Raw genomic sequence first — 52,625 nt, 5'->3', positions numbered from 1 at the left:
ATGTTATGCATGAAAAGTAAGGAAGATGATACACATACACATTGTGTACAAAATTTTTGTACACAAACTAATTGCTACTTGACACGTGGCAAACCATAGTTAGTTAGGTTAGATTAATTTAGGGTTAGTTTAGTCATTTTACAAATGTAGTTAACTAATTTATGGTTAGTTTTTTTTTTTTTTTATAGATAGTTTTTTTTATGGTTAATTTTTTTTAATGGTTAATTTTTTTTATGGTTAGTTTTTTTATATTTCATTTATTTTTCTAAATTCCCAATTTAGATTCAACGATTTTAGGGGTTGATTAAAGGAATTTAGGAATTACTTTGTTTTTTCTAATTTAGTAATTTTTTTATAATTGATTTATTTTTCGAAAAAAACGTAATTATTTGAACCCTATTTTATTCGAATAATAAATTCTTAATTGAATTCTGTTAATAAAACTGACGAGTCCTTATACAAATAAGCAAAATTGTTCAACAGAGAGTAAGCCAAAATTGATGAATCCTTATACAAATATAATAAAATTGATGAATCCTTATACAAATAATCAATTCCTAATTGAATTCTATTAATAAAATTGATGAACCCTAATTCAATTAATCAGCAAATTGTTCAATCAATTGATGATGAACCCTAATTCAATTCCTGAAATTGGTTTGATCTGGTGTTTAATTTGATTTTTTTAATCATTAATTAATGATGAACCCTAATTCGTCAATAGAGGTCTAGTTCAATTAATCAGCAAAATCGATCAATCAATTGATGATGAACCCTAATTCAATTTGTGAAATTGGATGAACCCTAGTGTTTAATTTGATTTTTTTAATTATTAATTAATGATGAACCCTAATTCGTCAATAGTGACATAAATTTGCGTGTAATTAAGGGGAAAAAAGGAATAAAACAAAAAGTGTTGTTAGTAAGGGTCGAACACGCGTTGCATTAGAAGGGAGTTAGTTTTTGCAAATATACTGGTAACCAATTAAGCTAGGGGGATCAACCGAAATCTAATCAATTTCATTTCATTATATAACTTATTAATTAATCTTAATTTATAAAAAAGCTAAACTTTTCTAATATATTGCCCTAATTTTTGCCCAACATTGTTTCCTTTATGTTTTTTTTCATATTTGTTATTTATGTAAATAAATTATTTTAGGAATTTGTTTTGATACAATTTATTTAAATTTATTTTTAAATTATAGAAAATCCCATTTAATTAATCTCTATATATAATTTTTAAATTACATTTTTTTTAAAACTAAATATATGTTTGGTATATTCTCTAGATTTGAAGCTATGATCGGTATAAGTTAGTATGTATTTGAATAAAATGTCGATTTAAGCTATGATCGGTAGAAGTTAGTACGTATTTGAATGAAATATCTATTTTAAACTATGGTCGGTACAAGTTAATACATAGTTTTTACACGAATCATAGCTAATAAGGTATGATCGGTTTTTACATGAAATTTAGCTAATAACATATGCTCGGTATATATAACTAAGTAGTTTTTACATGAAATGAAGTTAATAAGCTACGATCGGTATAACTAAGTAGGTTTTTAAATGAAATAAAGTTAATAAGCTATGATCGGTGTTAAGTTAGTATACGTTCACATAAAATATCAATTTTAAGCTATGATCAGGTTATGTTAGTACACTTTTACATGAAATATCAATTTTAAGCTATGACCGGGTTAAGTTAGTACACGTTTACATGAAATTTTAATTTTAAGCTATGATTGGCTTAAGTTAGTACACGTTTACATAAAATATCGATTTTAAGCTTTCTATACCATAGAAACCCTAACACCTAAATCTATACCCTAGAAACCCTAACCCCTAAATCCTAAAACCCTAAACCCTATATCCAAAACCAAACTCTAAACCCTAAAACCCTAAACTCTATATTCCAAACCAAATCCTAACATTCAACTTGGCGCCAATTGTGTTAAATTGAAAAAAAAAAAACATTTGCACCAATTGTGTTGAATGTTACCAAGTTTCAAATTTACAATATTTGAGTTTGGTAGAGTCTTGGCTATTATGCATAGGTATTGGGCATCCATTTTTGTTTTACCCAAGGGTGTATTGAGTAGGGTGGATGCAATCTGCAGGAATTTTCTTTGGGAAGGGCATGCTGATTACAATAGAGTTCCTAGGTTAGCCTGGCATAAGGTTTGTGTCCCAAAGAAAGAAGGTGGGCTGGGTTTGAAAGATAGTCAAGTATGGAATGTAGTAACTATTGGAAAGCTAGTGTGGTGGCTGACTGTTAAACCAGACAAGCTTTGGGCTAGATGGGCCCATCACATTTATATAAAAAATGGTGACTCGATGAACCATATTCTTTCCTCGGATGCAAGTTGGCATTGGAAGAAGATTTGTAAAGTCAGGGATATCATAAGAGATGGGTTTATATCTAATGCTTGGAGTATTGGTACTGGGGATTATACTGTTAAGAGTTGCTACAACTGGATTCGACAACCTAGACCAGAAGTGCCCTGGTTTAGATCTGTCTAGCACTCACTAGTCTTGCCTAAACATGCTTTTGTGGCCTGGCTGGTAAGCAGTAATGCTCTGCTGTTGAAGGATAAGTTATATCAGTTGGCAGTAGCAGAGGATGACCTTTGCTGTGTGTGTTATCTTCAGCGAGAAACCCATAATCACCTGTTCAGGAATGCAGCTTCACTCAGAGGCTAGTGCAGGATGTTATAGCTGGTTTGGGTTCTCCAATTGGACAACAAGACTGGATTCAGAGTATAGCTCGAAGAAGGTGGTCCAGGCTGAGGAAAGCTGTGTTAAATGCAGCCATTCTAGCCTGTTGGTATGTGATTTGGATGCAAAGGAATGAGGCCCGCATTTATGGAAGAGTAGCCAGACCTGAAAATTTGGCTACACAAATCCGGAGTCTTTTAAGAAATAGAATTAGTATGTGTAAACCAAACCTTGTCTCTCCCAGGGATGAGGCATGGTTGAATAGGGTGCAGCTAATTTGATATGTGCATCTATTGAATAGCCTTGTTTTGTACTAAAATGGACGTGTTGTAAATTGCTTTGGAATTAATGAAAGCTTACATTTTAGCAAAAAAAAAAATTACAATATTTCAAATTTTTGAACTTGACTATGTTAGTTAAAATAAATTTTACGCCAAACCAGTTATAATTTAAAAATCAAATACATATTCAAAAATATTCAATTCAATAAAAATAAAAATGTAGTTTCAAATTGACAATCGATTTGGGTTAATTAATTTACGAACCTAAAATTGAGTTCCAAATATTTCATTATAAGTTCATATAGGCTAAAATCATACTGGTAGAAACTCAGTAGAACTAATCTACATCTAATAGTTTTTACAATTATAGATCATTAGTCTTAAATAATTTGAATTTCAATTTTAAATTGCAAATTAACCTCCATTAAATGGAGATCATATATGCTATTAATATTCAAGTTATAAAAAATAAAATCATAAACCATTAAGGCAATATTTATGGCTGAAAAATAGGACTTCCAATTAGGAAACTTTGACTTTTTATAAATTGCTCTGTGTGAGTTATATAATGAAATGAAATTAGTTAGAGTTCGGTTGATCCCCCTAGCTTAATTGGTTACGAGTCTATTTAGAAACACTAACCTTCTTTTGATGCATCAAGGGTTCGAATCCTACTAACAACATTTTCTTTTCTTTTTAACCTAAGACTTTCCGTTTAGGGTTTACGATTTTATTCAATTTATATTCTATCTTCCTATACTATATTCATATTCAATTAGGAAACTATATTTTGCAAACACTAACTCTCTTCTTATACATTCCGAGTTCGAACCCTACTAACAAAAATATTTTTATTTTCACCAACGAATATTCGTTTAGAGTTTATGATTTTAAACTTAGGTTAAGACTTATAATTGACCATAATTCGTTTAATTGCTTTCATTATTGCCCTATTTTAATTAATTCAAACAAATGAAATACAATAATTAAAAACATATTGAGGAAATAAGTATTAAATTTATTTCAATAAAAAATTATAGAACAATTTAATAATACTAAACTAAGTTATAAACTATATATAATAAATTACTCAAAATAAAAATAAGAGATTTTAAAACAGAATAATCTTGAAATATTTAGAATGTAAATTCCTTAAATAATTTGATTCATATTTCCTTAAAATCAAATATAAACCATTAAGGAAAAAATAATGGACGAAAATTAAGGATTCAAAATAGGAAAGTTTGACTTTTTTTTATAAATTACAATTATTTAACATTATATAATGAAATTAAATTGGCTAGTATACGTGCTGATACCCCTTACTTAACTGGTTACGAGTATACTTGCAAACAGTAACACCCTTTTCTAATGCAAAGCGTGTTCGAACCTTACTAACACCGTTTTTTATTTAAATTTTTCTTCTTCCTTTTCCCCCTAATTTCACACTAACTCATGCAATTCGCACTAAAATTAGATTAGGGTTCATCATTAATAATAAAAAAAATCGAATAAAACTAGGGTTAATCCAATTACACGATTTCAATTAGGGTTCATCATCAATTGAATGATCGATTTTTCTGTTTAATTGATTTATGACTAAATTAGGGCTACATTTGAAAAACTTAAATTAGGAGGAAAATGTTGAGTGATTTAGATTAATTGTATATCATCAATTTTATTAATAGAATTAAATTAGGGGGAAATGTTTGACGAAATTCATTATTATGATCCATAATTCCATTTTTGGATTAACCCTAATTTAGTCCAACTTATTTGAAATTCGGGCTTCGTTAATTTGAAGCAAAACTTTGATTGATGCAAAAGTTAGTCAGATATAAGAATATGATAATTAGATTTTGACAAAATTGATTTAATTGAATAATAAATAATTCTATTTTTATGTAATTGACTAAATTTAAATGGAAACAAAATAAATCAAATAAGGAAATAAACTAACCATAAATTAATTAACTAAATATGCAAAATGACTGACCTAACCCTAAATTAATCTAACCTAGCTAACTATGGTTTGCCACGTGTCACGTAGCTATTGGTTTGTGTACAAAATGTGTATGTGTAGCCTTTTCGTGAAAAGAAACTTAAATTTTCAAGTTCTCAAGTAACTTTATCTTGTTTAAGTTACTTTCCAAAAATAAAGTATTCCGTAGTTACTTTTAAGGGTGTCATACACAGATTCTGTAGAATTGCTCAAATCGGAATTAAGAAAAAAAAACCGTTGAAATAGACATAATTACAAGTTAGGGTGGCATTTAGCGTAACAGAAGTTGAGGTCATGCCACCATCAATACATCATTCGAAAATAATGTTTCACCGATGATTACAAAACTTGCAACTATTAAACGTGTTGCCATTTTCTGACCTGTATCAAATTGCTTAAAATAATACCCTGACAGTTCATTTGACTGCTGTGTGTGTCTAACTATGCCTGAATTTAGAAACTGAGAGCTTATGTACAAATACTAGGTCATTCTACCTTCTCACTTTTGATCTTCGTATACTCGGGTCACAACACCGGCTGCTATGGTTCTTCCTGATTGCCGTAGGAAAACTCGGCCAAGAGCTTTATAGCTGGAAAATTCCTCAGCACAAACTTCTCCTTGCAAAGCTACCTGAAAAATATACGGAGTAACTGTTATTTATTGAAATTTGTAACAGGGTTTCGAATTTCCAAACTTTTTCCAACATGGACTCGATGAAACACTCACAACTGGATCAATGCTTAACCCACTAACCTCGATTACAGCACTTTGCTTTGCTAAAAGGTGGCGAGGTGCCTTCTTTGTCTCCTTTCCGGTTCTGGGATCGAGCAATGACACGATCTTTACAACTCGAGCAGCTTCTTTTGCATGGTGAATGTGGAATTCCACCTAACATTTCAATCCGCATGATTAGCAACTATATTTGTTTTTTATACAAGTCATTCTCACAGTAATGCTACGAATAATCATCCATCCATACATCTCAAAATATATAAAAATTGCTACAAAGTTACTCCCTCTGTCCCGGTCAAAATAGTGTACGTGTTCTAACAATTGACAGAAGAGAAAGAATCGTAATAGGAAATAGAAGAATACAAAAGGGATTCATATTAAAAAGAATAAGAATAAAGAGGCCTTTCAAAAAAGATATGGATGCATGTTACTGATGGAAAAGAATTTTAAATTTTAAAATCCATAAAATTACGGGTTTTTTTCTAGTTGGAAGATGGTAAAAAAGACGTAGGATGAGAGGATAAAAATTTGATTAGGGATGAAGAATTAAGATGGAGAGCGAAGGGACAGTGAAAGGGAAAGGGAAAAGGGCATAAAGGGTATTTTATTTATTGTTGGTCTTCGTGTATCAAGCAAATGTAAACTATCCGTTAAGACGTAGGGACTAGGGAGTACGAGTTACCGGATTCGCTCGGGTACCCTATATACGAATCACGAATCGTTAAGAGCGAATTCTATCATGGTCGCTTATTGAAAATACATATAAGTTATAACACACATTCTGAAAGAGAGATTCGCGAATAGGCAAGGTCGTATTCATAACGAATCTGGTAACCATGCTCTATAGAAAGTATATTCGGCTGCCGTGGAAAGCAACAACTGTTTTATACAGAAAATGAAGCGACACATTTGGAATCAAGTCATACTGGCAACTAGAGCTAACACTCACCTGGGAACCAATCAGGATCGGGATTTTCACATCGAGAACGAGAATCTTTAACTCTAAGTGAGAAGCAACCCTAACAGGAAAATCGGGATGACACAGCACCCCCCCTGCTTTGACGTGAGTAGCATCAATTCCTTGTAGAACAACAGCAACATTCTGCCCCGCCCTTGCGACGGTACAAGACTGGGAGTTGCACTCAATAGAGCGTACAACTGCTACATCTCCCAAGGGCATAACTAAAACCTGCATCCAATTTGAATGTGATCATAAAATAGTTATAGTTAATTCATGATATAACACAGCAGATTTAGGATGTATTAAGCAATAAGCATTACACCATGTTAAAAGCACGCACGTGGTTTATGAATGACCAAAACATTGCACAGAATAAATAGTGTCAGAAGTGGACATAGTTTCATGAGCCAATTTGCTTTGATCAATCATGTTCCAAAGATGAAGAATAGTGAGTCTTCGACACCACTAAAAACAGAAAATCACAAGATTTAAGGCGACTCGAGAATTTTATAAGACAACACATTTCCGAACCTCATAATTTATTGTGTACTGCACTCCTACTTCTAAGTCACTCAAGACTCCGGTACTAGTATGGTTTAAAACATCGCCACCGATTTCGAGTTATTAAGGTTTTATAGAGAAGGTGTGATAACTGATAAGGCTGCCACAAGCGATTTCAAGATAAAATCCCAAGCCGAGATCTAATACCATGGGTACTAACATGTATCTGGGTGTCTTAAAAAAAACTCGCCAGGAGTTTTCAATCCTTAACATGCCCAAATAACTCCTCGTTTTGGGACATGAGGGTCCAGTCAAAAAATAAGGACACAAATAAAGGGACATATCTTAAAATTTAAAACATTAATTTTAACCGAAAGATTGAATTCCAGTGGAGCCAGAGACTCATTATTCTTGGGTGATTATGATGGAATAAATCAAAATGGCTCACTAAAGTGGATGTGCTTCTTGCTCTTGTGAAGTAGTGGTCCTTCAATGCAGTTCTCGACGCAATTTTCATCTTGAGTCATTCGGAAGCAATCTCTTTGTGTTGCTAACACAGGGGTAAGGTTGCGTAAATTCGACCCCCCCCCAACCTTGCAATTTGCGCGAGCCATTGAGGCACTGGGCTAATGTTGTTGTTAATGAAATATTTAGAGTTTTCACAAGTGAAGTAGAGATATGTTTAAGACATGCTTAAAATAGATACAAATCCTACTAAATACTTCATGCACCATCACCCTATTTGTTCTGTCATCAGACCCCTTTGTTGCATTTGTGCTAGAAGTGTAAGTTAGTAAGGATAGTGTATGGATTCCAAACTTATATCCTTAGCGTCACGTCAGACAAATATGACAACAAAAGTGAAGACTTCAAGTAACAAAGCCTATTCCACTAACAGTTAATGTATTATACAACTGGTTGTATATACAACTTAATCAATGTTGTTGAGCTTTGTTACAAAATTGTCGAGTTTTATTAACAAAATTATCGAGTTTTATTAACAAAATTATCGAGTTATGGTACAAAGTTATTGAGCTTAACAGAATAATTATTAAACTCAATAACTTGTAAAATTGAGGAGGCGGTTGTACAATACTATTATACAACTGGTTGTAAGATAGTATTTGTGTTCCACTAATACATATCCAATATTCTAGGAGAGCGTGATTTAGATGATTACGCCCATATTCTTAATCACATGCAGAAACACATACCTTGCATCCATTTCGAAGAGCTCCAGCTTCCAATTTACCACATGAAGAAATCTGAGCCGTAGACCGTGTCTTGACAACATCACAAATAGGCATGAGCAGAGGCTTTTCGTAGTCTCTTTTAGGAGGATGCAGCTTATCTATTGCATCTAAAAGATTAGGTCCGTCGTACCTGCAAATCATCTCAATTAGTTAGCCCAGGAGTTTTATCATAATTTCACCGTAAGTCATTCCATAAGTGCCTGTTGTTTATATTTGATACGTAGTATTTATTGATGATAATCGCACCCAACTTTTCGAAAGTACGATATGCAAACACTCACATGTCACAATTCACCATTAATGGTCATACAACATTTATACTGCTATGTCCACAGCAAGCTAGCATATGGAAATTTACAAGAAGAAATTAACAGCCCACTTCACCACCACCACAACATCAGAGCCTTAATCTCAAAACGATTTGGGGTTAACTGACATAAATCATCTTTTGAACCGTCACTGACTAGTGGCACACTTAAAAATACAATGAGAGAATAAAACGGGAAAAAAAAGGAAGGGGAGCACGAAAAATAGTTGATCTAAACTGGTAGGTATAAAAGTCATAAAACAAGAAAAACTTTTTTTTTCTCTCTGTTTATACAAACTTAGATACAAAAAAAAAATCAATCAATTAGTAGTAAAAATATAAAAACTAATTATAATGGAGTGAAAATCAAATTATTTTCTTTGAATCAAGCTACTAACTTGGCTTGCCCGGCAAACAAATGCGGAGAATAATAATCAAATAGCCCTACAAGCGTCAAGGTGTTAATCGTCCAGTACAATGTTACATGGATTGGGTACAATATATCCTTGTTGATCTGACTGCCAGTTCCAGATGACGTTCTGGACTGAATTGAAGTTTTTGGTATAAACTTTAATCTTAGTGCGCACTCGGGTAGAATACAAGTAATATATAATCATAATGAAGAGTCCAAATAGCTAGAAAATGTCTTAGTCTTGGTGACCTGATACAACCTCAAACACTAAAGAGCAACTTTACTGCTAAAACTATTGCGTGGCTCAAGTGATACACCGAAGTGACGAGACCTTGAAAGTTGTTTTTCAGGTGTCAGTCGCGGGACCTTTTAGTCAATCGAGGAAGGTTTGGGAAAGGTTTGTGGTAGCAAATAGTAGCACCAAGGTGAAGCTTCTGGATCTGAAGCGCGGTTGCTAGTACGGAGCCTGCAGCGCAAAGGCATGGTGACCACAACAGCATGGGCTTGTTGAATGGCAAGACTGGTTACTAAGATACGGTTTTCTAGGGTGAATGATAGTTCTTTCAAGTTTCAATGGTCCCAGAAATATACCATGCTTTGGATTAAAAGAAAAATGACTTTGCTAAAGTTTTTGCACTTTGTACATTGTAAAGTAATAATTAGTCAACAAGAATGTTTGAGTACATAATACTGGGTTATCCAGGTCGGAGTGACAGACTCTTGCGTTCTAAGTTTCTAACAAGAATAAGGTTGAGTACATCTAAACATGCACACTTTTCCCATAGGCGGGAGCCTATAAGGCATTGATGTATTGTTATTATAAATGTTAGCGTTCTGAGCCAAATTGAATCGGAAGTTTATAAGGCACAATCCGCCATTTTTTTTTTGGGTGCGAACAATCCAAACTGGTGAATCGCTAGTTTTTACGAAAATTGGCAAATCACAAGTTTACAATTCTAGCTGAGTTCAGAGAACTTAGTTAATCGGAAGACTACTGTTTCACGTTCTTCATTAGAGGACTCATTGTCCTCTCTCAATTAGTCTCACTATAGACGGATATATCCGTCTAACGTGAAAGACGGGTCAAATATGCTTAAAGTGGTGACATTTTTGGGCCCACCATGCAACTTGTTGCTTGTCTAATGCTTAAAGTGGGTGGATATGTGGTCCGTCTATAAAACGGATATCTCCCGTCTATAATGAGAATTTGTGATTCTCTACTACTATACACCCTCCCTAATTTAATATTCCTCCTCTGACTTTTCAGTCTCCAAGATGATAGATAACACTGACACCATTGTTTTTGGCACTTACTCGTGTATATTATGAGTACTTTTTCCATGGTTATCATAATACGACCGATTCGAATTCTTAATACGAATACGCAATTCACTAGCAGCATAATTCGATAAAACTATAACCAAACACCATAACACGACGTAATTCATGCAAATTGATTAGCGATTCGTTAGGAAATTAAGTGAATCCAGTAACCATGCTTTTTTCGGGTGAACATATAATCTTGTGAAAGATATTTGCGTTAACAAATGTAAATGTTAGTATCATATTATGATTTTATAATTTATATACTTCAACATATTAGTTGTAAATTTTTGAAACTTTAACCTCAAATAGGCAAATGGGAAGAATGTTTGATTATGAAGGGAATACTTTCTAAATATTTACACAGAAAGTCTTTTACCTAAATAACCAAGAAATGAGTTAAAATAGTTGCCTTCAAACAAGGAGCCAAAGGCTATATGGCTTATTGAAGACACCACCTAGATTTTAGAACTGTGAACAAGTTGAGCCCCAAAGTTCTCAAATCGTCTGAAATTGCCAGTTCAAAACAACGGAGTGATCTGATAAACCCCACTAAGCGTGGTGTGCAGACTTTACGATAATTTCTGCTTGAGTAAGGATGTCTCGGCTCTTCTCAAATTTAGATACTAGGTGTGTGAAATGCAGAAATGCAACGGCATAAACAATAACTCTCCAGCTCTCCCTTTGAATGAAAATAGTGCTCATTTAAGCAAAAGCAGCATTATTTCAGATGTATTTGAGTGGTAAGTTGGTAAAAAAGAATAAATGACCCTCAAAAGTGCCACAGCCACAGTAGAGGAAAGTTTAAATTGAAATCAACAAAAAAAAGGATGGAGGCCTTAAAGACATAGAATTAAAGAAAAGTCACCGAGAGGAAAATTATCAATCCAGAGGTTGTTGAGGTAATTTATGTATCCAAACATACTGTTGGTCATGCTTTGAAGAGTACATCTTATACTCCAATAGAAAACATTCCAGCAGTCTTAATATAGCCCGAAATTATTTCTATGATCTTTACTTATTTGTAACTTAAGAATGGACTTCGAAGGTCATTGGATCACAACTTGAAATTAGTTAATGATTGTTCTTAAGCATGACCTGGAAACCTCAGGTTCCATTCTGAATAATTTGCAAATACAGTAGGTGGGAAACTCAACGCATTTTGTTATCCAATGCTAGGGCAATGAGCCAATGAGTCAATCTATAACAGAAAGTTGAAGAACTGTAAAGCAATAGTGTAAAAAACATAGCAGTTCACTCACCACGAATTTAGACGTACATCAGAAGCAGAAGCCACCAGATTTTGATTTTCCATTGCACTGACAGGAATCCAGAAGACGGAAGAATCTTTGAAACCACAATGACGAAGAAAAGATCCAACCTGCTGCTTAATTAGATCAAATCGTTCTTGTGAGTATGCCACAACATCCATTTTGTTGATAGCAACTATAATTTGATCAACACCATAACTACGAACAAGCTGTGCATGCTCCCGTGATTGTCCCCCAGCAATATCCATACCCGTTTCATATGCACCAATTGAGGCATCTAGAACAAGAATTGCTGAGTCTGCTTGGGTTGTTCCAGAGATCATATTTGGGACAAAGTCTTTATGGCCTGGAGAGTCCAGCAAAACCACGTGGTAATTTTTAGTGTCGAAATAAGCAACAGCAACTGTCATGGTTATTCCCCGTACCCTTTCTTCAGCACTCTCGTCCAAAGCCCAGGCATAAGCAAATGAGCCCTTTCCCTAGTAAAAAAAAGTATCCTATGAGCCCTTTCCCAATAAACAAACATGAATGAATAACTCATGGGTATGGGGTTCAAACTTCAAACCCTTGCAAAAGCAATTTGGCATGATAATATTCACTCCCGAATCAGAGCCTACCACCCTCTGACTGGTGTTTTTGTGTACGTGGTTTACAGGCTATTGATTATTCCCACAAATTTACTATAATGTGCACTAAAGGTAAAGGCTGCGGGTTCCATTGTTAAGAAAAAGAGCTTTATTGATGACTCACATGTTGCTTTGCTTCTTTCTCAAACTTGTGCATTTGCTTCTGAGATATCTGGCCTAAAAGGTGTAAGAGTCTGCCTGACAGAGTGGACTTCCCTGAATCAACATGGCCAACCTGTGAAAGGGGAAGCGAGATTATACTTGTATGCTCAAAAACAGAAAGCACAAGAGAAAAAATGTTTCACAGAAGATAACTCACAATGGCAAGATTTAGTTGAGTCATTAGACTGCTTTCTTTCTCAGGTAGCATCCACTTCTCAGGTTTGTACTGTGCAAGGGACTTTTTAGGAAGAATAGGTTTGGAGGATCCAGGCTTGCTGTTCAAAGACATATCCTCCAAGCCACTGGAAACACTCTCAGGGTTTTCTTCTCTTGCAAAAGAACTACTCTCTGCCATGTTATTATTGGATTTTGGTTTCCTTGTAGAGAAGGTATCAGATCTTTCAGAGCTTGGCAGACCATCAACGACGTCAATGTTCCTGAACACATCTGAAGTTGAGGAGAAACTGTTCTCTTCCAAAGGAACTGTTCTTCCTGTCGATGCAGTATTAACACCAGTCTGTCTCACACTAGACTCTGTCGGTGTGGAATCATTCTTTACAGCAAAGCCTGGTGGAGCCACTGAACCTCCTGAATAAAATTAAATACATTGAGAATTAGCTTGAATATGCATTATAATCAAGAGTTATGGAAAAGATTAAGAAGATTGAAAGGAAATCTACACCGGGGAGAAAAGGAAGAAATGATGGATTCGTGAGAGCTATACAAGTCAAGGAAGTAGGCAAAGCAGGAGGACAAGAGTTATTTTCTTTTTTACTTTAAGGAGTTGAAGTATTTTTAGACCACCAATCAACACAAAACACCAGGATTCTCAAGCTTTAAGCTTAGTTTGGACATAGGTTGACGGGAAAGAGGAAAGGAGATGGTAATTTTCTTACAATTCTTTCCTATACTGGAAACGTTTTAATTTAGCATGTAGGCTGGAAATGGATCCCTCAATTTCCCTCCACATCAATTTACTAAATAAACAGCGGAAATTATCTTATTACCCGCATCCTTATCCCTCACCTCACAATTCCTCCACCTCCTCCACCCAAACAGAACCTTAGACACTTTTGAACCTCTGAAAATCGTAAGTGTAATTCTACTATGCTGGTGAGTATATTCATCTAATGATACAAGTGGAAAGAATAAAAGGGGGACAAAAGCAAGTTAAAGAAGAAAAGAAAAAAATATGACAAACTGTGGATACATAAGTAACAGACTCGAAACGGATCACATCCAAGTTGTTCAAATAAGAAACAAGCCTATTTGACCAAAAATTTTAGTATGGTATCAACCTAAAATTCCATACCTTTTTTTGATGAATTCAAACGACTGGAGATGATATCATCTGGTGACGGGATATCAAACTTGAAGGGGGCTGACACAAAACCCATAAAAATTAGAAAATTATCCAGATAAACTCCTGGAAATCAATCTTAATATGATGTTAACTTTTCCAGCCTTCCAGGATGTCATACATTAATCCAATGCAGGTATCATTCATCTAAAAAGGTAGCAGACCTATAGTTGTATGGGGGCGGCTACTAGGATCAGTCCGACCACAAGAGAGCAAATGACAAAGCCGCTGAGTGCTCTCGTTACTATGGTATCCATTGCCACCACCAGTGACATTTACAAAAGTTTGAGGTTGAGAAGCTACAGCCCTTTTGGGTGCCTGACTAGGAACTGAGGCAAAGAGTGCCTTGGCTAACTTGGATACTCCATAATCTCTGTCCCCGCCACCAGAAACTGCAGCAAAGAGATCTATCTATGAAGACCACTTTGAACAAGAAAACCTATACTCAAAGGTTATTAGATTGCGAGACACGTGTTGTACACAAAATCACTTTTTAAGAGTTCGAAGCACAACGTAGTGCTCAGACATTGGTGATTCAAGCCGAGCTAACTAGTAGACAAAATCTTTTAGAGCCCATAGGTCAGTGTCTCCTTCCTTTCAGCAAGAAAATCACATAGAATAAAAACAGACTCCTCATCCACCTATGTTGGACCTAGAAATAGGTATCTATTGCCAGTTTACCACAATTAGTAACACTCGACTTACTGACTACTAACAATAACAGTGATTAGGCATGAGTTAACAACACTCACACAAGAAAGAAACATATACATGGAAAAAGCAGACACACAGGTCGACCGCACAAAAAGTGGCAAGGACTGTAACAAAGATGCCACTTCAAATCCCACACATATAGAACAAAATGAATACAGCGCTTGGAAAACCCTATCGACAGGAAAACATGAAATTCAATTTTACCTGCATCCTTATCAATATTGCTGCCAGTATTGGGTGGAGGAAAACGAAGAACGCCACATATCTCACAAGAGGTCATATTTTCATCATTATCATACGTACAGATGGAGCAGTGCCATACTCCGAGCTTAACTGTCTCCTGAGTCACTGCAGCTGCTTCACCTGCACATTAAAATGGTAGTCCGTAAATAAGTTGGGCATAAAAGTATGTACACTCCAACAGCAGCAAATGAACCCAAGTTTTCCAAGTTATAACATAATCAACAAACAAGCAAAGAATGAAGCGGTTACGACTTCCAATACTTCCAATACATCATAAAACAGGAGATTACAACAATAAATGCAAACCTTTCTGTAGAGAATTATCATCCTCATCCACATAATCCTGATACTCATCAAACTCATTGTCATCGTCGTAATCATATCCGTAGTTAGGTTTACGAGGCATTATCCTTGTTCCTGATCATAAAAATCGCAACTAATCCATTCAATTCCGAATGCAATAACATAAGTATAACAGTGAAGCTAAAACCCCAACACAGTAAACTACAATTTCTACCGACAAAAATAAACCCTAACAATCGACGTAACTGGAATAAAAATTGAAGTGCGATCGATCAATCAAGGTGTTGAAAACGAAGAATGGAGGAGTTAAGAGAGGAATAAACTTGCCGAAATTAGAAGGCAACGAGAGAATTAATGTTCCTGCATAAGCAAGTTTCAGGTGATTCAGTGATCGAGAAGAAGCCTAATTCAAGTTGAGCACTTGAGCTCCAACCAACGATTCCAAGAGGCTAACAGACCCATGTGTCTCCTCACTTCCCTCCAAATTCACTCATTTTTATTACAAAACGGGTCAAATAGAATACTACTTGTGTAATAATAAGACAAGTTTTTGCTAATATATAAATATTTTGTTTTGTACTAGTGGTCGTATCCTCTAGGGTTTTTCCTATAAGGGCATCCGTCTAGGCTCCATCTTCGATACCTTCTTGCTTTTTGTAGGTTTTTCTCGCGATTTTATGTGAGATTTCTTTCTTTTCTTATTAGTATTTTGTCCCAGCGCTTCTTATTGCATTACAAGAAGAAAACATACACGAGAGCATCTTTCTATGGAGGGGTCACATAATACTAAGCGCAAAGGCAAAGCTATTGTGGGTGCGGAGGACGACTTCGTGTGGGATGATGGAGACGACAACAAGCTAAGAAAAATAATCAAGCCGAGGTGATTCTTGTGGGGAAGATCTGGACAACGAAGGCTATATATGCTAAAGCCGCGATTGACCCTATGATCAGGCTTTGGAATTCAAAAGGTACAAGCTGACAATCTTATCAATCAATCAATCAATCAATCAATACTATATATTAATTCCAGAAACCAAGGGACTTTCATGTAATTAAATAAAGTTATACAAATTAATTATACTATATAGTTTAAATCACTAGCACCGTATGATGGACCCGATTAAGGGATCTCAATGCAAATATTATATAGTTTGGGTTAAAATTGAATTATATAGAAGCTTGGTAATTTTCCTAAACATTTGTAAGAGACTAAAACATGGTCAATTTCCTTAAAATAAAATAATTAATTAAGATGGTCAATTTCCTTAAAATAAAATAATTAGTTAAGATGGTCAATTTCAAGGAGACTAAAAGAAAGAAGATGCTTGGTAATTTTCCTAAATATTTATAGAAGACTAGAACATGGTCAATTTCCTTAAAATAAAATAATTAATTAGTATAAACATGTACACTTATGCTATTAATTATTATCATCATAAAATTATATATTAAATTTAAAATCTATGCAATTTTATTAAACTTTATAGTTTATTAGATGTATAGAGATGTTAATTATTTAACATACAAAAATATAATATAAGTAGGTTATAAATAATTCAAGTTAGATTCCATAATATATAATATTGCATAATTGTTTCGATTTGATTTAATGCATATATGTAATATATTTATATAAATATAGAATCCTCTTAAAATTGCATGCTTAAGTAGTAAAAGTAATTTCGTCAGTAAAGAAAAGAATTGTAATAACATTGGATATAGTTATATGATAGTAATCACTCATTTGAATAGTAAAAGTAACAATATTATCAGCGAGATCAGTGAAAGTGGTAGAAACAACAACGGGAGTAGTGAAATAATCAATATTAATGCGGCAATAGTGAAAATAACAATAATTACGGCGGGAGTAGTGAAGTTATCAATATTAAGGCATGCGGCAGTAGTGACAGTAACAATATTTACGGCGGGAGTAGTGAAAGTAACAGTAATTACGGGCAAGTAGTGAAATGTTATTACTATTGTTTCATTAATAAGAGTAAAATATTAATAGCCGGAGTAGTGAATTTGTCTCAAAATTTATTTCATCGTAATTTTAGGATATGTCATAAAAAATATATTAATGATAAATTTACGGGTTATGCAACTTTAAGTAATTTTATTTAATGAAAAAAAAATTTAATGGCAAGTAGAGGTAGCCCGGGCGAAGCCGGGCACCAATACTAGTACTATATATTAAATCCAGAAACCAAGGGACTTCAATGTAATTAAAGTAAGTTATACAAATTAATTATACTATATAATTTTAAATCACTAGCACCGTGTGATGGACCCGATTAAGGGATCTCAATGCAAATATTATATAGTTTGGGTTAAAATTAAATTATATAGAAGCTTGGTATTTTTCCTAAACATTTGTAGGAGACCTAAAACATGATCAGTTTCCTTAAAATAAAATAATTAATTAAGATGGTCAATTTCCTTAAAATAAAATAATTAATTAAGATGGTCAATTTCAAGGAGACTAAAAGAAAGAAGATGCTTCGTAATTTTCCTAAATATTTATAGAAGACTAGAAGATGGTCAATTTCCTTAAAATAAATTAATTAATTAGTATAAACATGCACACTTATGGTATTAATTATTATCATCATAAAATTATATATTAAATTTAAAATCTATACAATTTTATTAAACTTTATAGTTTATTAGATGTATAGAGATGTTAATTATCTAACATACAAAAATATAATATAAGTAGGTTATAAATAATTCAAGTTAGATTCCATAATATATAATACTAGTATTGGTGCCCGGCTTCGCCCGAGCTACCTCTATTTTCCATTAATTTTTTTTATTAAATAAAATTATTTAAAGTTGTATAACCCATAAATTTATCATTAATATATTTTTCTATGACATATTCTAAAATTACGATGAAATAAATTTTGAGACAAATTCACTATTTCCACTATTAATATTTTACTCTTATTAATGAAACAATAGTAATAATATTTCACTACTTGCCCGTAATCATTGTTACTTTCACCGTAATTATTGTTACTGTTACTACTGCTACATTAATATTGATAATTTCACTACTCCCGCCGTTATTATTGTTACTTTTACTATTGCCGCATTAATATTGATTATTTCACTACCCCGTTGTTGTTTCTACCACTTTCACTAATCTCGCTGATAATATTGTTACTTTTACTATTCAAATGAGTAATTAATATCATATAACTTACTACAATTTTTTTCTTTACTGACGAAATTATTTTTACTACTTAGACATGCAATTTTAAGAGGATTATATATTTATATAAATATATTACATATATGCGTTAAATCAAATCGAAAGAATTATGCAATATTATATATTGTGGAATCTAACTTGAATTATTTTTAACCTACTTATTATATTTTTGTATGTTAAATAATTAACATCTATATACATCTAATAAACTATAAAGTTTAATAAAATTGCATAGATTTTAAATTTAATATATAATTTTATGATGATAATAATTAATACCATAAGTGTGCATGTTTATACTAATTAATTATTTTATTTTATAGAAATTGACCATCTTCTAGTCTTCTATAAATATTTAGAAAAATTATCAAGCATCTTCTTTCTTTTAGTATCCTTGAAATTTACCATCTTAATTAATTATTTTATTTTAAGGAAAGTGACCATGTTTTAGTATCTTACAAATGTTTAGGAAAATTACCAAGCTTCTATATAATTTAATTTTAATCCAAACTATATAATATTTGCATTGAGATCCCTTAATCGGGTCCATCACACAGTGCTATTAATTTAAAACTATATAGTATAATTAATTTGTATAACTTTCTTTAATTACATTGAAGTCCTTTGGTTTATGGATTTAATATATAGTATTGATTGCATAATTCTTTCGATTTGATTTAATGCATATATGTAATATATTTATATAAATATATAATCCTCTTAAAATTGCATGCCTAAGTAGTAAAAGTAATTTCATCAGTAAAGAAAAGAATTGTAGTAACATTGGATATAGTTATATGATAGTAATCAAATTAATCACTCATTTGAATAGCAAAAGTAACAATATTATCAGCGAGATTAGTGAAAGTGGTAGAAACAACAACGAGAGTAGTGAAATAATCAATATTAATGCGGCAATAGTGAAAGTAACAATAATTACGGTGGGAGTAATGAAATTATCAATATTAATGCGGCAGTAGTGACAGTAACAATAACTACGGCGGGAGTAGTGAAAGTAACAATGATTATAGGCAAGTAGTGAAATGTTTTATTACTATTGTTTCATTAATAAGAGTAAAATATTAATAGCGGAGGTAGTGAATTTGTCTCAAAATTTATTTCATCGTAATTTTAGGACATGTCATAGGAAAAATATATTAATGATAAATTTATGGGTTATGCAACTTTAAGTAATTTTATATAATTAAAAAAAAATTAATGATAAATTTATGGGTTATGCAACTTTAAGTAATTTTATACTAGTTAATGTGAAAAGTAAAATCTTTGTCTTTTGATTCTCGAATGTGAAGGATAAAGATCGTGTTGTAGAAGGGCAACCCTGACACTTTGATAAACATGTTTGTGCTTTAGTGAGCCTAATTTAGATGGCAAGATGACTGATACATCGCTCTTTCATGGTCCAATGCGGGCGAGGGTTAATGATCTTCCACTGCAGGGACGGTCGAATATTGAAAATTTGTGGAGGATTGGGGGTCAGTTGGGGGAATTTGATGAGGTGGATGAAGCTCTGTGTCCGGGGATGGAGTGGGCAGTCATAATGCGGATTATACATGATGTGCATCTACCTCTAGTTAAGGGGGTAGAAATTAGAACAGGTTCATGGAAGGTTGTCTTATTTAAGGTGAAGTATGAAAGACTCCCCAATTATTGTTACGAGTGTGAGTTGTTTGGTCATGGGGAGAAGGATTGCGAGGATGGACCATATGAGAGGGACGAGTTAAAATTTGGGGATGAGTTGAAGGCTGATACGTGCTTTTTATATAGTCTTTTTAGCCTATTTCAGCACGTATTTCTATGCATTTTCATACTGTTTTTATAGTATTTTGCCCCGAATTGGCTACTTTGGTTCGTTTTGTCTATTTTGTAGAAATGAACGCGAAAGTAGTGGAATCGTACTCTTTTTCGTCCTTTTTGCATGCATTTAGAGGAGATGAGATTTTTCCAGAGTGAGATACTACGTTGGAAGTGTCATGGCACGCATTACGAGGCAGTCGTTGACGGACTTGAGCTGAAATGAAGACAAAGTACTCGATCGAGCAGTTTTACCCCTCGATCGAGTGGTTTTTACGTCCCAGGATGGTCGATCGAGTAGAATTCTACTCGATCCTTAGCTGCAGAAAGACGAGTTACTCGATCGAGTAACTTTCTACTCGATCGAGTAGATTTGCTGAGGTGTTTGCTCGATCGAGTGGTTTTAATCCACTCGATCGAGTGGTTTCGCTGTTATGGGCTTTAAAACAGCCCGTGTTATGTTTATTTCGCTAAACTTAATTACTTTGCTATTTAAGCACGCTTTAGTAGGTCATTAGGATCTATCTTTCATTATCTAAACTTTCTACTGTAAACTTTACTGCGTTGCTAATTCCTCTTCACTGTAACCTTGCTCTCGGATCTATTTTCACTCGGATTTTGTGTTCTTTACGCCGGATTCGCTTGATTGTAATTCCTTTCTCTTCCTTTAATAATAATTAGTCATTTGTTTGCTTTAATCATTCGTTTTACTGCATTTATTCTTCTGCCCTAATTTACTCTTTATGCAATTTTATTGTTATTTCATAATGGTTACTGCTGGAAAATTATCTGCTGTTAGTTTAATTAGCGACATGAGTAGCTAAACCCCTTTCATGTTGGGATTAGGGGATCTGCGGTAGGAATGTGACGATGTAGTGAATGAATTAGATGAATTGATTATAAGACTCCGTCACCATAGCAATTTAATTGTATTTATTCGACTTAGTTGAGTGCACACTTCTGAGTTAACCTTTAATCTGGCTAAAATTAATCCTAGATCGAGAGATTGGACTAAATAGGCCTGCTATGAACAGTAGACTACCCTGACGAGAATGAAAATTAAGTTAGTGGTATTTTATGATAGAAAGTGGACCGAAAGGACCTTTCAGCATCCGTCTTACATTAATTCGTCTGAGTCATTTACCGCTGAGTCACTGGACTACCGTAGTGAACCGAAATCTTGACATGTCCCTCTCTATCTGATAGTTTAATCTCATTTCTTGCCTTTACTGCTCTTGCCCTTTATTTCTCTTTCCTTTAAAACTCGTAGTTTAGATAACAATTCAAACAACCCCCCCCCCATTTGTGACCAAATAGACGGACTACTACAAATATCTTGCCTCCCTGTAGAGATCGACCTGACTTCCCTAGCTATATAGTTAGTTTAGTTAGTTTATTTTTGACAGGTACACGACAGACGTGTCAAATTTTGGCGCCGTTACCGGGGAGGCAATTGCCCTATTTGTTTCGTTCCGTTTATTTTATCCGTCTCAGGGAATTTTTATTCCTTGAGGCAGTTCTTATTCATTTTCTTTCAGTGTTGTTTATGCCCGGGTCGACAGGTTTGAATTAGTTTGGTGATTGAGCCGAGAGATTATTCAGGCATAGACTCCGTCTGCAGAGAAAATCACGAAAGGACGACTTGAGTACTTTCGAGCGAGCTACATCACTCTCTTTTCGAAGACAAGTCCGATTTCTACAAAGTAAAGATGCCAAAACGTTCTAGTCATTCGGTGCCTAAAGCATCCTCTATTCGAAGGGTTTCAATCTCAGATCGAGGATGGGAATACTTTCGACATCCGTCCTTCTTATATCAATCTGGTGGAGAGAAATATTTATAGAGGTGTGGCAGGTGAAGATCCGAGGAAGCATATGGAGACCTTTACCGATTACTGTTCTACTATCCCCGCCACTAAGGGGGTAACTCAAGACAAGATTAAGGAGGTTCTATTTCCTTTCTCTTTAGCCGATTGACCGGGGAGAGTGGTCGATCGACTTGGACCGCACTGGCTCTTTGGGGTTCTGATTGGGAGTCTCTTGCTCTTGCATTTTACAAGAGATACTTCCCTCCACAACGCACCAATCTGCTGAGGGCCAAGATTACTAGTTTCAGACAGGCTCCCGATGAAAGTTTCTATGAGGCATGGTCGCGATTCAAGAAGGTGGTGAGGTCTATCCCTCACCATGGTTTTGACCCATGGTTTCTAGCTAATCAGTTCTACAATGGGTTGTATGACGACCAAAGAGCCATACTTGATGCGGCATCTAGTGGAAGATTCCAGGAGAATACAGATGATGATAAGGGATGGTCCCTTATTGAAGAGATGGCAAATCACAGTGCTGAGTATGGAAACCCGAGGGATGAGATTAGAACAGTTTATGTAGTTGATAAGCAGGTGTTGGCTCAGCTGGAGACCATGAATGCTAGATTTGACAAGTTGGAGCTACAAGCTGCTGGGGAGCCTCAGACGGTCCATGTTCTTACTAGAGGAGAGACCGTTTCTTGTGAGAGATGTGGGAGTAATGATGGCCACACTGCTGTTGGCTGTCTTGTAGAGAAGGAACAAGTCCTTGCCTTTCAGCAATATAGGCAAGGATGAGGTTCCTATTACAATAATCAAGGGGCAGTCCATCCCAATTTGAGGTGGACTGGTCAAAATGTGCTTAATCCTACTCCTCCTCCGCACCAACAACAGCCTTATGTTCCTCCACATAAGAATCAACAAGGCTTTCAAAAGCCTCCTTCCTTTACTCCTCCTAACCATGGTGCATCCTTTTCCGGTGGGGTGAGTGAAATTGGTGAACTTAAGTCTATGTTGCAAGCTTTTACAAAGCAATTTCAGCTGAGTGATCAACAGAAAGATGAGTCCATAAAGGCACTTGAAACTCAAGTTGCCCAACTAGCCATGAACCAGTCCACAAGGAAGCAGGGTCAATTACCGACTCAAAATGAGAAGAATCCACACGAGACAGTAAACTTGATAAATCTGAGAAGCGATCGTTCTTATGAGGGACCGGAAATACAAAAATCAGACCCGAGGAGAGCTGTAACTGATGATGAACAGTGTTCTGTCGAAGAAAGTGAGCTCACGGCAAAGCAAGAGCTCGATCGACTGGTTTCTGGAGGTCGATCGAGCAGATTTAGTGAAGAAAGTGCTCGATCGAGTGGTTTTTCCACTCGATCGAGTAAACAGGAAGAGCAGACTGGTCGATCGAGTAGTTTTTCGACTCGATCGAGTGAAGAGCAAAATGGAGTTGCTCGATCGAGTGAAAATTTCACTCGATCGAGTGATATTATTGAGGATTCTACTCGAGCGAATGGGTATATTGGTCGATCGAGTAGTTTTGATGACGGGAAGCTTATTCGAGAGCCTGCTAGTGCTCGTTTAAGCGATAAATCACCGGAAAGACCTCGTTCGAGAGGTAAGAAGCGTCCAAAGGATACATAACTTGCTCCTGAAGATACATTGGAAGAGAGAAACAAGGGACTCGAGATACCTATCACGGTTCCCTTCCCGAGGCGGCTGCAGAATACTAAAGCTACTCAACAATTCGGCAAATTTGTCGAACTTCTGAAGAGCTTGGAAGTCACTGTGCCGTTCACTGAGTTGCTGACAAAGGTACCCTCTTATCTTAAGTTTATAAAGGAAATTTTATCGCGTAAGAGGAGTATTAGTGATAGTGAGACCGTAGCTTTGACTGAGGTGGGGTCAGCCCTATTTCAAAATAAGTTACCTCCTAAGCAGTCGGACCCGGGTAGTTTTTCAATTCCGTGTCATATCGGTAACCATTTGATTGATAACGCCCTATGCGATCTAGGCGCTAGCGTGAGTGTCTTACCATTGTCTATGGCTAAGAGGCTTGGTTTGACAAAGATGAGTTGCACCAACATGACAGTCCAGATGGCCGACCGTAGTATATCACGGCCACTAGGTATAGTAGAAGACGTACCTGTGAGGATCGGGAGGTTCTTTATTCCCATTGATTTCGTTGTCTTAGACATCCCCGAAGATGCACACACCCCTATTATTTTAGGGAGACCATTTTTGTCCACTGCCCGTGCAGTTATCGACGTCGGGGGGAAGACTTTGACGTTTCAGGTAGGGGATGAGGAGCTGATTTTTCATCAGTCTAAGTCCCGGAGGGCCCCCATGCAAGCTCAGCCTTGCAATGCTCTCCCTTCTATTGACCCTATTATTGACACTCCAGTTGAAAATTTGGAGTATTGTGCTGCAATTGTTACCCCTCCGCCTCAGACTGAGAGCAAAAAGGAGGAAAGTTCGTCTGTTTTCCTTGCTGCAGGTACAGATAAAAACAATGAAGGAGCTGTCAAGGGACATGGTGCGATCAATGTCAATCAAACTGGAAGTGAGGATGCTAAAGACGGTGATAGAGGAGCAAGGATGAGGAAAGTTCGTGCTTATGTGGATGTGAACTATTCCCCTCCTACCGTCTCTAATGATAATTCATGCTCATGGAAGTTGAAGAAGACAATCAACGTTGTTGAGATGACGTCCTCCAGTCAGGACCCCACCAAGGGGCTACTGAATTGCATTGGGAATTGAGCGGGGAAATGCCCCGTGTAACACTTTGTAATAGATATTTTTGAATTTTCCGTTGAATTTGTTTTAATGCTTTTTATTAGGACAATTAGTTTATAGACTGTTTTTAGCGTAGATTTAAGACTATAGACTGTTTATATGCATATTTGGTATGTTGGGATATTTTTGCACGTGTTTTTATGAAGGTTTGGGGAAGTTTTACGCATTCTAAGGGAAGAATTGACGAAATTCAAGAGCTTACGCGAGAAAAGAGCTCGATCGAGTACTTTTTGTACTCGATCGAGTGAAAAAATGGTCGATCGAGTGTTTCCTTTAGTCGATCGAGTAAAGCAATAAGTGGGACTTCTCGATCGAGTAGAATTCTACTCGATCGAGCAACTGGGTCATCAAAAGTCCTCGATCGAGTGGTTTACAGGACGCAGGGAGTTTTACTTTAAACTCTATTCTTTTGCTTTCTATTTCATTTTCTCCTAATTTTCGACTAACCCCTTCCCTATTTGCGATAAAAACTCCCCCAAATCCCCATTTTTTCTTGCTCAATCACCAAATCCGCCTCCTACAATCTATTGCTTTCTAATTAATCTTTCAAAACCCCTTAATTTCCCCCTTGATTGTGCTCGTTTTCACGGTTTTAAAGAAGGGCTAGGGTTTGCGATTTTTTCGAACAAAAATTGCCTATTTTGCTTGTTTCTTTGAAGATTATTTGCAATTTGTAGGTTGTATTCATCAAGTAAGTGATTCCTCTACCTTCATTGCATTTTGATTTCATTATTTTTGCAATTTTTTGAGGTAAATTGGAATTAGGGTTTCGAATTTGTTGGGACAGTCGAACTTTTTCGACTTTACTTGTCTTTATTGGCCCTTATTTGTCTTGCTTGATGATATATCCCCTTTCCTCGCTGAATGTTGCATGTTTATTTCGATTATTACACGATTTTCGCGATTAGGGCTGTTTAAGTCGAATTTTTCGACTGTCAGACGGGTTTATATGCTGCCATGATTTAATTAACCTCAGTTGTTGTTAATTGTTGCTGTTGTTAATTGTTGCTGTCATTACCTGCTATCCCATTCCCTACCGCTGTTTACACGCTGTAATTCGAAATTTTTGAGGAATTGTTGGGAATTGTGTGCTGTAAGTCGGAATTTTTGACTGGTAGGGGTTTTCGCATGTTGTTTCTGCTGGTTTTTCGTGCTATTTCAGCTACCTTTAGCCGCTGTTTTCTTATCATACCCCCTACCCTTTGTATACAGGATGGATTCTAGCTCTTTACCCTCTACTAGTTCATCCTCTAGCCCGTCTCTGTCTGAGACAGTGGCCCCTGCTGTTGCCACTGTCTCCACTTTAGTGACTACCGCAGCTCCAGTGTTCCTAGTTTCAGCTGTCGGTACAGTTTTTGCTCCAGCTAGCTCTGCTGCTAGCTCAGTTTAGGCTGTCACTTCTTCTACGGTCACTACCACTGCTAGCACTGCTGCTAGTTCCTCTTCAGTGGTGGCCATAGCAGCCACTACTCCTACACCAGCCACTGCTTTTACTCCTGTGGTGGACTCGCCAGCAGCTGCTTTCAGAGCAGCCCTGGTCCCTCACTCCGTCACTGCACGGGCTACTACTTCGGGTTCCAGAGGCCGGGGTCGTAGACAGTCTCGTTCTGCGCCAGCCCCAACCACCTCTACTTCTTACTTCTTCGCTCTTCATTTCACTGCCGCTTCTACTTCGGCACACGATCACACCGAGGGGACACTTCCCTCGACTCTCACCCAGATTATCCGCAGGTACATTTTGTTAACGCTTTACATCGTACGAAATTTTATAACCTGCTAGGCTGTGTGCATGTTCCTTCCCGATTTCTAGAGAAAACGGCACTTGTGAGACTAGGCATTTACGAGTCGGTTTGTGACTTACTACGGGGCACGGGGATGGCCGGGCTCATCACTATGAGCGGCCGCACTTTTCTGGAGCTGCGCCTCGAGTTTCTCAGCTCCTTTACCTTCTCCTCAGGGGCACACGATGCTGACCCCTCTAGTTCTTCAGCGTCCTTCCGGTTGTTTAACCGGACCTTTCCGATGACCATAGGGGAGTTTGGTAGGTTACTTGGCCTTACCTCTACGGGCGCGATTGCCGCCCCTAGGAGGGTCTCCCGTCAGCTTTGGAGGACCCTGGCCCACACCACTTTTCAGGAGCGAAAGCTCCAACAGGTCCACCTCCCCGCTGTTCGTTGTTTTCTCAGATTGATGGGGAGCACTATTTTCGGCCGAAAGGAACCGAACAACATCACAAACACCGAGCTCTCCATCCTGGGCGGTTACCTGAATATCGACTGTGAGGGTCCTTTTACCCTCAACATAGCTTACTTGACCGCCCAGTACCTTCAGAGCCAGGGGAAGAAGGAGACGGGAACCATTGCCTGCGGTGGCATAGCCACCATTCTTGCCCGTTCCCTCATCCCCGTTTGGCCTCGTGACTTGCAGTACCTCTAGGGAGAGAGGCTACTGAGTCTGGATGCCATGCTTTCTCAGCATTGGCTGACTGATACGTGCATTTTCTATACACTTTATCTGTGGTTTTGGCACGTGTTTCTATGCATAATTGTTAGCTTAAGGCTACTATTTCTCCCGAAACGGTTTACTTTGCATTTTCTATGATTTATTGTAGGAACGAGTAGAAGTAAGCTAAATCAAGCCTAATTCGTCCTCCGGAGGCAAGTTTAAGGAAGCCAAAGAGAAGGAGAGTCGTATTCACTCACCTTGGGATGCGTGCAAAGGAGTGAAGAGTTGATTGGAAGGAACAAGAGAGCCACTGCACAACATATTCAGTCGATCGACTAGGCTGTGAGGTCGATCGACCACTGAAGCTCATCAGATGCTACTGTTCCGCATATTCAGTCGATCGACCGTGCTGACCGGTCGATCGACCAGTTTTCGAGCTGACACGTTTCTCTTCGTGTTAGACTTTTAAAAGCCCAACTTGTAATTAACTTTCAGTATCTTTTTATCAGTAGAACGCAGCAACTTTTAGGTTATGCTTTTCATTCTGGAAAAACTCAGTTTTAGATCTAGCTTGGAGACGGAAACCTTGGATTTGAATGCTTTGTGCTCGAATTCAATTAGTAAGCTTTTTATGCAATTCTTTCTCTTCCTTATTTCCTTGTTATTTTGATTCTTATTTTCATCAATTAATTTCAGCAATTGAGTTCTTCTCTTTTGTTTTAGTTCGATTCCATTATGTCAAATTTGTTCTTTATTATTAATTTTGAAGTTAGAATAGTTATAATTATGCGTAGGTAATTTCTTTGATTGGGAACGAGGTGAGCCATGATATTGAATTAGGATTGTTTTGTAGTATGAGTTCTTCCGTATCGGCCTCGTTATCTTTTGATAAATTTCTTTACTAGATTGAAAGATTGGTAATTTGAATTATCGTTAGATTTGAAATTTCTCTTGAGCGAAAGCTTTGATAAATTCTAGGGAATTAATAGACCGTGAGGTTATTTGAGCTTTGATCGAAAGGCTAGCTTATATTCCCTGAGACCGTATTATAAGACCTCTGCTACCTTATTGACCTGACTTTTGCCATGGTGAACCGAAGTTCCCGATCCCCTTTTTATCTTGTTGAGAATATTCATTTTAGCAATTAGCCAGTTAATCAACCAAATTCAAAACCCCCCAATTAATTGTTACTTTTATAGACTGAAAAATAGCAAACAAAATCAACCTTGTCTCTCTGTGGTTCGACCCTTACTATCACTAGCTATAGTTTTAGTTTGGAATTATAAATTTAATTTTGGTACTAAACGACGGTATCAAACTTTGGCGCCGTTGCCGGGGAGACGGTGTAATTCTGTTTGCTTTATTTTAGTTTGTTTTTCTTGTCTCAAGGAACCTTTGTTCCTTGAGACCGTTGCTTACCTTTGCTTCTAGTTTTGCTTTTTGCACAGTTAGAAGACAAGTTTTTGAGAGGAAGACTTGAGTACTCTCATTTTGGCAATTATGGCTACAATATATGATAATCTACAGCCAAAGGAACACCATCTTCCGACGGGGTACCAATTACCTACCCCTACTATGGGTAGCTTCGTATTTCGTTCTTCTTATATCGATTTAGTAGAGCGAAATCAGTTTGCTGGTCTACCAGATGAGGACCCCTTGAAGCATATGGAGATTTTCACGGACTACTGCTGTTCCATACCTATACCAGCTGGGGTGACTCAGGATGAAGTAAAGGGGTTGATGTTCTTATACTCCTGGAAGGATTCAACGCGAGATTGGTACCGCTACCTTGATAGGGTGGCAACTGGAGTCACGGACTGGACATCTCTAGCATTAGCCTTCTACAAGAAGTACTTCCCACTTTCAAAGACTGACGCCTTGAGAAGTAAAATCACAAGTTTCCAGCAAGGAGCTGATGAGGATTTTTGTGAAGCATGGGGACGTTTCAAAAGTTTGGTCCGAGCTGTTCCTCACCATGGTTTTCAGCAATGGTATCTTTGCAACCTATTTTATAACGCTCTATATGATGATTACAAGGTCATCTTGGATGCAGCTGCTAATGGCAGGTTTCAAAACAATACCGGTCAAAGTAAAGGTTGGAACACTATTGAGGAGATGGCAGTCCATAGAGCTGAGTTTGGAAGCTCACGTGGAAAATCACGAAAGCAAAGTGAAGAAATGACTGCTGTTGTGACACTTATAACTTCCATTTCTACCCGTCTCGAGAAGCTCGAGATTTCTGAAGCTTCCAAGGAGAAAGTCGAAATTCCTGTTCAAAACTCAGATGAGATCGAGAAGTTGAGAGAGATGGTCCAACTCCTTTTGGTTCAAGTGGCGAATATGGAAGCAGCCGATATTGAGTCCTCAAGGAATTTTGTAAAACAATTGGAGAACATGGAGGCTAAGCAAGCTGCTAATTCTTCAAGCAAATGTGAAGGGCCGGTTGAGACGATCAATGCCATCAATCTCAGAAGTGGCCTTTCTTATGAAAGTCCCGACGAGCCAAAGGAAGACTCGGGAAATGATGAAGAAGCTCGTTTAAATTCTGGTGCAAAAACGAGCTTGAATGCCAGTACTTCTGGTCGATCGACCAACATTCTCAGTCGATCGACTGAAGCGTCAGATAAAATAGTTTCTGGTCAGAAACTATTCACACCCAGCACATCCAGTCGATCGACCAACATTCTCAGTCGATCGACTGAGACACCTGACAAAGTCAATTCTGGACAGGAACTGTTCACGCCCAGCTTACGTGGTCGATCGACCACTAATATCAGTCGATCGACTGATACTCCAGAGCAGGATGCAAATCCGTCAACTAGTTTGCATGATTCGTCACTCATTGATGATTTGACGGGCGTTTTAAACCTACAGAAGCCGAAGGTTACTGATCCTACGGCCAGTGTTGCAGTCCCGTATCCGGAGCGTTTGAAGGCTACTAAGCCGGAGCGTAAGTTTGGTAAGTTTTCGGAGATGGTCCGAATCTCGAGGTAACGGTTCCTTTCATCGATTTAATTACCAGGTACCCTCTTACGCTAAATTTATGAAAGATATTTTGAATCGTAAGAGAAATTTTCGTGATGATGGTAATGTTGCGTTTGTGGAGGAATGTAATGCTCTTTCACAAGTTAATGTGCCACCTAAATTAAAGGACCCGGGTAGTTTTTCAATTCCTTGCACTATAGGTAACCACGTAATTGGAAAGGCCCTTTGTGACTTAGGGGCCAGTGTTAGTGTCATGCCGTATTCTGTTTGCGAAAGGTTAAACATTGGTAGACTTAAGGTGACCGATATTACCGTTCAAATGGCAAATAGATCGACTCAGAGACCTATAGGTGTTCTAGAGGATGTACCCGTTCGAGTGGGTAAGTTTTTTATTCCTGTCGATTTCGTTGTTTTGGACATTGCAGAGGACAGTCAGATACCTATTATTTTAGGCAGACCGTTCTTACATACATTTGGGGTGTGATAGATGTCAAACGCGGAACCATCACCTTAGAGGTAGGGGATGACACCATTGAGTTGATCTTGCTCACAAGGCAACTGGACTCTTGATGAGGATACGTGTTATTCCATTGATATTGTTGATGTGGTTGTTACTTGTAATTGGAGGGAATCCTTAGCCAAGGATCCCTTAGCTGATCTAACCCGTTTAGATGAGTGTGCAGTAATGAGTGGAGAATCTTTGAGGAGCCAAATGCTTTGGTAGCCTCAATGGAGAGCTACGAGCTCAATGAGGAAGAAGATGAGATGCTTTTGAGCTTGGCCAACGATAACTTGGTCAACACCTGCTACACCATTGAAGCTGATTCCGTCTATGCTGTAGAGGTAAAAGTGCAAGAGCGTAAGCCACTTCCTCCTAATCTTAAGTATGTTTTTCTCGATGATACGGAGCAGTACCCAGCTATTGTTAGCTCTAAGCTTAATGATGACCAGCTGTCTACTTTGATGTGTGTGCTTAAGAAAAACATGAAAGCTTTGGGTTACTCTTTGGATGACATTAAGGGCATCAACCCTGATGTTTGTATGCACAGGATAGAGTTGGAAGAAGGCCACAAGCCTTACAGACAGGGTCAACGCAAGTTGAACCCGAAGATGCAGGAAGTTGTTATGGCCGAGGTGATGAAACTACTCGATGCAGGTATTATTTATACAGTTGGCAACTCCAAGTGGGTTAGTGATTCAGGTAGTCCCGAAGAAAGGAGGGACTACCGTGGTTAAAAATGATAAAAATGAATTAATACCAACTCGAGTAGTGACAGGGTGGCGGATGTGCATTGATTATAGACAGTTGAATGCCGCCACCAAGAAAGACCATTTCCCCCTCCCTTTTGTTGACCAAATGACTGAAAGACTTGCTTCTAACAAATTTTTCTGTTTTCTAGGCGGATATTCAGGGTTCTTTCAGATCCCTATTCATCCGAACGATCAGAGTAAGACTACTTTTACCTGTCCACAGGGTGTTTTTGCATATCGTAGAATGCCTTTCGGATTGTGTAACGCCCCTGCTACCTTTCAGAGGTGCATGATGGGGATTTTTTCTGATTATATAGAAAATATTATGGAAGTATTCATGGATGATTTCTCAGTTTATGGTAGTGACTTTGATCGTTGTTTAGCTAACCTTGATAAAGTCATGCAGCGTTGTATAGATGTTAATCTTGTTTTAAACTGGGAAAAGTGTCAGTTTATGGTCAATGAGGGAGTTGTGTTAGGGCATCTGATTTCTGATAAAGGTATACATGTTGATAAGGCAAAGGTGCAGGTGATTGAGCAATTACCTCCTCCAGTGAATGTTAAAGGAGTGAGGAGTTTCCTTGGTCACGCCGGTTTTTACCGGCGTTTCATTAAGGATTTTTCAAAAATTGCTAAACCACTTACACAATTGCTCCTTAAGGATGCTGTCTTTGAATTTACTGATGAGTGCCTTGTCGCTTTTAACAGGTTAAATGAGGCCCTAGTTTCTGCGCCAATCATTCAGCCGCCTGATTCGGACCTCCCATTTGAGATCATGTGTGATGCCAGCGACTATGCGATCGGTGCAGTTCTGGGACAGCGAAAGAATAAAGCTTTGAATGCCATATACTATGCGAGCCGAACTCTGGATGAGGCTCAAGTCAACTATTTTACCACTGAGAAAGAGTTTCTAGCTGTTGTTTTTGCCTTAGACAAATTTCGGTCTTATTTGTTAGGTTCTAAGGTTATTGTTTATACTGACCATGCAGCGTTGAAGACTCTCTTTATTAAGAAAGATGCGAAGCCAAGGCTTTTGAGGTGGATACTCCTTTTGCAGGAGTTTGATTTGGAGATCAAAGATAAGAAAGGAGCAGAGAATGTGGTAGCTGACCACTTATCTCGTCTGCAATGTGACGAAAGGGAGGATTCGTTACCTATTAATGATTCTTTTCCTGATGAGAGTCTGTTAGCTATTACTACTTCAGGGTCTTATCCACCTCCGTGGTTTGCTAATTTTGCTAACTTTGCTGTGACAGGTAGAATACCACCCGAGCTTTCATGGCAGCAGAAGAAGCGGTTTGCCTACGATGCTAGACAATATTTCTGGGATGATCCTTATGTTTTCAAGGAATGCGCAGACGGTCTCATCCGGAAATGCGTACCTCAGTGGGAGGTGAAGGATATCCTAGAGGCTTGCCACTCTTCTGCTTATGGTGGTCATCACGGTCCGTCCAGGACTGTAGCTAAGGTACTCCAATCTGGTTTCTATTGGCCAACTTTGCATGCAGATTGTCGCAATTTTGTTCTTTGAGTGCGACGCTTGTCAAAGATCGGGAATATTTCCAAGAGACATGAGATGCCACAGGTAGGCATTCTTGAGGTTGAGATTTTCGATGTCTGGGGCATTGATTATCAAGGACCTTTTCCGAGCAGTCAAGGTAATAAATATATCCTCGTAGCTGTAGATTATGTATCCAAATGGGTGGAAGCTATCGCTACCCCCCATTTCGATGCAAAGGCCGTGATTAAACTGTTTAAAAAGATCATTTTCCCTCGTTTTGGTGTCCCTCGGGTTGTCATTAGCGATGGGGGAATGCATTTTAAAGAGAAACAACTTAGTGCTTTATTGACTAAATTCGGTGTCCAACATCGTAGAGGTTTGGGGTATCATCCCCAAACTAGTGGTCGGGTTGAGGTTTCTATGAGAGAATTGAAAGAAGTCTTAGCTAAAGTTGTTTCTAAATCACGGAAAGATTGGAGTCTTAAGTTAGATGATGTCTTATGGGCTTATAGAACTGCGTTTAAAACGCCAATCGGGATGTCACCATACCGATTGATTTATGGTAAGACATGTCATTTACCTGTTGAGTTAGAGCGTAAGTCTTGGTGGACTATTTGTGATTTGAATTTGGATCCTAACCTCTCTCGTGAGAAACGCATGACACAGCTGAATGAGCTAGAGGAATTTAGGCTGCTGGCCTATGACAATGCAAGGATCTACAAGGAGAAAGCAAAGCGCTGGCACGACAAGAGAATCATCAAGCGCGAGTTCCATATTGGCGATAAGGTACTTCTTTTTAACGCTCGTATCCGTTTATTTCCTGGTAAGCTGAAATCCAGGTGGACCGGCCCCTATACGGTCACAGCGATTTACAAAGTTCGGATCGTTGAATTGGAGACCTCTGCTGGAGAAAGGTTCAAGGTTAATGGCCAATATGTGAAGCACTATCATGGATCAGATGCATATGTTGGGAAGGTCGAGGTTTTGTACTTCGACCCGCTATCAGATGAAGAAAAGTGAGGTAAAAAGGTCGTGCGGGACCTCTTAAACCAGTGCTAACTGGGAGGCAACCCAGGTTGTAATTTTTTGTAATTTAGGAATTTTATTTTGTTTTTTTTCATTCAATTTGCATCTTAAGTTTTCTTGTTTTTGTTTTCTTTAATTTCTTTTAATTTGCAATTTCTTGGTTTGGAAAACTTGCGCGCCTTTGATAATTTTTGCAGGAATTTATTTTATGCAAAGTGCGTAGATGGTCTACTGGATATTTGCGAGAGAAAGACAGGAAGTTATGATGGCAAAATGAATTTTTGACGAATTACTGACTAATTGCCAGCGATAGCAGTCGATCGACTATGTGAGTCAGTCGATCGACTGCAGGGGAGAAACAGATGCTACTGTGTATAGGGGAGTGGTCGATCGACTGGGTCATATAGTCGATCGACCACCAAGGGAAGTCCAGAAGCCGTGAAAATGGAAATCCAGTCGATCGACCAAGTCAACAGGTCGATCGACCAGTTCACGGGTTCAGAATGCAGCTAATAAGGGAAGTATTCATCCTTTCTTCTTTTATTCTTTCACTTCCCCAAAATCACAAACTCATAAGCAAACCCTATTCCTCTCTCTTTTTCGCGATTTCTCTGCAGTTTCCGTCTTAATCTCTTCCTTTCTTGCTTTAATCTTCAAGGAAATCTTCAAGGTACTAAAAATGACAAAAGGAAAGGAGCCAATGCAAGAGGGACAATCGAGCCAAGGGCCAGCTAAGCGACCACGCGGGCCGCCACTGATGATAGAAGCCACTACGGATAGTCTACCTGACTATCCGCAGGTTATCTTTGCTAATTCTACTCAGCGCGCTAAATTTTCTTTCTTTGTTTCGCGTATGAAGGTCACAGCTACCCGGTTTCTCCATAAAGACACTTTGGAGAAATTAGGCTGTTATGAGTCGGTTGTGTCCCTGCTAAACGGGACGGGTATGATGGGTCTTGTGGACATGGCTGAGTTCACATATTATGTTTTGACCCTTGAATTCTTTTCGTCTTATGCTTTCGACTCGAAAGCTTTCGAGGCTGATTCGACCAAACCTTGCATTTATTTTCGACTTTTCAATGTCAATTACTCTTTGACGCTGGCTGACTTTGCGGGTTTTTTGGGTCTTTACTTCGAGGGCCGAACATCGGTCACTTCTGACATTCACCGGGTCATGTGGTCTTGTATCAGTGACTTTCACGGGGCAAAAAGGACGGGCACTTCCGTCCATTTGCCCCCTCTTCGTTATTTTCTACGGCTGATGGGTAACACCATTTTTGGCCGTAAAGAGTCTAATAATGTGAATAATATTGAGCTTTCGATTTTGGTGGGCTATCTGAACGTTGACAGTCGGACAGCCCGTATCTATAACATTGCATACTTGACCGCCGCTCACTTTCAGACTGTAAGTGAGGGCACCTTGACCACCATTGCTTGTGGTGGGTTGGTGACACGCATCGCCAACCGCCTTGTTTTACTTTTCCCCCGACAGGAAGACCCCATCGACCCTGACCAACGTTTCATGGACCTTCCTTACGCGAGGTCTATCTATTGGGTTGATAGACAGATGCGGTGGAAGATAGACTCTTTCATCTGTGACCGCATTCCTGTCACTGGCTACCCTCCTGTCCTGCCCCTTACTACTGTTCAGGGGGCAGCTAGGCCGCCCTTGCCTAGTTACAGGCTTCATCCGCGGGCGGCCACTGCTACTGCTAGCACTTCGAGGAGAGCTCGTGCCTCCACTGGACAGGCACCCTCTTCCTCCACTCCTGCTCCCACTGGCTACCCGGCCACTTTTCGAGCACCCACTCCTTTGGTTGTCCCTCCGGTCATGGACCAGAGGGCGATGTCACGTGTCTTGGGTGAGTTGTGCAGGAGTTTCAACGAGCACAGGCTAGACACGGCTCTAGCCCTCTACCCGGTTTACGAGGAGTTAGCCAGGGGAGGGATGCTCCCACAGGGTGACTGGACTCACCCTTCCTTCTTTGTCCCTCCTGTGGGCGGCTACCCTCAGCCTGCTAGGAGACCCCCTCCCACTACTACTGCTGGTGCCTCCACTTCCAGGAGAGCCACTCCCGCTGCTGCTGCTGAGGAGGAGGAGGAGAAGAGTGACTCGGGGTCCGACGAGGACAGAGACTCTGACTACGAGGGTGGAGATTAGCTGCTGGTGACCTCCTCGTTTTTGGCTGGTTTGGGGAGGTCGTATTTTGTGAGTTATTTTCCTTTCTCTATTAGCTTCCTTTTCTTTTATTATGCTTTTATTCTCCCATTTTTCTGCTGGTGATTTGCTGCTGAGCACAATAAGGGCATTGTGCGTTTTGGTTTGGGGAGGGTATATGCATATGCCTTTTGTTTTGCATCTGCATTTGTTTCCTTTATTGCATTTCAGTCACATGTTTAGTGCATTTCTGTTTGCATTTGTGTTTTTGTTTTCATTCATTCAATTCCCAAAAAAAAAAAAAAAAAAAAATTTGAAAAATTCATAAAATTCAAAAACATCATGTTTACTTTTGCATATAGTTGAGTCAGATTGGAGTTATTAATGATGATTTTGCACTATTAGTCAAATATGCCATTCCTGGCCTTTTCACAACTGTTTATCGAGAATTATAAGTGATTTCTCAAATTTTGTTATGGAATTCATTTCGGGTAATTAGACTTGACTCATTACTTTTGGCAAACTACTTATACTTTCTGAGATATAGAGCCTATAACTGGTGACATTCATGACCGGTTACATTAGGATTGAGAGTAGTACTCCCTTCATTTCATGTTTTGCACGTGTATGAGTTTTGATTGCTTATTGCCTATACGCATTGGTTTGTGGTCGGTATTGCATGTTTTGAGAACTATTGCATCCTCCCCTTTCTCATTTTACCCCATTAACTCCACTATAAGCCATAACTGCCAGTTGCCCTCAACTACATCCCATACTTAGCCTACCATTGTGCCAAGCTAGGAAGTAGTAGAGGAATTTTTGTCGGATTAGAAGCGGTTTTGGTTCGTCTTGTATTGATGGAGTGAGTATTGATGACAAGTGAAGGGGATGTTGATGATTCAGCCTGGAAATAGAAAGAAAGAAAAGTAAAATTCAGAAAAAAAAAATGAAAAAAAAGAAAGGAAGGATTTACCTGGGCAGAGTGCTCTGGATGTGCAAAGTGGTCGATCGACTGACATCACTGGTCGATCGACCACCAGTTCAGAAGTTGAAAAAAAAAAAATGAAAATGAAAAAAAAAGAGAAACAGACAGAAAAAAAAAGAAGAAGTTTTGAAAATAATAAGGTCTTGGTTGAAATAAGAACGCACCTCATATGCTTATTTCACGAATTGGAGGCGTTTGTTTGGGATTTTGTGTTGTCTAGTCAATAAAGGCATGGTCTTTATGTTGAGTTGGAAGAACGGGATACGGTTTCTAATGGTTCGTTAGGTACTAGCTTGGCTCTTACCTTCACTTTTCCATAATTGTTTTGCCCCTTCTTTCCCACTTAGCCTCACATATCCAAATCTTGCAATAGTTCGGCGTGTGATAGTCCTTGACGGTGGTTATGCGTATGTACGGTAGCTAGAATCATTATTCATGCTAGTCAAGCATACATGTTTTGTCGGTCATGATCTAGGTGAGAGACTCGTATCTTTCTTCCCTCTCTTTTACATATAATCTTACCATTTGCTTTGCTGAGAGAAGAGTGGCCCGGGAGAGTCCGAATGTATGAGTCTTGCAAGGTCGAACGCCCGATTAAATTCCATGATATGCATAAATTTGTTCACTTGATTTAAGCTTTGCAGTAGTTGACTATGTGCATTAAACGGTTTGGCATTGACTTGTAGTTAGCTCTGAAATGTACTCCTTTCCATTTGGTTTTTATACGGGTCATAATGCTTGCTTGGGGACAAGCAAGGTTTGGTTTGGGGAGATTTGATACGTGCATTTTCTATACACTTTATCTGTGGTTTTGGCACGTGTTTCTATGCATAATTGTTAGCTTAAGGCTACTATTTCTCCCGAAACGGTTTACTTTGAATTTTCTATGATTTATTGTAGGAACGAGTAGAAGTAAGCTAAATCAAGCCTAATTCGTCCTCCGGAGGCAAGTTTAAGGAAGCCAAGGAGAAGGAGAGTCGTATTCACTCACATTGGGATGCGTGCAAAGGAGTGAAGAGTTGATTGGAAGGAACAAGAGAGCCACTGCACAACATATTCAGTCGATCGACTAGGCTGTGAGGTCGATCGACCACTGAAGCTCATCAGATGCTACTGTTCCGCATATTCAGTCGATCGACCGTGCTGACCGGTCGATCAACCAGTTTTCGAGCTGACACGTTTCTCTTCGTGTTAGACTTTTAAAAGCCCAACTTGTAATTAACTTTCAGTATCTTTTTATCAGTAGAACGCAGCAACTTTTAGGTTATACTTTTCATTCTGGAAAAACTCAGTTTTAGATCTAGCTTGGAGACGGAAACCTTGGATTTGAATGCTTTGTGCTCGAATTCAATTAGTAAGCTTTTTATGCAATTCTTTCTCTTCCTTATTTCCTTGTTATTTTGATTCTTATTTTCATCAATTAATTTCAGCAATTGAGTTCTTCTCTTTTGTTTTAGTTCGATTCCATTATGTCAAATTTGTTCTTTATTATTAATTTTGAAGTTAGAATAGTTATAATTATGCGTAGGTAATTTCTTTGATTGGGAACGAGGTGAGCCATGGTATTGAATTAGGATTGTTTTGTAGTATGAGTTCTTCCGTATCGGTCTCGTTATCTTTTGATAAATTTCTTTACTAGATTGAAAGATTGGTAATTTGAATTATCGTTAGATTTGAAATTTCTCTTGAGCGAAAGCTTTGATAAATTCTAGGGAATTAATAGACCGTGAGGTTATTTGAGCTTTGATCGAAAGGCTAGCTTATATTCCCTGAGACCGTATTATAAGACCTCTGCTACCTTATTGAGCTGACTTTTGCCATGGTGAACCGAAGTTCCCGATCCCCTTTTTATCTTGTTGAGAATATTCATTTTAGCAATTAGCCAGTTAATCAACCAAATTCAAAACCCCCCAATTAATTGTTACTTTTATAGACTGAAAAATAGCAAACAAAATCAACCTTGTCTCTCTGTGGTTCGACCCTTACTATCACTAGCTATAGTTTTAGTTTGGAATTATAAATTTAATTTTGGTACTAAACGACGGTATCACTGACCCCAGACTACCAGACATGGAAGATTGACGGCTTCCTTTATTTTGACTTACCTTGTAAGACTCTCCCCCGTCTAGAGCCCCTTCCTACTGTTGCTAGGGGCGCCCGCCTGCCACCACTGCCTGACCTTCACCTTCCACGCCGACCACCTCCCACTGCACCCGCCGCCAAGAAGCGGCGTCTTGAGACCGGAGAGGGGTCTACACCTTTAGGGAGTACCCAGCCTTCCACGGCTACTCCCGCACCGACCCCTACTCCCACTACTACTACCACTCCTACTCCCACTCCCACTGACCAGACACAGACTTAGCCGGACCTACCAGCTACTTTCGTACTACCTCCTCCCTTTGTGGCGCCCGCGGTCCTGGACCAAGGGGGCGCCGTTTACGGTTTGTTGCTTGAGGTTGCAGAGCGTCAGGCTAGTATGGAGAGGGACTTGGCTCTTGCTTTACACCCTCTGTACGAGTACCACTTGCGGCGACACCGACCGATCCCAGAGGGTTGGCCACACCCTTCCTTCTTCCGGTACCCACCTGAGGGGTACCCGGTGTCTGAGGAGGAGGAGGACGAGGACCCGGAGGTGGCAGTGGAGAGAGCTCGCGCTGAGGAGCAGAGGAGGAGAGAGATCCGGAGTTCAGGGTGGAGGACGTCCGTGACAGTGACGGCGACGACGACGACGAGTAGCTACTGGTCTACTCACTTCCCCAGTTTTCTGGCTGGTTTGGGGAAGTTCGTATCTCGTATGTATTTCTTACTCTTTTATTTTGTCTCCTTTATATTTATTGTTTTTATTTATTATCGGTTGTATATTCCCGCTCCCCTGTATATATCTGCTGGTGTATGCTGGAGGACAACGAGGGCGTTGTCCGTTTTGGTTTGGGGAGGGTATTGCATCCTTTTGAGTCTGCATTTGCATCTGTTTTTGCATTCACGTTTATTTTTCAGCTTGCATTGTTGTTTATTTTCATAAAAAATCAAAAATAAAAAAAAATTAGAAAACATCAAAAATAAAAAAAATTCACGTTTATTTTTGCATATAGGTTGAGTCGGAACGGTATATTTCCATGATGATAATGCACTATAACTTGTCTTTTTGCTTAAGCCTTGCACTTCTTTTGACACTTATTAGCTGAGTCTTGCGCATATCTACGAGTTTTTGTTCAAATTTAGCTGACTGTTTAGACTTGGCCTGATAAATTGGCAAACTACTTGAAAAATTCTGAGTTTTAGAGCCTTATAACTGGTGACATTCATGACCAGTTCATTAGGAATTGAGAGTAGTACTCCTTGCATAGCATGTTCATCTTTTTTGCACTTTTATGACATTCAATTTCTTGTCAAATGCACATATTCGGGTTTGTGGTTGGTGTCACATGCAGGGAGGTGCTTGCAAATTTCCCTTTCTTTATATTTTTCACCCATCTAGCTCCACATTAGCCAAATTTGCCTTTTTGACCCATTAGCTACATTCCAAATTAAGCCTGCCTAGTCAAGCTAGTTAGTATGTTCTTTTGAGTATGAGTTTTCCGATTGCATTTTGGCCCGTATTTCTTTGTTTGGAGTTGTTGGAAAATAGAGGGAGGAGGAAAAAGAAAAAAAAAAGAATTGGAAAAGAAAAAAAAGAAAGAAGTGAAAGAAGTGAAAAAAAAAGAAAAAAGAAAAAAAAAAGAAAAAAGAAGCTGAAAACGTGAACAGGGGAAAAAGAAAGAAAGTTTGAAAAAAAAAGTTGATTTGTTTCAGTTAGTTATTTCAGACGGTGTTTGAAAAAGTAAAGTTTGTGACCGTCTGACTCCTCTACTCTTATTCTATATTTTTGAGGAGATTGTGTTTGAGTTTAGTGAGTTTTGTGCCAAATGAAGGGCACTTGTACTTAGTTTATTAGTCAGTTGAGATTCGGATGGTTTACTATGGTCCTGTTAGGAACTAGCTTGACGCTTTTACCTCCACATTTCCATAACTTGTTTTGCCTTTCTCACCTGAACCTCACTATTCCCAAATTATTTGTAAGCCGTCGGCTGTGACGGACATTATTGGTTGGAGTGTGTGCATTAGTACTTGAATTGTCTTTCATTTTTGTTGCATGCATGCTATGTAGGTCGCAGTTAGGTGAGTGACTGTCTTTTCTTCTCTCTTATACATATAACATTCACCCTTTGCTTCATGAGAGAAGAGTGACCACGGGAGAGTCCGATTTTATTGGTCTTGCAAGGTCGATAGGTTGGCTATATTTCTGAACAGCTTATAATTCGTTTGCGTATTGACTGCTTAGCATTAACTGTTAGTTTTTGATGCATTAAATTGGTTCAAGTAGACAAGTTAAGCTAGCTCTGAGTTATCATTTCCGTTCCATTAGTTGCATTTTAGTTTACTCGAGGACGAGTAAAGGTTCGGTTTGGGGAGATTTGATACGTGCTTTAATTTTTATATAGTCTTTTTAGCCTATTTCAGCACGTATTTCTATGCATTTTTATACTGTTTTTATAGTATTTTTCCCCGAATTGGCTACTTTGGTTCATTTTGTCTATTTTGTAGAAATGAACGCGAAAGTAGTGGAATCGTACTCTTTTTCGTCCTTTTTGCATGCATTTAGAGGAGACGGGATTTTTCCAGAGTGAGATACTACGTTGGAAGTGTCATGGCACGCATTACGAGGTAGTCGTTGATGGACTTGAGCTGAAATGAAGACAAAGTACTCGATCGAGCAGTTTTACCACTCGATCGAGTGGTTTTTACGTCCCAGGATGGTCGATCGAGTAAAATTCTACTCGATCCTTAGCTGCAGAAAGACGAGTTACTCGATCGAGTAACTTTCTACTCGATCGAGTAGATTTGCTGAGGTGTTTGCTCGATCGAGTGGTTTTAATCCACTCGATCGAGTGGTTTCACTATTATGGGCTTTAAAACAGCCCGTGTTATGTTTATTTCGCTAAACTTAATTACTTTGCTATTTAAGCACGCTTTACTAGGTCATTAGGATCTATCTTTCATTATTTAAACTTTCTATTGTAAACTTTACCGCGTTGCTAATTCCTCTTCACTGTAACCTTGCTCTCGGATCTATTTTCATTCGGATTTTGTGTTCTTTACGCCGGATTCGCTTGATTGTAATTCCTTTCTCTTCCTTTAATAATAATTAGTCATTTGTTTGCTTTAATCATTCGTTTTACTGCATTTATTCTTCTGCCGTAATTTACTCTTTATGCAATTTTATTGTTATTTCATAATGGTTACTGCTGGAAAATTATCTGCTGTTAGTTTAATTAGCGACATGAGTAGCTAAACCCCTTTCATGTTGGGATTAGGGGATCTGCGGTAGGAATGTGACGATGTAGTGAATGAATTAGATGAATTGATTATAAGACTCTGTCACCATAGCAATTTAATTGTATTTATTCGACTTAGTTGAGTGCACACTTTTGAGTTAACCTTTAATCTGGCTAAAATTAATCCTAGATCGAGAGATTGGACTAAATAGGCCTGCTATGAACAGTAGACTACCCTGACGAGAATGAAAATTAAGTTAGTGGTATTTTAGGATAGAAAGTGGACCGAAAGGATCGGACCTTTCAGCATCCGTCTTACATTAATTCGTCTGAGTCATTTACAGATGAGTCACTGGACTACCGTAGTGAACCGAAATCCTGATATGTCCCTCTCTATCTGATAGTTTAATCTCATTTCTTGCCTTTACTGCTCTTGCCCTTTATTTCTCTTTCCTTTAAAACTCGTAGTTTAGATAACAATTCAAACAACCCCCCCTATTTGTGACCAAATAGACGGACTACTACAAATATCTTGCCTCCCTGTGGAGATCGACCTGACTTCCCTAGCTATATAGTTAGTTCAGTTAATTTATTTTTGACAGGTACACGACAGACGTGTCAAAGGCATCTCATTGAAGGTGATTAAAACAGCTGATAGGCTATCGTGTACCTAATCAAAGATAAATTCCCTAAATACAAATAAATGTAGTAATAGGGGTCGAACCACAAGGAGACGGGAGTTTGCTAAATAAGTTGTTATGGATTGAATTATATCGAGGTCGGTTTATCGGTTGTTGGTTGGTTGGTTGGCTGGTTATGCAAATAAAATGAAAACAATAGTAAAGAAAGCGTCTAGGGAAGTCGGGTCACACATGCAAATTACTAATTAATCATGTTAATTTAGAAATGCATTGATAATGATAAATTATTTAGGCCTTTAGACACCCATCTCTCGATATTAGCATCGACCATAGATCGGGTCCTAACGATCTCTCGATATGGCTAGGTAATTCTACTATAGCATGTTTAGTCTAATTCAATTCCGTGTCTCTCGACTTATAGAACGAGTTAACAAACTTAATCTACGATTACGGCCAATAACCAAAGATTAAACAATATAATGCAAACATATTATAGAAACTATTATTTGATATCGTGACATCTCATTTTAACAATTGTGATTAGTTATTTAGCATGGCTTCCTTAATCCCTAGACTAAGGAAATTACTCGAACATAATGTAAATTATCTAATGACAAATGAATAATAAAGTAATGCAAGAAATGAAATTACCTTGATAATGGAAGAACTTGCAAATGAAGAACAAGGAATGAAATGTAAATAACTTGTAATGGAAATTGAATTATAACTTGAAATGTTTAAAGGAAATGTAAACAACATAAAAACTAAACTAATCTAAACTAACCTAGCTAATGACTAAAACTAATCTGAAATTTAGAGGATTTTGTGAACTAGAACGTAATGGGAATTATTTATGAAGTGTCGGATCAACCCCCTTATATAGGAATAAGGGGGTGTAACGTAAACAGCCTAGAAGAGGCTAACCCTAATCGGGGCCGTTGGTTTTCTCAATTTTCTCTTAATTCCGTCTTAACTTTTCACTTAATGTTGATGCGAAATCCGATGCTTATGTCTTAATGCGTCCGTCTAAGGTATCCTAGGCATACTTTGGCATCCAAAGTAGCATCCGAAGCTCATGCAAATCCACTTAATTTTTTGGACTTTATTTGGGCTTGAATATTATTGCACCAACCCAAGTTGGTTTTGAGCTCAGGATTTCCATTTCTTCCCAAATGCCCCTATACTTCTCGAAACATCTTTGCATAGTCACAACTTGCTTTATTTAGCCTCGTGAACTCCGATGTTTGCTATTTTGACGGGAAAAAGGTACAAAAGCTCCAATTCCTACAAAATGTAATAAATACACGTAAAACGCCCGAGATTAGCTCACAAATACACTAATTTAAGTGCAATAATACTATAAAACCAAGCTAAAATAGGGAGTTAAAACTCTATATAAAATGGACTTATCAACAGCTGGGGAGGAGAAACCAAAAAGCTCGAAATCGCTGAATGAGGAGTTTGAGTGTGAACATCATAAAAATGAAGAGGAGGTGGTGACAACCATGATTGAAAAACTTAAGGCGATCGCTATTAAGTCGAAGAATAATTTAGTAGGAAAAGAGGTGTTGGGTATGACACGAGAGGCAGCGCAATGAGGATGGTTCATGGGCTAATGTGGAAGAGATAAGGGTTGTGGTGTTAGTGTAGGATAGTAAGGCTAATGGGGTAGGTGAGGAAGGTAGTGATACGCCAGGCGGGTTGCTAATGAGCAAGAGGGTTTTGAGGGAAGATAGGGACCATTCGAGCGGTAATGATGGTCACAAACTTCTGGATCGATGGCAGGCCAGAGGAGGGGAGGAAAGAGGCCACGATGGAGAGGAGGCAAGCTAGGGAGGAAAGGGTTGGTGTGGGAGGGCATGTCTCGATGGGGGACGTGCTTGGTAAAAGAGGTGGTGATGGGGTGTTACACGAGGAGACAGTCAATAAGAAATCAAAACTTTGCATATGTGTGTATTCACCTGAGGCAGAGGTTGAGGGAGCTCAACCCCGTCAGGTGTTATGAAAATCTTGAGCCTTAACTGCAGGGGCTGGGCAACCCCGATGCGGTAGGCGGTCTTCATAATTTGCTCAGACGAGAGGATCCTGATTTAGTATTTTTGTGTGAGACTAAACTTAGCGGGGCGGAGATGAGGAAGGTTAGAAGTATTTTTCAGGCATACGATGGTTTGGAAGTTGGTAGTGCAAGACGTTCAGGGGGTCTTGCTTTTCTTTGGAAGAGCCTGTTGACTATTTCGTTTTGGTCTGGCACTTTGCATTACATGGACTTTGATGTAGGGGAAAGCGATAATAAGTGGAGAATTAATGGGTTTTATGGGTGGCCGTCAATGCAAAACATATAACTATTCTGAGTGCAGCTCCGATTGTTGGCTTTAGAATCACAATGCTCGTGGCTATGTATTGGAGATTATAATGAGGTCTTATATTGGACGGAGATGTTAAGAGGTGTTAGGGCATAGTGGCAAATGAATAACTTTCGAGTGGCGATTAATGAGTGTGGGTTGCATGATCTTAGCTTTATGGTATTAATTCACTTATGACAACGCTCAGGCGGGTGAGGACAATAGACAGAATAGAATCGATCGGGCCATGGCGAATGATGGGTGGTTCGATATGTTTCCTTATGCAAAATTGCACCACATGGAGAGGGAGTAGTCTGACCATTCCCCATGGATGGTGTCTCTAGGCCGAGAGCGTGATGAAGAGGAGAAAGGTAGGAAGATATTCCGCTTTAAAGAAATTTGGGTAGGGGAAGATGGATGTGAGGACACGATCAAGAGAGCCTGGGAGCATGGGGATGTTGATTTGATTGAGACGATTAGTAGATGTGCTAAGGAATTGGTGAAGTGGAAGGGTGTGAGTATCGGCAAAGTGATGCGGGATCTTAAGACCAAGCACAGAAGGTTGGCTCGGCTGAATGTGGGGCAACTGTCTCGGAAGGCTGTTCAAGATTGTAAGAAACTGATGACGGATATTTCTCATCTACTCCGACAAGAAGAAACCTTTTGGCGGCAACGATCTAGAGTCCTATGGCTTCAAAATGAGGATAAGAGTACAAAATTTTTTCATCAAAAAGATAAGCAGAGAAGGCAAAAGAACTTTATCAAATATATTATCGATGATAAGGGCCGCAAGTTCGAAAGTGCTGATGGAATAAAGCATGTCGTTGTCCGTTATTTTGAGCATTTATTCACTTCTGATGAACCAGGAGGATTTGACGAGTTACTGGTGGGCGTGGAGAGACGGGTCAATAATGAGATGAAAGCAATACTTAGCGAGGAATACACGGGAGAGAAGGTTGTGGAAGCTCTTCATCAAATGCATCCGCTAAAGGCTCCTGGACCCGATGGTATGAATGCGTTATTTTTCCAAACTTATTGGCATATTGTTGGTCCGTCAGTTATTCGTACTTCATTGAAAATTCTTAATGGTGCGGCTTTTCCGGATAATTTTAATGGAACACATATTGTTTTAATTCCGAAAAAGAAATCACCGGAGAGAATGTCTTATTTTAAACCCATTAGCCTTTGTAATGTCCTTTATAAGATTATATCGAAGGTTCTCATTAATCGGCTAAAGACGTTTCTGGGAGAAATTGTTTTCGAGAACCAAAGTGCCTTTACTCCAGGCCGTCTTATTGTAATACTCGCCCTGTTAGGGACCCGTTGACTGACCTTTTGACCAAGGGAGAGCCTTAGCAAGGGAGACGGAAGAGATTAGTTGACCAATGTAACTCGTTACTTGACCTAGTAGTGGCCACTCGGTCGAGTAGTTAAGATACTCGACCGAGTGGGGCATACTCGGCCGAAAATGTCTATACTTGACCGAGTACCTCGTCGGTCAGCGCGTTATTATAAAACGCGGAGTCTTAAACGAAAATCATTTTCGACGGTTCCTTTTCTCTTTTCCTAAACCTAATCTCTGTCTCTCAATTATCTCATATCACTCTACACATCGTAGGTGGCCTTGAATACTTACCCGGGAAGGGAGATGGGCTATGCATGGAGTCATCGTGTTGGGTTGTCGCCATTGTCGGCATCGGTCTGCGTCTCAAGGTAAGTTTGTGATTAGTTGTCATCCTTTAGTAGATCTTGAATAGCTTAGTGATAGGATTCGATTGCTACCTGTAGGATTCAATATGGAGTCTTGCTTGGCTTGTATGATGGACGCGCTTTCATGGAATAGCGAAAAGGTAGGGTTTTCCCTACTCAGTTGTGTGATTAATTGGATATAAGATGACGATGGTTGATTTATTGGCATGGTTACTATTATTATGATTGTGATATATTGGATGATTTGGTTTGGTTGTAGTTCTCGAGGTGCGTCTTCGGCCGAGTGGAGTCCATCATCGGGAATGGCTTCACACCCTTGTGGTTCCCGTCACAAGAGGGATGTGCATATTAATGGATCCGTCTTATGCGCTCGTTATGATGAGCGGGGTTTAGGTGGGCATGGTTGCGGTCCCCCACTTGCAGTGAGGATTACCTGTTGCGATGGGTAATCCGGTAGGACTACACACTTTAGTGAGTAGTCAGTGATTGATTGTCAATCGAGTTGGAGATTGATATTGTAATTGAATTGGTTGCATTGTTTGTATTGTGTTCTTATCTTGGTTATACAGTTGACTGACCTCGTTGTTGTTTTACAAAACTGTGGTGATCCATTTGGGGATGTTGGGCAGTTGGTTTAGCAGGTGTTGGTTGATATGTTGCTTGAGGGGCGTGAAGGGGAATCGAGTCATCACGCTGTCTAGCTCGTGGCTGTTGTAACTTATGCTTAGTAGTCCTTTAGCTGTTTCAGAGTTATAATCTTTCGTTATGTTGTATAACCTGCAAGAAACATTTAATAAAACGTTCTGTTATTGTTTATTTGATATACTTACCTCGGGTAACCGAGATGGTAATGCCCTTACTTATTGGGGAAGGTCTTGTTAAGGCTCTTTTGTAAGCGGGGGTGTTACACTTATCACTGATAATATTCTAGTTGCCTTTGAGTTGTTGTAACACCCCCACTTACCAATGAGTCTTAACAAAACCTTCCCCAATAAGTAAGGGCCTTACTGTAACACCCCCATACACCAAGGTGCCTTACCAAGGCTACCCAATGCATAAAAGTACTACCATCTCGGTTACCCGAGGCAATGAATATCAATAGACCATAAAAGAACATACTTTAATAGATAAGTTTAAGTGATTACATAACAAAACCAACTGTAAAGTAAAGTACAACTGTTCTAAAACCAAACTACAACTAAAGTAACAAAGGTCTTATGATAACACAGCGGAAGACTACTACCAGACTCTTGGAAAATCCATCCCCATCTAATCCCGTGCGCATCCATAGTATACCTGCTCACTACCTCCGAATAGATCACCACAGTTTTTAAAACATTTAAACGGAGTCAGTTACTGATTACACAAAACACAATATCTAAGATACAATACACACATTACCCAAACTCCGTCACAAATACACACACCTGTGTGTAGTCCTGCCAGAATACCATCGCAACAGATGTTCCTCGCCGCCAGTGGGGGACCGCAGCCGTTCCCACCTAAGCCCCGCTCATCTCATCCGAGCGATAACCCATGTTCCTTAATGTGCACATCCCCCCTGTGGCGGGTTCCACAGAGAGCAAATCAAGGGCGTGAAGCCACTCCCGCAAGGGATTCCACTCAGCCGAGGACGCATCTCGAGAACCACAGACAAATAATCACAACCAACTACAATATCAATAATTATTACTTTATGTAATAACAACACTAAGACCTGGAATTTGACTAGATTTAAGGATCTCAACAATCCCGAGATAGAAGAGTCAGCTAGAAACAACTCTAGTAAGGAAGAAATTTGGTGGGAAAAACCTATAATCGGTTTTCTAAAGCTAAACTTTGACGGATCGAGAATAGAAGCTAATAAAGCTGCTTTAGGATATTCTATAAGAGATCACAATGGTAAAGTCATTTTGTTAGGAGCAATAAAGTGCGGATCCAATAATATCCTTGTTGCAGAAGCTCTCGCTCTAAAAGAAGGTATTTTAGCACCTAAATACTTAGGAATCTAAAGTTTTTTTTTGGTGAAATGTAAGATTTCATTAAGCACAAACTTAGGTATTACAACCTAACAATTTTACAAACAGACCCATTTGATAGAGATATATCTCTATTTACATACATCAATACTTTCTAACCATTGCCTATCATGAATCTCAAGTTGATTTTGGAAAGCACCAATTCGCATTTTAGCAACATTCCTAGCCATCCTAAATACAACTTCAGGCCTGACCAGGCAATGCTCCACCCTTGATCTATTCCTCTACAACCAAATAAAATAAAAGCAAGCCATGAATGCGCATAGCAGGATACCCCTTCGATTATTGACCACTTCTGCAGCCAAATCCACCTGAGAATATCAGTAGATGGAAGAGCTACATGGCAAACACTAGCCATCTCCAAAAGAATGACTCTGCTATAAGGACACTGCTGAAATAAATGTATATGAGTCTCTGCAGCACACCCACATAACAGACAGTCTTCATCAGTAGCAATACCCAAACCAAAGAGCTTAGCTTTGACCTGCAATGCTTCTCTGGCAATTAGCCAGCAGATAAATTTATGCTTAGGCACTGCCCACTTGTTCCACACAATACTATGCCAATCAACAGCCTGATACTTCACCCTCAGCATCTCATAACCACTCTGCATTGTATAACCCTTAATACCTAGTAACCACTGTCCCTGACTGTAACCAGAACTGAGCTTATCACGAACTCTACAAGTTGTTCTCCATCCCCAGCTAACATCACCACTGGGTACATAAGCAGTCCAAGTCCTGCCTTTTAAGTAAATCCCGCTGATCCATTTTACCCAGAGCTTATCAGGATTAAAAAAGATCCACCAAACTAACTTGCCCATAACAGCTACATTCCACACAAAACTATCTCTTAGTCCCAGACCACCCTCCTTTTTTGGGGAACAAATCTTTGCCCAACTAACAGGGGGTACTCTAAGGTGATCAACACTACCATCCCATAAATAATTTCGATAGATGGAGTTCAACCTATGCAGCACACCTTTAGGTATAACAAAGATGCTCATCCAATAGGTATATAAAGAAGTCAATACTGAATTAACAAGTACCAACCTCCCAGAGTAAGATAAGCGTCTGGACCCAAAGCTTGCTATTCTTGCAGTAATCTTTTCAACTAGGATTTGGCCTTGAGCTTTAGTTAACCTGCCAGTAGTAATATGCACTCCTAGATACTTAAATGGGAGGTGACCTTCTTGAACTCCAGTAGCAAGCAATATGTCCTCCTTAACCCCCACAGTCACCCTATTAAAATAAGCATTAGTCTTGGGAGGGCTCAAGTGTAAACCAGAAGCCCTAGAGAAAGTAGCAAAAGCTCTAAGCAACACCATGATAGAGCCCACATCACCTTTGCTGAATAAAAGTAAGTCATTTGCAAACATTAGGTGTGACAATTTGATTTTACCACACATAGGGTGATATTTGAATCCCATATTTTCAGTAACATATCCCAAAACTCTACTCAAGTACTCCATAGAGATAGTAAACAAGAGGGGTGATAAAGGATCTCCTTGTCTTAACCTTTTCTTTCCATTAAAAAAAACCAAATATATCTCCATTCAGGACCAAGGAGTAACTTGCAGTTCTTACACACTCCATTACCAAGGAGATAAAATGGGTAGGAAACTCTAAAGAAACCAACATCTCCTCTAAAAATTCCCAGCTGACTGAATCATATGCTTTCTTCATATCAACTTTCATCAAGAACCTAGAAGAGACTGACTTCCTATTGTATAATCTGACTATGTCCTGACAGATAAGAATGTTTTCAACAATGCTCCTACCCTTAATAAAACCTCCTTGACTATCACTGATCAACTCAGGCAACACCCCAGACAATCTATTGCACAGAAGCTTAGAAATGCACCTGTAAACAACATTGCAGCAAGAAATTGGATGAAATTGAGTAACATTTTGAGGCATTGCACACTTAGGAATGAGAGAAATGAGGGTATGGTTTAATTGTTTAAGAAGTTTATCAGTCTGGAAAAAATCCTTAATAGCAAGACAAATTGAATCCCCCACAACATCCCAAGCATCTTTGAAGAAAGCACTGGAATAACCATAAGGACCTGCAACCTTATGGCTAGGAATAGAAAACATAGCCTTCTTAATTTCTTCATTAGTGACAAGGCTCAAAAGCAACTGCTTGTGCCCAGCAGAGCAAACCTTCCCCATCTTGACCACCCTGTGACTAATATTAAGAACCTTCTCAGAGGTACCCAATAGATTAGTATAAAAACTCAAGAAAGCTTCCTGAATTTGCTGAGGATCATCACACTGAACCCCTTGAGTATCCTCTATCTTAATAACCTTATTCCTGAGCTGCCTCCCCTTAATAACACTATGAAAATACTTCGTGTTGTCATCACCTTTGTCAACCCAGATGGCTTTGGATTTTTGCAACAGAAATTCAGAGCAAGCAGACTCCAGGAACCTAACACTGCTATGAGCCTCCATCTCTTGAACAATAAGTGCAGCATTAGAAGGATCCGCCCTGAGCTTCAGTTGAATAAACTCAAGGTTCATTTGAGCCCTAGCTGTATTATTGACAATATCATCAATATTATCCATATTAAGCTGTTTCAGAGGCCATTTTAGGACTTCAGTTTCTTGACCAACTGAAACATCAAAGTGCCATTCCAGTCAGTATCCCAAACCTGCTTCACACACTCTTTAAAATCCTCTACTTTACTCCACATGTTATAATATTTAAAGCATATCCTTGGTTTAGCAGTATTACTGTGTTCTTGAATCACACAAGGAGTGTGATAAAAAAATCCTTCAGTATAGAAATGAGCATAGATATTATCATTATTCCTAATCCAAGCATCATTCACCAAGACTATATCCAGTCTTCTAAACACTCTAGAGGAAGGTTCTTGTTTGTTAGGCTATGTATATAAAGAACTAATGGCAGAACAATCAGTAACCCCACACTCAGCTACACACTGCTGAAAATCATCCATTTCTTCATAAGTATAATTACCTCCTAATCTTTCAGAGGGAACTAAGACAGTGTTGAAATCACCACATATAACCCAAGGTCCATTAATTTCCTCATTATAAGCACAAAGTTTAGACCACAGTGCCTTCCTATCATGCAGATCATTGAAAGCATACACCATAGTACAGTTAAACATAAACCCAGTGCTTAAATCCTTGACCTCCATATGAATAGATTGTGCAGAATAGTCCAAACAATTAACAGAAAACATTAAAGGCTGCCAAAGAACCCACACACGACCCCCTTTGTGATAAAAAGTATTAGTAGTGACACACTAAGTAGCACAAAGATTATTTCTCTCATTATTTAGAGACAAAGGCTTCACCTTTGTGTTAAGGAGACCAAACAACCCAATTTGATGGTGGTGTAAAAACCATTTGATAGTATTCTGCTTAACTGGGCTATTCAGTCCCCTAATGTT

At 38.6% G+C, this 52,625-nt stretch overlaps 2 protein-coding genes and 2 non-coding genes across 6 annotated transcripts in view; all 4 read right to left on the bottom strand.

Annotated features, from left to right (window-relative positions):
- Positions 1 to 5,224: 5,224 nt before the first annotated feature.
- On the bottom strand, positions 5,225 to 15,706 carry LOC141612035 (uncharacterized). 3 transcript variants are annotated; one of them, XM_074430732.1, is made up of 12 exons: positions 15,501 to 15,706; positions 15,177 to 15,287; positions 14,832 to 14,990; positions 14,078 to 14,305; positions 13,866 to 13,934; positions 12,711 to 13,141; positions 12,516 to 12,626; positions 11,757 to 12,244; positions 8,414 to 8,582; positions 6,687 to 6,926; positions 5,759 to 5,893; positions 5,225 to 5,635 (listed from the first exon to the last, which is right to left on the bottom strand). In XM_074430732.1, the coding sequence occupies exons 2-12, from the start codon at positions 15,274 to 15,276 to the stop codon at positions 5,504 to 5,506; spliced, it is 2,262 nt and encodes a 753-aa protein (XP_074286833.1). In that variant the 5' UTR covers positions 15,277 to 15,287; positions 15,501 to 15,706; the 3' UTR covers positions 5,225 to 5,503. The 3 variants fall into 3 exon arrangements, with proteins under 3 accessions (XP_074286833.1, XP_074286834.1, XP_074286835.1); XM_074430733.1 differs by lacking the exon at positions 14,078 to 14,305 and having other exon boundaries at positions 15,501 to 15,655; XM_074430734.1 differs by lacking the exons at positions 13,866 to 13,934; positions 14,078 to 14,305 and having other exon boundaries at positions 15,501 to 15,655.
- A 6,580-nt stretch (positions 15,707 to 22,286) lies between these two features.
- On the bottom strand, positions 22,287 to 22,393 carry LOC141615899 (small nucleolar RNA R71). Its single transcript, XR_012530286.1, has one exon. It is a non-coding gene; the product is annotated as a small nucleolar RNA R71 (small nucleolar RNA).
- Positions 22,394 to 29,123: 6,730 nt separating this feature from the next.
- On the bottom strand, positions 29,124 to 29,230 carry LOC141615819 (small nucleolar RNA R71). Its single transcript, XR_012530215.1, has one exon. It is a non-coding gene; the product is annotated as a small nucleolar RNA R71 (small nucleolar RNA).
- A 20,042-nt stretch (positions 29,231 to 49,272) lies between these two features.
- LOC141614280 (uncharacterized) overlaps positions 49,273 to 52,625 on the bottom strand; it is a 4,645-nt gene continuing 1,292 nt past the window's right edge. Inside the window, exons 3-6 of the mRNA XM_074433038.1 lie at positions 52,187 to 52,421; positions 50,840 to 51,818; positions 49,476 to 50,550; positions 49,273 to 49,425 (exon numbers count right to left, since the gene is read on the bottom strand). Coding sequence (XP_074289139.1) covers positions 49,273 to 49,425; positions 49,476 to 50,550; positions 50,840 to 51,818; positions 52,187 to 52,421 — 2,442 coding nt within the window. The remainder of the gene's footprint in view (positions 49,426 to 49,475; positions 50,551 to 50,839; positions 51,819 to 52,186; positions 52,422 to 52,625) is intronic.

The sequence above is a fragment of the Silene latifolia genome, chromosome 11, assembly GCF_048544455.1.
Source record: "Silene latifolia isolate original U9 population chromosome 11, ASM4854445v1, whole genome shotgun sequence".
Taxonomy (NCBI): Eukaryota; Viridiplantae; Streptophyta; class Magnoliopsida; order Caryophyllales; family Caryophyllaceae; genus Silene; species Silene latifolia.
The sequence above is the reverse complement of the archived record's forward strand: the minus strand, read 5'-3'. Positions and strand labels throughout refer to the sequence as shown.

Bases quoted from the DNA above. Each gene is read 5' to 3' on its own strand.
- LOC141612035 (XM_074430732.1), bottom strand. From the start codon at position 15,276: ATGCCTCGTAAACCTAACTACGGATATGATTACGACGATGACAATGAG. The intron at 13,142-13,865 runs GTATGGAATTTT...AATTTTATTCAG, and splicing joins TTTGAATTCATCAAAAAAAG to GAGGTTCAGTGGCTCCACCA. The intron at 5,636-5,758 runs GTTAGTGGGTTA...TATATTTTTCAG, and splicing joins AGCAAAGTGCTGTAATCGAG to GTAGCTTTGCAAGGAGAAGT.